General features: G+C 37.9%; 2 protein-coding genes across 2 annotated transcripts; both read right to left on the bottom strand.

Moving 5' to 3' along the window:
* Positions 1-15,106: 15,106 nt before the first annotated feature.
* LOC147623391 (cysteine-rich receptor-like protein kinase 15) lies at positions 15,107-20,837 on the bottom strand. The gene is made up of 7 exons (XM_086821536.1): positions 19,839-20,837; positions 19,609-19,755; positions 19,362-19,498; positions 16,426-16,636; positions 15,963-16,200; positions 15,705-15,855; positions 15,107-15,607 (listed from the first exon to the last, which is right to left on the bottom strand). Exons 1-7 carry the CDS (start codon positions 20,677-20,679, stop codon positions 15,272-15,274), a joined length of 2,061 nt encoding a protein of 686 aa, XP_086677662.1. The 5' UTR covers positions 20,680-20,837; the 3' UTR covers positions 15,107-15,271.
* Positions 20,838-34,559: 13,722 nt separating this feature from the next.
* LOC147623390 (cold-responsive protein kinase 1-like) lies at positions 34,560-39,279 on the bottom strand (the record flags this gene model as incomplete). The annotated part of the gene is made up of 7 exons (XM_086821768.1): positions 34,560-35,084; positions 35,163-35,310; positions 35,427-35,664; positions 35,893-36,103; positions 38,667-38,803; positions 38,914-39,060; positions 39,144-39,279. Coding segments are annotated over 7 exons (1,371 nt in total), but the record flags the coding sequence as incomplete, so codon positions are not given.
* Between the last annotated feature and the right edge of the window lie 32,810 nt (positions 39,280-72,089).

Here is a 72,089-nt window from a genome sequence, read left to right as displayed (position 1 = left end):
TACACCCTGGGAGAAAACAATTCTAGGTGTGAGATTTTTTGAAGAGGGGACTTACAACATTCAAATCTAACCTCATACACTTCCCCCAAGTCAAATATTCAAAGGTATATCATGTCTATATTCAAAGGTATATCATGTCTATATTTAAAATTTCTCATTTATTTTGATTTCTAGTCTTGAATTTAAATTTATTTGTATTGCTTAAAAACTTTGTAATTTCTTATTTGAATTTATCCCCTTTGCATAATTTTTTAAGAATAGAAATTAACCTTAGATCTCTTTTATTCCTAAGGAGCTTGGAGGCTCGGGCCATAGAGACCAAGACGGGGAGGTGGTGGCCTCTAGCCTGGAGGTGCTGCTCTTTGTGTTCCTACATATCTCAGTCGTAGTACCCCTCCCCCCTTTTTACAATACCTCTACTGTGAGATCGATAGAGTTCGGATTATGCCTACTCTCGGTCTCGGACAGAGTGGGGCGACACATGGAGGGACAGAATCCACGCCCACTTGGCGTGCCTTTGCCCTAGGACTGATTGTGATTATTCCCCATCTAAACCCATGCGCAAGACTCTTCGAGTGGAGTGTAGTTCCGATAGCTCTGCCTCCCAGAGAAATTGATATGCGGATAACCTCATGGAACATTCACAGTTTAGGGGGGCCTCAGAGCTTTCAAAGGCAAGGCATCCTCAGAGGAGAGCTTCACAGGGCTACAGATGGAAATTCTTTTCCTTGAGGAGCACCACCTTTCCGAGGGGCGTACCTACCGTCGAGAAGATTTTACTTGGCAAGAGCCACACTTTTTGGTCTCCCTCTTTCGGCCCATCGGGCATGAAGGGACGAGTTTGTATTTCTGTCAATGAGCAGCTCTTGTCGGCAATGTGACAAGCTCAGGTGTCATAGTCTCTGGGCAAGCACAGTGGGTTACCATTATGGTTGGAGAGGACTATGTGGGCTTCTTCAATGTTTATGCCCCGAATGCCGTAGCAGGTAGAGCCATCTTCTTGGAGCACAGTCCGTCAAGCCCTTCCTCAGGCTGACTTTTGGTGCATGGGTGGAGACTTCAACATGATTGAGGGAGTAGAGGATAGAGTCGGAGGAGGAACGGCTACAATCTCAAGCATAGAGTACTCTGCATATGGGAGGAGTTGATCCTAGCACTCAGGGAACATGACCCTTGGCATCTCGTAGAGTTTGGGTGTAGCCCCGAGAGCCTATGCTTCTCGCAGTCTGATAGGAGGAGCACTAGCCCCAACCTCTCTCGACTTGACACGTTTTATGTGGAAGAGTAGGTTTGCAACCACGGAGGCATGATCAGTATCTGGGCGGGCACTACTATTTTTTATCATGCTCTAGTTATTATGTCCTTAGAGGACCCCTGGAGGCAGGACAAGCACGCGAGCACTAAGAGGTGGTTCTCCCTACTCTTCAGTCCTTCTTATTGACTCCCTTCACTGCAGAGGAGCATGCGGAGGCATTGATGGCTCTGCCTAGGGGTAAATTCCTGAGGGCGGATAGGCTTCCAGTTTCTTTCTTTCTTCGCCATTGGGACCTCATGGAAGGTGGCCTTCGAGCTAACTTCAATGAGATTATGACCATAGGTGCCATGCTAGAGAGGCTTTCAGAGGGTTTGATACACTTGATTCCTATTAAGGAGGGTGGTGATAGATTGGAGATCTGACAGTGGAGACCCATCACCTGTAACTGCACCCCAATGATCTTGTCGATGTAATCAGAAGCCAAAACACAATTATAGTTCACTTAATAATTGGGATCCAATGGACAACCACAATAAAAACAAGCTGAAAATAAAATTGTACTCTTGACACCACCACCACTGAGGCCAAAAAGCCCCCCCCCCTTCCCCCCCCTCAATACTAATGTATTTCTTGGAGTATTTACAAGTACAAGGTACATGGGCTTACACCAGGCCAAGTTTTGCCATAACAGAATCCATGCATAATGATATCACTAACCAAACAAGGATTTGTCAACATATAAATCCGTTGTAGAAGATCAGTCAACAAACAATCCTCACCTTACCTCACCTTACCTGGGTTGAACTAAGCCCTCACCTACTAGTGTTCCATTACCATGCACATATAGGCACTCCCGTACACTAGCCCATCTCAACCATGGTGACCGGATTGTTGGTTCTCCCAATCTTTCGCTTCCAAGTCCCATCTTCTTCTCCAAATCCCGTACTTTCAGATTCTCTGCACTACACAAGGGCTTGTCGATTTTCTTGAATTTGTGCACTAGAGTTGGTCAAATCCTTCAAAATCAGCAACAAATGCTCGTCGGCTTCTTCAAAAAAAGAACAAGGGCTGGTCGATTCTCCTGGCTGAGGGTAGGGGACTGGCCGGCTTGCTCCAATCAAATCTTAGGATTGCTCGGCTAGCTCTAGCAGGTCATACGGCTGGTCGACTTGTTCTAACCATGCCCAAAGGTTGGTTATTTTGCTCCAACAAAGCCTCGGGGCTGATAGGCCTGCTCCAACAGCACCCCCAAGCTAATCAAATTCTTCTCTTATTAGCTGTATGGATAGCCACACAGCTGGTCGGCTATATGTGAGGTCACCAGAGAAAGAGAGAGACTCCATGAGAACCCTTTGCTTTTGAACACCACGTAAGTTTCCAAGGTGGCAGGTGGAACCAGCATGAGCACCTCCATATTTGGGCCTCGGTCACTTTTAATAAATTGTCCACTCACTTATTATTATATGTGAACCTGCAAGCCTTATAAATTCAAAGGTTAGAATAACAGCATTAAAAAAATGAATACACCATGGGCACCTCCATATTTGGGCAATGAATACACCATACTTATCACCTATTCACATGCAACAAAACATGTCAGAAGATAGCGCAAGCTTCAAGGCTCACTAGCAGGCGTCCCCACTTAGTAAGGGGCACGAAGACATCATGGCAGGCAAACACACGAAGACAAGTCATGCGAAAACAGTTTCAGACATGCAAACATGGATGTATGCACGCACTTGTTATGAACAAAACTTCCTTTCATGAAACTTGTACAAGACATTCTGGTTGGGCACGAATCTGCGATGTGAAAACCCTGGCCTTCCTATGGAGTGACAGTCCCATAGGCAAGACACGTTATACAAACACGGGTCCCTCCATGGAGTGATAGTCCCATGGACAAGATACCGTCCTAGCCATACACGGGTGGCATGATACAAGCTCCCATCCATATGACACGATCCTAGTCACACGCGGGTGGCACAACACTGGCTCTCGTCCACGTGACACAAAATAACTGGCCCTTTCACATGAGACACTGGCTTGGCCTCATGTGAACATGTCACAAATCTAGCCACTCTATGGAGTGACAGTCCCATAGAAGTGGTACCAAAAATGGAAATAGACCAAATGGGCGACCAAATGGTGACATCCCCCCCCAGTTTCTAAATAGCTCACCTCAACTAAAAAACCTCAAGATACGCCTGCAGAAGTTACGGGTAATCAACAAAGTAATCCTCATCTACCCACTTTGCATCAATGGGGGTAAATAATTTTTAAACTTTACAAGGTATCTCCTTGAAATCTTTCTAGATGGTAGCCTTCTTTCCTTGTGAAACACAATTTGCTCTGGCTGGAGGATCTCCGCAATCTCATCAACCTTTGGCAGATCTTCTATGACAGGCTCCTCAGGATCTAGCTCCACATACTTCCGCAAAAGACTCACATGAAAGGCATTGTGAATATTCCAATGAATGGGTAAAGCAAGCGTGTAAGCTCCTTCATTGATCTTCTCAATCACCTTGAAGGGTCCATAATACTAAGTAGAAAGCTTAGGGTACGATCCCTCTTGTCCTGGTCTCTTCCGAAGCCTAGCTTTCTCAAATTTCAACAATACCCAATCACCTTTTTTGACTTGCATGTCCCTTCTATGTTTGTCAGTGGTCCTCTTATGCTTCTCTTTTTTGAGACCTTGCAATGGTTGTCCAAACCTGAGCAAAGGCTACATGCAAATCACGCACATACTCATTAGCTACTGTAAAAATCTCATCCTTTGTGTGAAGGATGGGTGGCAAGAGCTCAGCCATAAATAATCTCAAACGGGGCTTTTCCCATGGAGGCATGCACCGTGATATTGTAAGCAAACTCTACAAGTGGAAGATACTTCTTCCCACTCTTTTGATTTGCCACATAACACTTTAACGAATCCAACACAGCTGAATTTGCAACCTCACTCTCACCATCCGTTTGCGGGTGATAAGCAGATGAGAACTCAAGCTTAGTGCCCATGTTGTCAAATAGAGCCCTCCAAAAAAGAGGCTCGTAGTCCTATCCCCAATGATGGACTTTGGCATACCGTGATGCTTAAATATCTGAGCAAGAAAAAGCTTCACCATATGATCTGCTTTAATGATTTTCTTGATTGGCAAGAAGTGAGCTTGCTTGCTAAACCTATCCACAATGGTCCAAACAACATCATTCCCTTGTTTGTGTGGGGATCTAGGCAAGTCCATAATGAAGTCCATAGTAATGCTTTCCCATGGTTGTAAGGAAGAAGCAAACCTAGAGGCTTTTTCCTATCAAATTTCACTTTTTGGCAAGTAATACATGCCTCAATGTCTTTATGCATGCTTGGCCTAAAGAAATATATCTCTATCATGCGTGTTATAGGTAAAATACCTCTATGACCAGCATAAGGTGGAGCGTAACATTCCTCCATAACCTTTGGACACATATCCTTCACCACACATAAATAGTTATCCTTCATGAGATAACCCTCTTTGATTACATAAGAGTCATGTGTGTGACCAGCCATCAAATCAACCCAAATATGGCAAAAATCAGCATCGAAATGGTACAAATCATGCATGGCACTCATGTCCCCATGTGAGGCCACTAAAACTGCAACCACATATGGCCTTCTAGACAAGGCATCTGCCACTACATTCTTCTTTCCCGGAGTGTATACAATCTGAAAATGGAACATAGAAAGGAAATTTGTCATTCTCATTTGCTTCTCCGAAAGTTTTATTTGAGATAAAATGTACCTCAAACTTTGGTAATCGGTTTTGACCATAAATTCATATCCTAGAAGATAATGCTTCCATATTTTCAAGGCATGAATTACAGCTAAGAGCTCTTTCTCATAAATGTCCATATGGATCTCTGCATCATGCAATCTACGGCTCTCATAGGCCATTGCATGACCCTCTTGATTTAGGACAACCCCTATGCACTTTCCACAAGCATCACATTCTACTGTGAATGGCTTTTGCAAGTCTGGAACGGTCAATACAGGCCCACATATGATAGCATCGTTGAGTTGGTAGAAGGAATCCTACTCATCTTGAGTCCATTTGAAAGTGGCTTTCTTATTTGTAAGCTCATGTAATGGTGAGGCAATCTTGGCAAAATGCCTTGTGAACCTCTAGTAATATGAGCATAATCCAAGAAAGCTACGGACTTCATGGACATTATGTAACTCTGGCCAATTCCGAATAGTTTCGACCTTGGCAAGATCCATTCTCACAACCTCCTTGGATACAATATGCCCCAAATAGTGTATCTCTGAAAGAAAGAACTCACTCTTCTTGGCACTTATGAAGAGTTTATGCTTTCGCAACTCTTCAAACACTATGGCCAAGTGAATCCTATGCTCTTGCTCATTCTTGGAGAAAACCAAAATGTCATCAAAGAATACACCTGTGAATTTACAATGGGGTCGAAAGATCATGTCCATCATACAGTTAAATGTTGCCGAGGCATTGGTAAGGCCAAAAGACATCACCAAAACTCATACAACCCGAAAGCTATCCTGAATGTGGTCTTATGGACATCCTGGGGTACCACACGAATCTGATGATAACCACTCTTCAAATTGATGCAGCTAAAACAAGCCGAGATGTCATCTATGCGTGGAATCAGAAACCGATTCTTGATGATGAGCTTGTTTAAAGCTCGATAATCCATGCACATATGGAATGATCCATCTTTCTTTTACACAAGAAGCATGAGAGAGCAAAAAGGTGAGGAGCTTGGCTGAACCAAACCCTTCTCCAAAAGCTCATTAACCTGCTTCATGATTTCCTCTTATTATGTGGAACTCACACGGTATGCAGAACTCACACGGTATGCGGGTTTATTAGGTGGGAAACTACCTAGCACAAGATCTATGCGATGATCCTCAGGCCTCTCAGGAGGTAGCTCTCCTGGCAATGCATCGGCAAAACAATCTCTATATTTCTTAAGAAAATTCAGACTATCTTGAGTCAATACATCCACATTCACATTACTTTGTTCAACCTTGTCATCGAACAAAAACCAAGTACGTGGAAAGACTCTTTTTCATTGCGCTATTAATCTGGATGTGTGATAAAACTAGGATGGAATCCCCCTCTTTGCCAGTATCAATGACATGCATGCGGCCTCTATGCATAAAAATGATCCTATTTGTTTTGTACTCTTTTCGGGGCTCATGCCTATGATGCCATGGCTTACCAAGGAATACATCACACCCATTCAAAGGAGCAATCAAGAAGTGCTCATGATCTAGATAACCTTGTATGTGTATACGCAACTTCCCAATAAGAGGAGTAACTAGCACCTCTTTGCCACAACAAAGGCGGCCTCTGCCTCAATCTAGGGCCCCATGTCCCCAACCTCTCTTTGCCATCATGCTCAGTGCTACCTTGCACATTGGGAACGACATGCACATTGACCTTAGGTTGCTTGTCCTCTTGCTTTTGCTTGTGCAGGTAAGGCATTGCCTAAACAGGTGCTCTTTGCTACCAGATGAAAATCATTTCCCCTCTTTTGCATATTGCTCCCTTTGCTCGGGAGTCAAGCCAAACTTGTCCCATTGTCCTTTTTCAGCTTTACCTCCCTTTTGGGCTTCCTGCCAAAAGTTCTTTTTAGGTGGCTATCCACCTTTTTGCAAGTTTAGGGTAGCCTTCTCTTTACCCTTAGAACCCCCATTACCTTGCTTAATTTTAAGCCCCAATTTCTTCGTAGCAAGAGTAGATGCTATGAGCTGCTAAAGGGTGTGTTTTGGGTGCAATTTGATGCCTGAATGGTAGGCTGGTTGTAACCTGGAGCAAAACTTCCTCTTCTTCTCATCTTCAAAGAGACGCATAAAGGGATTAACCTCAAGGAAGACCTTCCAAAACTTGTTCACATATTGTGCACACTCTCATTGTCTTTCTGCTCAAGTCTATCCCACTTTTGTGTGAGAGTTTGCTCCGCATTTTCTATCCCACTTTTGTGTGAGAGTTCACACAAAAGTCTTTCCCACTTTTGTGTGAGAGTTTGCTCTGCATTTGGAGGCAAAAACTGGCCAGAAAACTTGTCCTTGAACTCTTTCCAAGTGCAAATGGGATCTTTGGTGGTCTTTTCAGTGATCCACGAATGTGCGGCTGTCCTCTTCAAGAACATGCTTGCATGGCGGACTTTAGACTTCTCGGTGAATTCCTCATCACCACTGAAAGCAATGTCAAATTGTGCCACAAATTCTAGAACCTTAGATGCATCATATTCCCCATGAAAGGCATCAAACTTGACACATTTATCACCTGCCTTAAACTCCTTGAGCCTCTTGGCATGTGACTCATGTTCTTCCCTCTTCCTCTTCCCCTTATCCAATGGGACAGCCCTCTCTACATGGGCTTCAAGAGCAAACAAAGGTGTTTCACAAGGCACGGTGGCATGTGCTCTATGAGCATGTGGTCCAGATGCATGTGACCTCCCTGGATGATGCAACGTTGATGACACGGAAGCAGTATAGCTGTATATGCCTTTATAGAGTGTCACACTTCCACACACTGATACAAACACACCCAGAACACCAGACCCAAGAGCATGTACAAAACTTTATTCCAATACAGGTCTTTGTCTTTACAGAGTTGGACAAAAACAGTAGAGCCTAATCCGCCTTCACAGCCACCCTCATTCACGTTTAAAACAATTGAACAACACTATTAGAAGGCAAAAGGCATTCATTCAACATCCTGGCCTCTACACACCTCTTTATACAACTCATACTCTGGCCACAACCACTATTTCCCATAGTTCATCAACAACACTATCAGAAGGCAAAAGGCATTCATTCAACATCCTGGCCTCTACACACCTCTTTATACAACTCATACTCTGGCCACAACCACTATTGCCCATAGTTCATCAACAACACTAGAAATGATGCAACCCGCCTTTCTTGCTCTGGTTAATGATGTTCATTAAACTATTAGCAACGCTGCTATCAACAAGCATACGCATGCACCTTATGACTCCAACCAGGTCATCAGCACCACGATAAGTCACCTTTTCTGTTTTGAGCAATTGGCTGAGCACATTATTCGATGTAGTGTACAAGCACCCAGCAAATTGGCACTCAGCACCACATTCCTCTCAGATGTGGCAGCTAGATACAACACAACACACGAAAAAAATCTGGCATCGCCAGGCTTAGAGAATTGGCGGCAGCGACCCCAACAAGCAACACATCTCTCTGGTTCCTCGTTACCAGCCACACTGGTAGCAAACACATGAGCTCTCTATCTCTGCAGACGACGCTACCTTTCTTTCTTCCTCCGGTTCCCTGCAGTTGACACCTCCGCCTTCTTTTCCGGCTTCGTTGCAGTTTACGCCACCCTTACTTCTTCACTATTTTTCTGCAGTGGGCGTCACCCTTTTCTTTTGCTACTTATTCTTCTTCGAGACAGCCACGGCCGGCTTGCCTCCCACTTCTCGTCATCCTCCTCTGTCTCCTCACCTGTAGTCGCCGCCACCCCTTTTCACGATGACTCTTCCCTCTGTGTTCCCAGCTCACAGCATTTCCACTCCCCAGGAAAGACAGGCGCCGCCTTCCTTGTAATGCTCCTCCTCTCTGTTTTGGAAAAAACCCACCGCCCATGGCCTGAATTGGCATTCCTCCCTTCTCGAATCTCTTTGCGCCATCTCTCCCCTACCATGCACACACGTAGCCACATCACCCTTCTTGAATCTCCTTTAACCTTGGACATTTTTACCCTTCATACACATATTATATTGGCACCCCCAACAATTAATTGCCCCATGCACTTGCACATTTTCGAATACAATCTACAAGTACCCACTTTATTTTTTTTGAGACACGCACATGTATAGAGCAACCGAATGACTGACACCATCTCAAGCAAACCACGCTCTGGATTAGCCTGGTACTCCCACACCTTGGGCTCATCATTTCCCTTACACATACACTTCCATCAAAGCCCAAAGTTTGATTGCCACTTATAACCACACATCCATGATGCCCACACTGAGTCAATGAGTGCTCCCATGACTTTACCACAATACAACACTCATGTACACATGTACAAGTTGAGTTTGGGGTTTTCAAAAATCTTCACACATATTTAGCAACCCCCTATCTGTGCTGAGACATTCATGTCTAGCAGTTGTACAAACAAAGACTATTTATCCTCCTGGATCAAACAAAAATCTCGGTGCATACTCCTTCCAATCCTTCAAGCATTTTCCTCTGTCAAATAACCATTGATACATCCTGTCATGATCTTCCATTTTCAGCAACCCCCTGGGTCCTTTATATATGGCATCATCAATATATACTACTGCATTTCCTCCTCCATACCAGCTCACATAACCTTGTGATGGAAACAACCATTCCTCACCTCTACTCCTCTCTAACACATCTGAATCCCACTCATAATCATATACTGATTTAACAAACATCTGATCATCAACTTCCATCTCATGGTCATCCAATTTGCAACCTACATCATTGGTTTCCAACTCTTCCTCTGGACAACCTGCCAAACTTAGACTATAGCCAAACCACTCATCCATATGTTGAGCATCAACATGAGGTGTATCCACCATAAACTCATTTCCCTTCAGCCCATCAACATCAAACATAGCAACTTTATGCTCTGTAGACTCATCATTGCCACTTCCCTGTAGTTTCTCCAGCTTCAAGGCCATTGGTGATCCTTCAAGATTCTCCACATCTTGCACAGGCATCTCTACCAAGTCTAAGCTTCCTAAACTGCCAGGCAAAGCATCTTGGTCCCCTTGACCAACAACAATGACCTCACATGCATTCTCACTACTAACAACTGACTCATTCTCTTGGGCATGACAAGAAACACACACCTTATGATCAGCAACCGCACATACAAAATCTATCATGTCATCATCCAAAATAGCATCTAACTCATCATCGGTCACACCATCACTCCCTTCCTGCACAACTGGTATGCAAGTATTTGTTATCTTCTCCAAGGAAGCCAATTCCAACAGATCATCCAATGCATTATCAAGAATACAGTTCAGCTCATAATCCAAATTCTCACAAGCTGCAATATCTAACTCATCACCCGGATCATCACTATGTACTTCATCCATAGTATCTTCATTAGTAACATTTTGATCATCACATTCTACCTTGACTGGCTGAAGAAATCTCACACAAATTACCCATCAAATCCACATCTTTTTCATGGGAAACCATTAATCAAGATAATGGAAAATGGGTTATACATAGATTAGAGTCAAAATGATGGTGGGAAAAACCAAGGGATGGCTCCTCGGCACAGCAGTGCCAAAAATGTTATGGCTCACCCTAACCCTCCTTGAAACACATCCAAAAAGAGATTACTTGGTGAACCGCAACCGTCGTGTGAGGATCTTTCCAATGGCCGAGCTCGTAACCCTTGAGGTATGCAAGCTCTACAATGCCTTGAGAAGCAATTCCACCGCGCCTCCTACGAGCGTTGTCACACCACCGCGTTGCACTACGGGTCCTCGTCCCTCCTCTCACCTCACTTCACTCACACACACTCATTAGCATGCATTAGAGAGAGAGATTAGCAAGAGGATTAGTAAGAGCAAGACTCAATTGCACAATGGGAGAGTCCCATGTATTATGATATTCACTTATATACATGGCCATAAGTATTCACACTCACTTAGACTATGGCTGTCCAGGCACTTTAGGCTCATAGGAGGCCTAATGACTACTCTCATAATATATCCATGAATTACATCATTTAGGACTTCATCCTTGCTTGCTACCACATGCTCTTGAAGAGCGGGAATCGCCATAAATATTACGTCACATCATAACTTACGGGCGCCCATCCAAGTTGTAGCTTTGGACACTATTGCTTCATATCTTGAATGTATGACCCTTTGGTGTATCTACCGTGACTCCTTGATGTAAGATAATGGCGGTAGCTCTTGTTAATCTTAGAATTGGATTAACAGGGTCTTGGCTACTAAGTGGGAGTCAAAGACTCATTACCACAGCAACAAGTGAGAGACTGCCTATACTTGAAAGACCAAGCAGGCACCCAAATTGGATTGGCACCTTCGTAGTAGCCTTGGGCTACAAGTAGTTGCTTCTCCACCCACATTTTGATACCATTAAGATACCTTGATTTTGAATGTCTTGGTGGAGTTTTCTTTTTGGTGGAAGTGGAAGGTTGTGAGCCTTCCTTTACATTGATTGGCATTGAGGTTACAGGTTTGAGACTCATGGGTGTTATTGACGATGAGGCTTGAGTCTTGGGAGTTGCTTTGGCTGATGATGTTGAGGCTTTTAAGCATGTAGCCTTCTCCTGTGTGGTGAGGTTGGTGGTTGAACAGGCGTGGGATCTAGGGCTTTTCCTTTGAGTTCCTTTTTAGAGGTAGATGGTTGCGCTTTGGGAACTTCTTCAGGAATCAGGGATTTAATATTCACGTGATCACAAGATTTTTTGTGATAATAACACATGTGAACAAGTTATTCACATATTCTCATACATTACTGTTCATAAAATAACAGGTCACTTGTTATTTGGGAACCCCTTAAAAGCTTGGCTACACATGGGAATAAGCTATTCACATGTTCTTATGTTACCATCTTCACATAATAGCAGGTCAGTGGCCACCTAAGAAGATTTTTTATGCCCGACAAAGATAATTTTTTTAGGCCCTTATGAAAGCTTTGTGAATATAACATGTGATCACAAGATTTTTTGTGTTATTAACATATGTTACTAACATGTTCACATGTTCTCGTTTACGTCAGTGAAATCCCTGTCAGGAATGGCTCTGCTAATTGTGAGGTTTTAGCATTGGACTTTGTTGGTGAGGATGGAGTGGAAGGGGTAGATGCTTTATAGTAGCAAAGCACAGTGGTGCTTGGGCAACAATAGTCCATTTATGCCCCAAGATCAAATCTGCTTCCAACACATACTCAACCACAAAAAACTTGCAAGTGAGGGGCTTAGTTTCAATATACATTGTATGTTCAAAGTACCCCAAATATGACATGTTCAAGTCTTGTGTAAAGGTAATCCTTTCAAGATGTGCCGTGAGTGTTGGTTGACCTAACAAATCCCATAGTTTGAGGGTCATGATATTGTGTTCTCGTGTTGGATAAAGTTGTGCTTGAGCTGTGGTGATTTTATTTGAAATTTTTAATCCCACCAAAATCCTAGGAATCTTTTCAGTAAGATATGTTGGAAGTTCCAGCTCTTAAACTGTGAAAAAACATCCAAATGGGTTTTTTCAATTGATTTCACTAAGTTTTGGAATGGTGAGAGAGATACTTTTATACTACCTCAACACTGTCTCAACAGGTTGGTAACCCAACCAATCATCGATAAATATAGTCGTTCCACACTTGCTACGGAAGCCACGGGCGTTTGCTTGTAAGTGTACGATCGTTCCACACTTGCCACAACCATTCCATACTAAAGTCAAGCATACGCTTGTAAGTGTACGATCGTATAATTTTTTTTTTCGTACGACTGTTCCACACTTGCCAATGAACATTCCATACTAAAGCCACGAGCATATGCTTATAACGTACAGTCGTATCAAAAAACTTTTTTTTTTAAAAATAAAATTTAAAAAAAAATTGTATGGCTGTTCACGATTATCATATAAAATCAAAACACTAGTTCATTATATGCATAAGAGGACTAGTAGTGGTACGTTATATAAGTTTTTCCTTGTTCAAAACATATCTTTCAAGATCAAGATGTTGAGGCTAAATCTTTGGATGAGGTGTAAGTACTACCTCAAATCGACTCATTGGAAGAAGACGATGATAAAAATGAAGAAAATAATTTAGAGGAGACCGATTAAGAGCACAAGGAACAAAAATCCAAAGAAGAAGATGAGTCACCTATCGATCATGATAATGCTTTATTGGATAATGATAGTGATATTGATATGGAACTCCATCTTTTCATTGAACTTCTGTTAGATATAGAGATTAATGAAGCAACACAAATGAATCTATTACAAGATGGGATAGATTCATGATCTTGACATTGTTAATGTAATTATTTTCCTTCAAAAGCTTTCAACTATTTTTATTTTTATTTTTCAAACATGATTGTAAGGGTTCCAAAGAATATTTTTTTAAAACTATCATCATTTTCTATATGTATATGACATGTATAACTTGATGTTAATCTTCAACAACTCTTTAGAATTCTTTAAAACAATATAGCAACAAAATTTTACTGCTATTTTTGCTTACAAAATTACAGCCTCGCAGCAGCGAAATTTCGCTGCTGCGCTATAATCGTTGCCTCGCAACAAAATTTCGCTACTAAGCAACGAAAATAGCAACAAAATTTTACTGCTATTCTCATTGCCCAGTAGCGTTATTTCTGAGCAGCGAAAAAATGCCCTGACATCTTGAAGGCCTCAATATTGCCGGAACACTACTATGCCCCCAACATGTTGTAGTGAACGAGAGTGGAATTCTCAACACATCCACCCCTATCAGAATCATTGTCTCATTGAACTCCTTTTCCTTTTCCTAGTTCTTCAAATTAAGAAATTGGTCTCTAAAAGTGGCTGTTTTAGGACCCTAATTATGCATCCCGTGAGATATATCATGGGACCAGAGATTAAAAAGATTCATATCCTGTAACATTATCCTATCAACCTTAAGTATATTAACAATTGATTGAGTTTAAAAGCAAACTAAGCCACTGATCCAAATTCTTTTTGTTTCTAATCATGCAAATTGTTGTATAGCATATTGTCTAATATTCTCATGTATTGCAAAAGATTTGGTTAATTTTTGCATCTGCTTATACTTGTGCCACATTGTGATGCATGCTTTAAAGATGTTGATTTGCTAACAAATTCATAAGAGTCTCATTAGTTGTATTTATCTACAACCCTAAATCATGGAGCAAGTTTAGCAATGATTAACTCTACGTGCAGCTGATTGTGAATGCAATGATTGTGATTGCATCCCATTGTCTCATCAAATTCTACCATTGCTCATATAGAGGAACAACATCAGCAGAAAGATATCCCTCCGAGTAGCAACATAAAAGTTCCCCGATTGTGTGTCGTGCATCACCTCTACCAAAGTCTTATGTGAAATTCCCAAAACACGTATATTAGTAGTAAAGAAGTCAATTACATGAGTGAGTTTACATTTGATATGCAAATATAGTGTGCCACGTGCCCTCAAATATTCATTATAAATAACTAGTAGGCTGACCCATGCTTCGCACGCATATAATTCTTAGCTTGATATTTTTTAAATTCTTAAGAGTAAATAGGAGCCTACCCCTCCTCGAACCTTCAAATTGCCTCCTGAACCTCTAAATTCTTGCCACGTGGTAGTTTAATGAAACTCTTTGTTTATATAATATATAGTGATGTTTGACATGTGTTCTCAAATGGTTTATGTAGTACAAGTAGGTGAACCGCACCTCTGGGGCTAGAAGCCATACAGCAAAAAATACTTTCCCAAGCTTGAAACCGAGTGTGAAAATTGATATTTTTGTTTCAAAAATCCGAAAATCTCCCTTTCTTACATCTTCATTTCAAAAATCCAAAAACCTCCCTTTCTTCTCCTTGACCCCTTTTATTCCTCTCATAGAAAGGGAGTAAGTTGTGTTTTAATAAACAGTAGATAAGATGAAAGTGGCAAGTAAGATAAGATGAAAGCAGCAATGTTTGAGCTATAGGCACCAAGGATATTCTCTACCTCCTCATCCAAGCTAAGTAGTAAGCGCAATGTTTGATCGAGTTATAGATTAACCACAAACTTAACGCAAGAATTCTCTACCTCCTCCTCATCCAAGCTACAAATGTTTGATCACGAGAATGATATAGATTAACCACAAACTCAACGCAAAAAGGATGGAGCACAAAGAGCACGTGGCATCTATAGATGTAAAGGGCATGCGTATGTGGAGTGTGGGCTTTCTCACACCAGAAGTGTGGAGTTACAATTTATTTAAATAAATGGGCTCCGAGGTCGATAGACCCTCTTCTCTAACGGGGCTCTATTTCTGAGATGGAGACCTGATTGGAGGGGGCAATTCGGGAAGGGTCGGAGAGCCATGCAGAAGAAGGGGGGCTTGATGTGAGGGGGTCGGGGGATTCCATGCTAATGATGGTTGGTCGTGTGGGCAACTCCAAGATATCTGATTGGCCACACAGCATGGCGTACACTTGGGACATGGCCGGCCTCACCTGTGCCCTAGTTTGGGTGCACAGAAGGGCCACATGCACCACGCGGATCACCTCCGCAGCACTCACCATACCTGTGTTGCCGAGCTTTGCATCCACAATCTGTGCTTGCTGTTGCCTCTCGTACAGTGCCCATGCCTGCCGCCAAAACATCCCAAAAAAATCAAAATTAAACTTCGAAATTCAACAAACTAGAAAAGGTAAAGTGAAGAACCAAGTCAGTCAAATTCCTCACCCATTCCAAGAGATGTTGCTTTTCTGGTTCGAGCCTGTGCTGGATGACCTTCCTCCCGCTCACGATCTCAAGAGCTACCACGCCAAAGCTATAGACGTCTGCCTTATGTGTTAGTTGGCCATTAATGGCATACTCTGGCGCAAGGTACCCCCTATAATGCAAATGTAAAGAGCTAATTAGTAGAGATGAGCACCACTTTGTGCACCACTAATTGCCCTTTAAAACAACATAGGGAGCCATGATGATCGAGCAACTTACATGGTGCCCGCCACTCTTGTTGTAAGATGCGTTACATCATCCGCAAAAAACCTTGCTAGACCAAAATCTGCAATCTTTGGGTTTAAGTTGTCGTCCAACAGAATATTACTTGCTTTGATATCTCTGTGCACGATCCGAACATGGGAGTCTTCATGGAGGTAGCACAACCCCCTCGCTATGCCAGCTATTATGTCGAATCGAGTACGCCAATCCAACACAGTTCCATGATCACCAACATCTGCATTACCCCATGCGAGAAAATAGATAGGTTTCCACTAAGCTAATTATCAAGGATTATAAAAATGTAAGTATTCAATTTTAATATATTTAGACTATTATAACATAGGTTTCCACTAATGGGCTGAATAGGGGCTTACAACTAGTGAAAAAAGAAAATGGATTGAATAGGGGCTTACAACTAGTGAAAAAAGAAAATGGATTAATTAGTGAAGGAGATGCTTACCAAATAGAAGCAAGTCCAAGCTTCGCTTTGGAAGATACTCATACACCAAAAGGCGATTGGATTCTTCCACACAACATCCCAACAATTGAATCAAGTTCCGATGTTGCACGTTTGTAATCAAGTTCACCTCATTCATGAATTCTGTCTTTCCTTGATGACTTTCAGAAGAAAGCTTTTTGATTGCAACTTCCCTTTGAGTCTTTAAAATTCCCTGAAAGAAGTAGACTTATTACAGGTAATGCCATCTGATTCAAGGAAAGATGTACATATAAATAAATTATAGTTGAAACCTTATTCTGAATGTAATGCCCACAAAATGAAACACGATTTTTTTCTATATATGCTAGTCTTGAGAGTACTAGGGCACAATTAAATCATTTTGAATGTAATGCCCACAAAATGATCTACGATCTCTCTACGATTTTCTTATATATGCTAGTCTCGAGAGGAAAGCTACTACTAGTGCACTATTAATCATTGGACATGCATATGCTTTTTGTAAATGTAAGTAAACATATGAAAATTAGAGACAAAGAAATTATAACTTTCTCTTTCAAAACTTATGTACTAACTTTTATTCTCACTAGCAAATAAACTTTCCATGATGAACAAATAGTAAATTTACCCCATAATTTCTATCCAAACAGAGCTATATGTAGTGGTTGTAAATATTTATGAGGATGCTTTAATTTTAAAGCCATTATGTCTACACCTATTAAAACTGATGATAGTTTGGGCTTTGAACCTTAGTGATGTCCTTCAAGTACACATTTATGTATTTAATAACAATAAAGATAACTTTTTTTTTTGATGAAACAAAAATGTTTATAAGTAGCATTTGGAAATATCCAAACAAAACTGTAGTTAGTGCTTCCAAATTAACAAGATCAACCTTAATCTTAAATTATAAGTTCATTCATCCTAAATTACTAAAAGTAATAAAGAAGAAGGCCTTAAATTATACTATATGTTAATTAGGATGTTATGCTCTCACTCTCCAAGTTCAAAATATATGTTTGTGTTTACTTGTAACCTCTCTATGATGCATGCATCATTAAAATCCTTTAAAGGCCATCACATCTCTCTCTCTCTCTCTCTCTCTCTCTCTCTCTCTTCCTCCCTCTCTCTCTCTCTCTCAAACACGCACGCATGCTCACACATAAGTCGAGCTTCCACACACCCCCTTTTTTTCTCTAGTAAGAGCTAAAAATCAGGTACATAGGGGATGGGAGGGGGAGGCCCCCCATCCATAAGGGATGGGTGGGAGAGATTTCTCCTCTTTTTTAAGGCTAACAACTAAGAAATTGGGGAGATTTCTCACCCTTTTTGGGGGCTAACAACTAACAAAGTGGGCTTTTGGATGGTATGTAAACCACATAATGTATTGGGATTGTGGATACACTCGTGATAGTTTGATGTGATCATATGTAAGGTTGATTTTTTATAGGCAACGTCTCCCTTCAAAATGATGGGATGCTCCCAAATTTTTAATGTTTTCATAAGATTTAGAGTATTCTTTGATGGCATGTGAAACTATTAGGTTTATTTGACACGATTGAAATTGCCAACCAGCATGACGACCATTAAAAAAAAATAAACCTAATCATATGCAATTTCGTTTATCGTAAAGAATAGTGATAGACCAAGGCCTAGGATCACATCGGGATCTATGACTCCACAACAACCTCATAGTCTACAGCCACATAGTTTGAGAGAGAATAGCTATGACACTCTTTACTTCCACCATATATTGCTGACTTAAACATAGGTCTTTCATTTCACTCAGAAGGTGTGTGTTCACACTAAGGGTATTAGCTAATTAAATTGACTAATTATTGATAAGCTAAGATTTTTAACCTTAATATAAAGGTTGAAAACCCCTCCCCTCCTGCTTCTCCTTGGTCCTACATCTCCCTAATCGCCCTACTTTTTCCCACCCTCCTCCTCCTCCTCATCCCCTTTTTCTTCTCCTCCTCCTCTTTATCCTCCTCCTCCTCCTACCCCCTCCTTTGCCTTCCTCCTCCTTCTCTTCTTGTTGATTCACTCCATGCCTACATTGTCCTACTCTCATGCTACCCTAATGCCCGGTCTCCTTACAAATGGGGCGAGAGAGAGAGAGAGAGAGAGAGAGAGAGAGAGAGAGAGAGAGAGAGAGAGAGAGAGAGAGAGAGAGAACTGGCTCACAGAGCCTTGTGTTGGACATCTATAGAAGCAAGTACATATATATATGTATGTATGTATAGAGAGAGGGAAATGATGTATTAACGTCTCTAAGAGGCCATAATGCCTATGAGACCAAAACTGTGAGAGAGAGAGAGAGAGAGAGAGAGAGAGAGAGGATTTCCCATGTGCATTAAATCCACTTGTCATGTGCCCATTAAAAAAAAATTGTTTCCTAAGGCAACTTAAATGTAAGGATTGATTAAGCCAAACTCTAAGGCAAACTTAAGGAGTAAGGAATATTGTTCATGAATTAATACCAAATTTTGATGTTGGTGCCCTATTTTAGTCAAGTTTGTGTGTTATAGCGTGTTTGTGTGTTAGATTTCCCGAGTTCCTTTCCTCCATGCCAACAATGATGAGATCCTTTCCTCCATGCCAACAATGATGATGATAATCTCTACTCTGAGCATATGTTTATTACACTAGTGGTAGTCTATAGAAAGTGGAAATCTTCATGATTTCATTTTCTCGGTTTACAATTCTAGCACATAAATCACTTTAAGCCTATGTTTTTTCCTATTCAACACGCAACACACCGTTCCTCCTATCCACTTTCACTTAAAGTAAATGATTAGGGAATTTCAGGTCTAGCTTTAAGGACTTCTTACTCCTGTGGTGAAGAGAAATTATAATCGTCTACTGGGATAAAGATATGTACAACTTTAGAAATTAGTATACTTTCAGTTTTATTAACAAACGGAAGGTAAGCAAACCTTATAGACGGGACCAAAGCCACCTTCTCCGAGCTTATTTCTGGGATGGAAATCATCGGTTGCTTCTCGTAGCTCCTCAAGGGAGAATTTTGTTGCCCCTTGTCGATATTTGAATGGCAGCGCATCGTAGCCCGTGTCTGTATGGAATTTAAGAATCAAGAACTAACTAGATTGCGTATTAGGACTGAATAATAATATGGCGTGCCACCAAACATAATATTTCATGAACAAACACGTCAAACCAAACCTGTTGTTTTAAATTGTTGTGCTAGCTTGGCCGTTCGCTTTCGCCTGGCAAAGCACAGGGCTAGGGCAGCTGTAGCCGCAAGAAGCAGGAAAACGCCCAGCGCAACTCCCACAATGATTGGAACTGTGCTTCGTTTTTTGCTTTGTACTATATGAGGAGTATAAAGAAGTAACAAGGAGGTTAGGATTTTCGGAGAATTAGGAGAGCTATGCTATATTGCAGCGCCGTACCTTGTGAGGGGGTATTGGGGAAGCCAATAGTGCCGGTCGGCGAGATGCTGCTGGCCGGAGCTGGCGATGGGCCGGTGGTGGCGGTAGTGGTGAAGAGGAGGGGTGTATTGTCGAAGAGATAGTAGCAGGTGACGAAGTAGGCCTGGCCGGCTACTGCGTTCTTGCAGAAACTGGTGTAGTCTGAGACTTGCGAGAGGCATCTTTGGCACTGGGACGGGGTGAGATAGCCCACACACTGTGCAAGAGCATAGGCTGTGCTACCACCTTTGCCCACGCTAGACTCGTTGAAGCCAAAGCCAGCGTGCGCGGGGGCAGCCTTTGCGGTGGCGTTGAGCACGGTGCCTACATTGGCTTGGTAGAGCGAGTTGGTACTGCGCGTGGTAGAGCAATTCGATGTCACCAGAGTGTCCTCGGCAGCCTCCAGGAAGTTGTAGTTCTCATAGCGCGCGTAGCAACCTTTCAACTGCACTCGCATGCCCATTGCTGGACCACACGCAGAAGTCCCCAAAATTTGCGAAACACAAACATAGCAGTCGGAAAAGGAGAGGTCTCCCCGGCACTGGTACATGCCATACACATAGGAAGCGTTGGAAGAACCAGATGTTACTGTGGCATTTGAGTACAAGGACCTAGAGGCTTGCTGGGTGAGGGTGCCCAGCACTGAGTTGAGGTTGTGAGCAAAGGAGCCGTTGGTAGAGAACGTGGCCGTGTTACACAAGCCATACACTGACTCAGTCATCTGCTGTTGGCCCAATGCGGGGCAAGGCTGAAGAGGTAGAATGCTTATGGTTACCACTTGCAAGAGCAAGACTAGCACCCCCAGAAGAGGGCGATCTTCCATGGCCGCCACACTATAGCTAGCAGCTGCTGCAAAGGTTGAAGTGCCACAGAAATAAGTAAAGTGTTTGCGCAGAGGGCTATACTTTGAGAATTCTTCTGGGCTATACTTTGGGAATTCTTTTTTCCGTGTGTGTACTCTAAGAAAGTCTTTAGGCGAATCCCATTCGGATCGCTCCTTTACCCTTCACAAGTCTAAAGTCTTGACTCTCGACCCTTCACAAGTCTAAAGTCTTGACCCCCCCTCCCCACTCCTCATGCTCATCTTTTCTTAAAGGCCATGTGTACAACCCACCCACTCCACACTCTTCCAGATTCCATTCGTGAAGTTTTAAAAGCCCTATTTTTCACATTTTACCTTATTTTGTGACGGCCACTCAAAATAAATATTGGCTATATTTAGTCGTCAAAATGCCCAAAAATGGGTACACGCCCTTCAAAAAGTTAACTTTGCTAGCCACCTCGACCCTAAGTTCTCATTCAAGAATCAAGATTCAAGATTTACTTAAGTCAAGAGTGTTCTCTATCATGATTCACTACATTTAAGTCAAAAAGTCAAATTGAAAATAAAGGCATTCTTTAAAGCCTAACCTATCCAACTTCCGAATTTCACTATCATCAACATTTTAGACCTATGTATAATGTTATCATAAGTTAACACTAGCCTTGTAAAAAAAAGCCACTTTTGTGGCTTTTTGAAGTTTTTTTTTAAAAAATTCAAATCTCTTAAGTTATTGAGTTTTAAACAAAATCCTCTTACGAAACCCTTCTTAACACATATACGGAGTTTAAAAAAATAGAGTCACAAAGAATGAATCAAAAACATTATTTTCAATAGTCATAAACTAGGTGGAACTTGCTAAGTCGCGCTAAATGTTTGTATATCTTATTAAAACCCAAATTTTACACATGCAAAAAATCCCATGAAAAGTGTATCAATATGTACACAATGTATGTGTTCACTTAAAATGATGATAGAATAAAAGCTAACAACATTTTTCAATCCTCTAATTAGAACATGCTATTGAATATTTCAGCCACTTTTGTGGCTTTTTACTATTTTTAGTAAAGTCTTAGTTTTACAATTTCACTTTTTTGGATAAAATCAAATTCCCATATGATGCACTTTGTTAAGGGAGCTCATCTATGTACTACCTGCTAAGTTTTAATATGGTTACCTATTCCTACTTTTGATAACCTAAATGACACCCTAAGTCGTTTATGTGGCTATAGCCACTTTAGTGGCTCAATGACAAGACTAGTGTGAATGGCAAATGTCATTATTAGAAAAGTAGAAAAATGCCATGATTATAACTAAAATTTATTCACGAGCATTGTAGTGCAGTAGATAGGACTTTAAAATTTCCGAACTAAGATTGGGTTCGATTCCCTACTGCTACACCTCGTAAGTTGTTAAAACACAAGGGTTAAGGCAAGACCTACCTAGGGTACATGCGTAATAATCCCACAAAAAATAAGCATATTTTTTAATCCTTTAAAATAAAACCAATGCCAAATTCAGCAAAGATTTAAAATAGGAAAAACTACACTAGAAATTAGGTTTCTCAAGCATAACTAAGAGCTATTTCCCATAAGGTAACTCCTTCAAAGCCTATTCATGTGCCCTCAAGTAACAACCTTCATTTTTCCTTTATCACCATGGGTTTATATTATAAACAATAAGGAAACTTTAAACACACATGTCACATCTTAAAGACTTGAAGAATGGTTAGTAAAAATTCAAAAGTCTTTCAAAAATCATTGTAATGTTGTAAGTGGATGGATAATGGTGCAAGGCACTCCACTAATGGGTGTGTCAAAATGAGGTCAAAATTTAAAAGTCTCCATAAAAGTATTCATTATATTGTAAGTGGAAAAATCATGGTGTGTAACAAAGTGTCCTAGTAGTGCACGTGCACATGAGGATGGGCCTAGGCACATGGGATTGTTGTTAAATGTTGTTAAGTAGGACCTGTTCTTGTATTTTCTGCCCATCTACTTTTTATGTGTTTATGTATATTTAAGTGCTCTTATGAAGCAGATTTACATGAAGTACAAGAATTGAGTCATATAGACTCTTATTGAACTGCTTTGTGTTAAAGTAGCCAATTGTTTGGTGAGGATTGAAAGAATTACGTTGACTGGCGAGGCTAATATAGATATCTTCACTAAGGATTGAAGATCATTGATTTGTGAAGATGGTGGCATCGTCTAGAGAGGTTTGTAATTTGAAGGGAAATTCTCAGCGATGGGTTGTTCCATTGACCAGGCTTTCACCCAGCATGGCCCCCCCATCCAGAGCGGTACTTAGAAGTTGTCGATGGTGAGGCTTTGGTGCAAATGTTTTCCAGTGCATGAGTATGGATATGTACTCATGGAGCAGCTGCTACATTAATTTAGCCTTTTATGGGTCAGCTAGGTCATGACTTACGAGCAATAGCATCTTATGCTCTTATTTCTCACATCCAAAGGGATGACAAGAGTATTTTTATTTTGTCCTTGATGCGCTCATAAGTCTCCGTTTGCAGATGTGGGTATTGATTCTTGAAATTGTTGCTCAGATGTTGTCGAGGCAGCAGGGAAGATTGCTGATTGTTTGCTTGAACACACAAGCTCTTGTGTTGGTGTTGAATGCACGAGAGTTGTTGAGTGATTTGCTTGTTGTTGCTTGGGCCTCCATTCTTGTTGAACTTTAGGTGAAGTTGTTGGGGTTGAAGTTAGTGGTGAGGTTTTCTTCACATTGTTCGATTTGGACAACCATATGATGGAATTACTCATAGTATCCTTGTTGTTGAATCACATGCACAGGCACCCATCTTTCATGAACATTGTAAACTGGTGGCCGATGTGCTTGGTGTGTTGAGGCTTCATTCTATGTGCAAGCTTAGGAGACTTTGTGCAAGCTTGGGGACCCAAGCCTGGGTATTTCTGTGGTAGTACCCTTCTGCGTGTAGCAGTGTTTTTGGTACCCACACTTGATGACTTGGTGGAGATTTTTGAGGAACTCGCATAGGCTTTTGTAGACTGTGTTGTGGAGTACTTTTCTTTTTCCTTGGCCTCCGAGTGCTACGTTGTTGAAGAAGAGGTTTTGACTATCAAGGCACCCAAATTTGATTGGCACCTTCATAGTAGCCTTAAGCTACAAGTAGCTGCTTCTCCACCCACATTTTGATACTATTAAGATAATATCGTGATTGTGGTAGTCTTAGTGGAGTTTTATTTTGGGTTAATGTGGAAGGTTTGGGGCCCTCCTTGACTTTGGTTGGCGCTAAGGCTGCAGGTTTGGGACTCATGGGCATTGTTGATGATGATGAGTTTAGAGTCTCTTGTGGAGTGGCTGTCGATGTGACGAGGCCTTTGAGCATGTGGTTGTCTCCTTTGGTAAGGTTTGTCGGTGAAGATGCATAGGCTCCAGGGTCTTTCCTTTGAGTTCCTTATTAGAGATAGATGGTTTGGATGTGGGAACTTCTTCAGGAATAGCTATTGATTGGCAAGGTTTTGGCATCGAACTTGGTAGGTGAGGATGAGGTTGAAAGAGTAGATGCTTTATCAGAGTTAGTCTCATTGTAGATAGTAGGTCATTGTGTAAAGGGGCTTTTGTGGAAGACGCTTGTATACTTTGGCGTTCAACATCATAGATATCCATTAAAGTTGGATCCTCTTCCTTGCACTATGGTATTGTCAACTTTTTGTCAGACTATCATGATGACTTTATCGCTACTAGCAAAGCACAGTCGTGCTTGGGCAACAATAGTCCATTTATGCTCCAAGATCAAATCTGCTTCCAACACATACTCAACCACAAAAAACTTGCAAGTGAGGGGCTTAGTTTCAATACACATTGTATGTTCAAAGTACCCCAAACATGACATGTTCAAGTCTTGTGTAAAGGTAATCCTTTCAAGGTGTGCCGTGAGTGTTGGTTGACCTAACAAATCCCATAGTTTGAGGGTCATGATATTGTGTTATCGTGTTGGATAAAGTCGTGCTTGAGTTGTGGGTGATTTTATTTGAAATTTTCAATCCCACCAAAATCCTAGGGATCTTTTCAGTAAGATATGTTGGAAGTTCCAGCTCTTGTAAGGTCTCTTCCTCCCGTTAGCAATTTTACATTGTTTGAAGGAGTGTTCAAGGTGACTGTTTGCATGGATTCATCTATTGAATACAACGATTCACCTATCCAAGTTCCGCCAAGGACAACATCGTACTCAAGGGAATCTAGGGTAACATGGAATGTAAATCGTCCATCGATCGTTTGAGTAGTGTATCTAAAGTAACCTGGAACTTCAATGTTTTGTCCATTGGCTCCTTTTGCAAGATTATTGCTTGTAGGGATGAGTTTAGGTTGTCCCAATGACACCCAAGTGTCTATTGTCATGATGTTATGACTAGCTTGAGGATTAATCAATGCGCTTAACATCATTGCCTGTAGGGAAATCCAACCATACCATAATAGAATCTTCCAAAGGAACCATGGATATTTTGGTTATTGTTTCGGCTTCAGATCCTGTTTCTGTTTCATACTCCCATTTACTTTCATCCTCATTTTGGCTTTCAGCTTTTTCAAGAGTACTAATGCATACACTGGCATACTTGGCCCTCTGACAATTCTTAATGAGGTCTATTTGGAAACTTGCGAATCCTCACGGTCTTGTTTTATGGAGTTCTTTATGTCTTGGTATAACTCAAGTTGAGCCCTTAAAGGTGCAAGGGTGATGTGATGCTGGCTTTATCCGAATGAGGTTTTGAGAGACTGTTTTAATCTTGTAAGGTCGAAATGATAAATTCCTCACGTGCTTTCTCAACCGTATAGTTCGTACAATCTGTTTCAAATGACTCTTCTGTAGAGAGTATGTCTTTCTCTTGAAAGGGAAAGTGGTACTCCTCTAGGCTTTGTAATTTAGTTGGTGTTTTAGGATTGGCATTATGAGGCTCAATCACAACCGATGACCCTATAAGACATTCAACCAAGCTAAGCATGCTCTCTTGAGCTTGATTTTTGCGTTCCGCATATATCATGTGATCATTATTATGCATTTGGGGTGGTTGGGTGGGTTCTAGTTTCTTGATTAGTCTATGTGGTTCACTGAGTGAAGAGTAAGAACTTGTTTCATCCTCACTTAGTGATTTACTAGAACTTGTTTCATTTTCTGACTTTCTTTAGATTATCAGTTTTTCATTATGTTTACCCATGAGACGAGATCAAATTTTATTTTGGGCTTTTGTATCCTATGTTGCACATATGGGTGTTGAGGTCTATGTGGTGGTCTTTGAGGTGGATGCTTTTGCATCATGTATAGCTCTTGGCTCTTTTGGGATTATGTCCCCTTTTGGGTTTATGTCCTTCATAGGCTCCTTTTCCCTGTCCTTTAAATTAATCTTGGTTTTGATAGTTTGTTGCCTCTTATTTTTCTTGGGTTTAGAAGGTTTTGCTTTTTCATTTGGGTTCTGCTTTAAAGCATGTTCTTCTACCCAAGTTGAGGTATTGTCTTTTGCGTTCCTTTTGACTGTATCGTGTGCCTTGGCTTGTAAATGTGTAAGCACATTCAAGGGCACCGTGAACAATTGCCTATTTTGTACACTTAAGATGTTAAGAGTTGTATTTTGTGAGACGAATTGCATTGACGCAACTCGTCTTGGGCAATATTGGAACATGTGTTCAATACCACATTGTTCACACATTGGTCGCAAGGTGTCAGTGACTATGGGCATGGAAGTATTCCAAACTATGTAGTCTGCCACCTTGTGAGGTCCACGATAATAGAAACAGTAAAGTGTTTGATTAACTGCTTCTTGAGCAGTTTCTACCCTTTGGATTATTTTTGTTTGGTGCACGAGAGATGGAGGTTTTGAGTCAATTGTGGATGAAGCAGGTCACTTTTTAGTATCATGGTCAAAGGTTTTATAATATATGCAGTATCGAAGAACAGGTGCCTTGTATGCACAATGAGGATTGGGATGGTCGTAGTGATTGCACTTAACAACACAAGGCATTTCGTTCCTCGCTTTTAGAGGCATTAAGGATGTCTAGTTTTGAAGATTTCCATCCTCTCTTAGAGATGTTGACTGTAAGGTTTTAAGCAAGGCTACATAAAATTGTGGGAATGTCAATTTCGAGATCGATCTTTCTTTTGCCATTACTTCACTTGGTTTAGATGAGGAACACCTCGTGGCATGATCATCTTCTAGTATGTTGTCATCTAAATGTATTGCTTCTTTACAACATTGATCGAATGTTTCCAAATTGGATACAATGATCAAGTTGTGTAAGCTGTTATTCTTCAAGCCCATCATGAAACATCTCTTCCAATTGAACATCGTTTAATTTTTTCCATGACTCACAACGTGAGTCTAAGAGTTTTATCCTAAGGATAAAATCTATAATGGATTCATTTAGTTGACGCTCAATTGAATAGAGTTCTGTTACTGCACTCCACCGATCACCTTGTCTAGAAAAGCCATGTATAAAGGCTGATTTCAAGGTTTTGAAGTTGGTCTTGATCGTCGGCATCAATGCAATGAACCATCGACTAGCTTTTTCCTCTAAGCATAAGTTCAATTCATGTACCTTAGTGGGACAATTGGGATTTCCAAAGGCTTCACATCTCTGTTCAAACATTTGAATGAATTGAACAGAGTCTGTTGTTTCGTCGTGTTTGCCCATAATTTTAGAAATTTGTACGGCGGTATTTCTGTATGAATCATTGAGGCCGTATGTGAGTGCTCTTGTTGGAAGAGACTCACTAATGAGTCCTTGGGCCACCCCCCTTCCTAGACTAGTCGATATGTCCAAGGTGTGGGCATTCAGGAAAGGGTTGGTACTTATAGGATTTGTGGGAATGTTACGTAAGGGACCAAAGCCTGGTGGGATCAAAGTGATAGGGGGTGTAAAACCCGATGACACACTTGTTATAGGCATGGCCAACGATATTGGGAGGTGAATTTGTGGCATAGATCTCAATGGCTCAAAGATGTCAGCCATTGGGTTCAGTCCTTGTGTGATCCCTGGCAATCCCTTTATCGTGGCTATGTCACAGTGTCTAAATACTCCTTAATGAGCAATCACAGTTTTTTTTCTTTTTATATTCTCCCACAGCCCATTACAGCCTTAAGAGGCTTGGCGTACTCTTTGTTGGATCAAGCGGGCGTTATATGCACGTGAACGACCTTAGAGATAATTTTCTAGAAAAAGCGTATGCTAGTAACTTTCCAAATGAAAGAGGAGGTTCTTTAAACGTATTCTTCATCACTATCTCAAGACAAAAAAAATCAAGAATTTTTTCCCTGTTTCGCAGCACGTTTTTTAGGGTATTCCAAAAGGAATTTTGAAAAACTCTGTATGAAAGATTTGTAATATTTTTAGAGTACTACAACTTTGTTTCCCTAAGTCGTCCGTGATTTTATCGTTTAGACCTTCAAAAAGTAGCCTGAATATGGCTCGTCGTCGTTTTTGCACTGTTTTTTTTTGCGATTTTTCATGGGTTTTTGGCTGTTTTTTACCTTGATTTTCAGGTCGAATTATGAGGCTACTGGTCGGAGGCCAAAATGGTCGATTTTAACTTTGGACGGCTGAGTCAAACTCAGAGCTCGATGTCAGCTTTCCGATAAGCCCTAGAGCACCTTCATCATATACGGTTTAGGAGATACGGGCCTCCAAACAGGGGTGTTTTCCAAAGTCTTTTTTCCCCCCCCGATGGACTCCTTTTCACGCCAACGGACTTCTATAATTTTTTCTTTTTCATTTTTTATCGATGACCTCTTTTCACACCGACGAACCCCTTTTCAAGGGTTTTATAATTTTTGATCTTTTTTTGGGGCGGGAACTCTAGTTCCGTGAAATTGCAGAAAATGGTTCACACCGTGAACCGGACTTCACGGATTATTAAATTCATTTTTTTTGCACGCACGGCTCTTGAAAACGTGAACCTTTTGGGCGTGAAAAATGGTTCACGCCGTGAACTTTTGGGCATGAAAAATGGTTCACGTCGTGAACTCTTTGGCATGAAAAAGGGTTCACGTCGTGATTTTTGTTTTGCACGCGGTTTTCGAAAACGTGAACCTTTTGGGTGTGAAAAATGGTTCATGCCATGAACTGTTGTGCGTGAAAAATGGTGCACGCCGTGATTTTATTTTATTTTTACGTGCAATTTTCAAAAACGTGAATCTTTTGGGCTTGAAAAAATGGTTCGCGCTGTAAACTCTTGGGCATGAAATATGGTTCACGCCGTTTTGTTTTTTGCATGCACGGTTCCTGAAAAAACGTGAACCTTTTGGGCATGAAAAAATGATTCACCCCGTGAACTTTTTTTTAAAAAGTCTAGTGGGAAATACGAATTTTTCTTTTTTTTTTGGGGGGGGGATGTTTTTTGAATTTAAAAATGAAAGGGATATGGGCATTTTCCCAAAAAGATAAGTGAGAATAAAAAAAGTTAACCTTTTTAATGACACCCCTTACACCGTTCATAAATGACCCCCAAAATGGACAAATTGACAACTCATGAGCATCTACTTTGAATGCTCATTAGCCTTAATGAGTTATGTAAAAAAAAGTGATCAAAGATTAATCTAAAATTAATCCTTTTTTTAATCTTTCTCTCTTTTACACTAATCAAGAGCTCTAATTAATCACTAATCTCTAATTAATTCACACAATTGAGCACATCATTGTATAGAGCAAAAGAATGCAAATCTTTGTGCATCAACAAATGTGTAAATAAATCTAAAACAGGGGATTAATTAGACTCTTAATTATGGTTTCCTCTTTTAAGGTAAAAATCAAGCAAAGAGAGAACTTTCTCCAATTGATGAAAAAATTGATGTGATTAGGTGTTTTGATGTATCTAGATGCTCTCAAAACACTCAAAAACACTAATTTCGACTACTCATGATCAATTTAGATCCCAATTAACACATTTTCTAATTTTTTTATCTCTTGAGTAAGATTAATTACCCTTAATGACAAAAACCAGTCCATTAAGAAAAATTAGTCAAATTCAAGAGTTTTTTTTATGGTTTTAAGATTTTGTTTGAAAGATTAAGCTACTCTTACTGCTTGCTAACACTGCCTGCTAACACTCTAATCCAAACAATTTCAACAACAAACACACAATTAAACTAAAATTAATGATCTTAGTTCTATGTTTAGCACTAGGCTACTCCTAATGCTTGCTAACACTCTAATCCAAATAATTTCAACAACAAACACACAGTTAAACTAAAATTAATAATCTTAGTTCTAAGTTTAATACTAAAGAGAGCTAACATTCACTAAAAATTACATTCTATATTGCATTGTTTGCAATGGATGAAAACTAAGCCTAATACAAACTATGTGCAAGCCCTAAGAACATGAAAAACCACAAAAATAATAAATTAATCTAAAAATTAAGCAAAAAGAATTCTTTTCAAAAACAAAAAAGAGAGCTATTCTACACCAAATCTCACACAAATTACCCGTCAAATCCACATCTTTTTCATGATGGGAAACCATTAATCAAGATAATGGAAAATGGGTTATACATAGATAAGAGTCAAAATGATGGTGGGAAAAACCAAGGGATGGCTCCCCGGCACAGCAGCGCCAAAAATGTTATGGCTCACCCTAACCCTCCTTGAAACACATCCAAAAAGAGATTACTTGGTGAACCGCAACCGTCGTGTGAGGATCTTTCCAATGGCCGAGCTCGTAACCCTTGAGGTATGCAAGCTCTACAATGCCTTGAGAAGCAATTCCACCGTGCCTCCTGCGAGCGTTGTCGCACCACCGCGTTGCTCTACGGGTCCTCGTCCCTCCTCTCACCTCACTTCACTCACATACACTCATTAGCATGTATTAGAGAGAGAGATTAGCAAGAGGATTAGTAAGAGTAAGACTCAATTGCACAATGGGAGAGTCCCATGTATTATGATATTCACTTATATACATGGCCATAAGTATTCACACTCACTCAGACTATGGCTGGCCAGGCACTTTAGGCTCATAAGAGGCCTAATGACTACTCTCATAATATATCCATGAATTACATCATTTAGGACTTCATCCTTGCTTGCTACCACATGCTCTTGAAGAGCGGGAATTGCCATAAATATTCCGTCACATCATTACTTACGGGCGCCCATCCAAGTTGTAGCTTTGGACACTATTGCTTCATATCTTGAATGTATGACCCTTTGGTGTATCTACCGTGACTCCTTGATGTAAGATAATGGCGGTAGCTCTTGTTAATCTTAGAATTGGATTAACAAGGTCCTGGCTACTAAGTGGGAGTCAAAGACTCATTAAACTGACTACCACAGCAACAAGTGAGAGACTGCCTATACTTGAAAGACCAAGTAGGCACCAAAATTGGATTGGCACCTTCGTAGTAGCCTTGGGCTACAAGTAGTTGCTTCTCCACCCACATTTTGATACCATTAAGATACCTTGATTTTGAATGTCTTGGTGGAGTTTTCTTTTTGGTGGAAGTGGAAGGTTGTGAGCCTTCCTTTACATTGATTGGCATTGAGGTTACAGGTTTGAGACTCACGGGTGTTATTGACGATGAGGCTTGACTCTTGGGAGTTGCTTTGGCTGATGATATTGAGGCTTTTAAGCATGTAGCCTTCTCTTGTGTGGTGAGGTTGGTGGTTGAACAGGCGTGGGATCCAAGGCTTTTCCTTTGAGTTCCTTTTTAGAGGTAGATGGTTGCGCTTTGGGAACTTCTTCAGGAATGGCTCTGCTGATTGTGAGATTTTAGCATTGGACTTTGTTGGTGAGGATGGAGTGGAAGGGGTAGATGCTTTATAGCAAAGCACAGTGGTGCTTAGGCAACAATAGTCCATTTATGCCCCAAGATCAAATCTGCTTCCAACACATACTCAACCACAAAAAACTTGCAAGTGAGGGGCTTAGTTTCAATATACATTGTATGTTCAAAGTACCCCAAACATGACATGTTCAAGTCTTGTGTAAAGGTAATCCTTTCAAGATGTGCCGTGACTGTTGGTTGACCTAACAAATCCTATAGTTTGAGGGTCATGATATTGTGTTCTCGTGTTGGATAAAGTTGTGCTTGAGCTGTGGTGATTTTATTTGAAATTTTCAATTCCACCAAAATCTTAGGGATCTTTTCAGTAAGATATGTTGGAAGTTCCAGCTCTTAAACTGTGAAAAAACATCCAGATGGGTTTTTTCAATTGATTTCACTAAGTTTTGGAATGGTGAGAGAGATACTTTTATACTACCTCAACACTGTCTCAACAGGTTGGTAACCCAACCAATCATCGATAAATATAGTCGTTCCACACTTGCTACGGTCGTTCCTAAAGCCACGAGCGTTTGCTTGTCAGTGTACGGCATTTGCTTGTAAGTGTACGGCCGTACCAAAAAAATTTAAAAATCCGTACGAACGTTCCATACTAAAGTCACGGGCATACGCTTCTAAGCGTACGGTCATACAAAAAAAAACTAAAAAAAAAACATCCTTACGATCGTTCCATACTTGCCACAACCATTCCATACTAAAGTCAAGCATACGCTTGTAAGCGTACGATCGTATGATTTTTTTTTCGTACGACCGTTCCACACTTGCCAATGAACATTCCATACTAAAGCCACGAGCATATGCTTATAACGTACAGTCGTATCAAAAAACCTTTTTTTTTTCAAAAAAAAAATTCAAAAAAAAAATTGCATGGCTGTTCACGATTATCATATAAAATCAAAACACTAGTTCATTATGCATAAGAGGACTAGTAGTGGTACGTTATATAAGTTTTTCCTTGTTCAAAACATATCTTTCAAGATCAAGATGTTGAGGCTAAATCTTTAGATGAGGTGTAAGTACTACCTCAAATCGACTCATTGGAAGAAGACAATGATAAAAATGAAGAAAATAATTTAGAGGAGACTGATTAAGAGCACAAAGAACATAAATCCAAAGAAGAAGATGAGTCACCTATCGATCATGATAATGCTTTATTGGATAATGATAGTGATATTGATATGGAACCCCATCTTTTCATTGAACTTCTGTTAGATGTAGAGATTAATGAAGCAACACAAATGAATCTATTACAAGATGGGATAGATTCATGATCTTGACATTGTTAATGTAATTATTTTCCTTCAAAAGCTTTCAACTATTTTTGTTTTTATTTTTCAAACATGATTGTAAGGGTTCCAAAGAATATTTTTTTAAAACTATCATCATTTTCTGTATGTATATGACATGTATAACTTAATGTTAATCTTCAACAACTCTTTAGAATTCTTTAAAACAATATAGCAACAAAATTTTACTGCTATTTTTGCTTACAAAATTACAGCCTCGCAGCAGCGAAATTTCGCTGCGCTATAATCGTTGCCTCGCAACAAAATTTCGCTACTAAGCAACGAAAATAGCAACAAAATTTTACTGCTATTCTCATTGCCCAGTAGCGTTATTTTTGAGCAGCGAAAAAATGCCCTGACATCTTGAAGGCCTCAATATTGCCGGAACACTACTATGCCCCCAACGTGTTGTAGTGAACGAGAGTGGAATTCTCAACACATCCACCCCTATCAGAATCATTGTCTCATTGAACTCCTTTTCCTTTTCCTAGTTCATCAAATTAAGAAATTGGTCTCTAAAAGTGGCTGTTTTGGGACCCTGATTATGCATCCCGTGAGATATATCATGGGACCAGAGATTAAAAAGATTCATATCCTATAACATTATCCTATCAACCTTAAGTATATTAACAATTGATTGAGTTTAAAAGCAAACTAAGCCACTGATCCAAATTCTTTTTGTTTCTAATCATGCAAATTTTTTGTATAGTAGATTGTCTAATATTCTCATGTATTGCAAAATATTTGATCAATTTTTGCATCTGCTTATACTTGTGCCACATTGTGATATCAGCATGCTTTTAAGATGTTGATTTGCTAACAAATTCATAAGAGTCTCATTAGTTGTATTTACCTACAACCCTAAATCATGGAGCAAGTTTAGCAATGATTAACTCTACGTGCAGCTGATTGTGAATGCAATGATTGTGATTGCATCCCATTGTCTCATCAAATTCTGCCATTGCTCATATAGAGGAACAACATCAGCAGACAGATATCCCTCCGAGTAGCAACATAAAAGTTTCCCGATTGTGTGTCGTGCATCACCTCTACCAAAGTCTTATGTGAAATTCCCAAAACACGTATATTAGTAGTAAAGAAGTCAATGACATTAGTGAGTTTACATTTGATATGCAAATATAGTGTGCCACGTGCCCTCAAATATTCATTATAAATAACTAGTAGGCTGACCCATGCTTCGCACGCATATAATTCTTAGCTTGATATTTTTTAAATTCTTAAGAGTAAATAGGAGCCTACCCCTCCTCGAACTTTCAAATTGCCTCCTTTACCTCTAAATTCTTGCCACGTTGTAGTTTAATGAAACTCTTTGTTTATATAATATATAGTGATGTTTGACATGTGTTCTCAAATGGTTTATGTAGTACAAGTAGGTGAACCGCACCTCTGGGGCTAAGAAGCCATACAGCAAAAAATACTTTCCCAAGCCTGAAACCGAGTGTGAAAATTGATATTTTCGTTTCAAAAATCCGAAAATCTCCCTTTCTTACATCTTCATTTCAAAAATCCAAAAACCTCCCTTTCTTCTCCTTGACCCCTTTTATTCCTCTCATAGAAAGGGAGTAAGTTGTGTTTTAATAAACAGTAGATAAGATGAAAGTGGCAAGTAAGATAAGATGAAAGCGGCAATGTTTGAGCTATAGGCACCGAGGATATTCTCTACCTCCTCATCCAAGCTAAGTAGTAAGCGCAATGTTTGATCGAGTTATAGATTAACCACAAACTTAACACAAGAATTCTCTACCTCCTCCTCATCCAAGCTACAAATGTTTGATCACTAGAATGATATAGATTAACCACAAACTCAACGCAAAAAGGATGGAGCACAAAGAGCACGTGGCATCTATAGATGTAAAGGGCATGCGTATGTGGAGTGTGGGCTTTCTCACACCAGAAGTGTGGAGTTACAATTTATTTAACCCGAGGTCGATAGACCCTCTTCTCTAACGGGGCTCTATTTCTGAGATGGAGACCTGATTGGAGGGGGCAATTCGGGAAGGGTCGGAGAGCCATGCAGAAGAAGGGGGGCTTGATGTGAGGGGGTCGGGGGATTCCATGCTAATGATGGTTGGTCGTGTGGGCAACTCCAAGATATCTGATAGGCCACACAGCATGGCGTACACTTGGGACATGGCCGGCCTCACCTGTGCCCTAGTTTGGGTGCACAGAAGGGCCACATGCACCACGCGGATCACCTCCGCAGCACTCACCATACCTGTGTTGCCGAGCTTTGCATCCACAATCTGTGCTTGCTGTTGCCTCTCGTACAGTGCCCATGCCTGCCACCAAAGCATCCCCCAAAAAAATCAAAATTAAATTCAAAATGCACTTCGAAATTCAACAAACTAGAAAAGGTAAAGTGAAGAACCAAGTCATTCCAAGAGATGTTGCTTTTCTGGTTCGAGCCTGTGCTGGATGACCTTCCTCCCGCTCACGATCTCAAGAGCTACCACGCCAAAGCTATAGACGTCTGCCTTATGCGTTAGTTGGCCATTAATGGCATACTCTGGCGCAAGGTACCCCCTATAATGCAAATGTAAAGAGCTAATTAGTAGAGATGAGCACCACTTTGTGGACTAATTGCACCACTAATTGCCCTTTAAAACAACATAGGGAGCCATGATGATCGAGCAACTTACATGGTGCCCGCCACTCTTGTTGTAAGATGCGTTACATCATCCGCAAAAAACCTTGCTAGACCAAAATCTGCAATCTTTGGGTTTAAGTTGTCGTCCAACAGAATATTACTTGCTTTGATATCTCTGTGCACGATCCGAACATGGGAGTCTTCATGGAGGTAGCACAACCCCCTCGCTATGCCAACTATTATGTCGAATCGAGTACGCCAATCCAACACAGTTCCATGATCACCAACATCTACATTACCCCATGCGAGAAAATAGACAGGTTTCCACTAATGGGCTAATTATCAAGGATTATAAAAATGTAAGTATTCAATTTTAATATATTGAGACTATTATAAGATAGGTTTCCACTAATGGGCTGAATAGGGGCTTACAACTAGTGAAAAAAGAAAATGGATTGAATAGGGGCTTACAACTAGTGAAAAAAGAAAATGGATTAATTAGTGAAGGAGATGCTTACCAAATAGAAGCAAGTCCAAGCTTCGCTTTGGAAGATACTCATACACCAAAAGGCGATTGGATTCTTCCACACAACATCCCAACAATTGAATCAAGTTCCGATGTTGCACGTTTGTAATCAAGTTCACCTCATTCATGAATTCTGTCTTTCCTTGATGACTTTCAGAAGAAAGCTTTTTGATTGCAACTTCCCTTTGAGTCTTCAAAATTCCCTGAAAGAAGTAGACTTATTACAGGTAATGCCATCTGATTCAAGGAAAGATGTACATATAAATAAATTATAGTTGAAACCTTATTCTGAATGTAATGCCCACAAAATGAAAGACGATTTTTTTCTATATATGCTAGTCTTGAGAGTACTTTGCTAATACTAGTGCACTATTAATCATTGGACATGCATATGCTTTTTGTAAATGTAAGTAAACATATGAAAATTAGAGACAAAGAAATTATAACTTTCTCTTTCAAAACTTATGTACTAACTTTTATTCTCACTAGCAAATAAATGTAGTGGTTGTAAATATTTATGAGGATGCTTTAATTTTAAAGCCATTATGTCTACACCTATTAAAACTGATGATAGTTTGGGCTTTGAACCTTAGTGATGTCCTTCAAGTACACATTTATGTATTTAATAACAATAAAGATAACTTTTTTTTTTATGAAACAAAAATGTTTATAAGTAGCATTTGGAAATATCCAAACAAAACTGTAGTTAGTGCTTCCAAATTAACAAGATCAACCTTAATCTTAAATTATAAGTTCATTCATCCTAAATTACTAAAAGTAATAAAGAAGAAGGCCTTAAATTATACTATATGTTAATTAGGATGTTATGCTCTCACTCTCCAAGTTCAAAATATATGTTTGTGTTTACTTGTAACCTCTCTATGATGCATGCATCATTAAAATCCTTTAAAGGCCATCACATCTCTCTCTCTCTCTCTCTCTCTCTCTCTCTCTTCCTCCCTCTCTCTCTCTCTCAAACACGCACGCATGCTCACACATAAGTCGAGCTTCCACACACCCCCTTTTTTTCTCTAGTAATAGCTAAAAATCAGCCACATAGGGGATGGGAGGGGGAGGCCCCCCATCCATAAGGGATGGGTGGGAGAGATTTCTCCTCTTTTTTAAGGCTAACAGCTAAGAAATTGGGGAGATTTCTCACCCTTTTTGGGGGCTAACAACTAACAAAGTGGGCTTTTGGATGGTATGTAAACCACATAATGTATTGGGATTGTGGATACACTCATGATAGTTTGATGTGATCATATGTAAGGTTGATTTTTTATAGGCAACGTCTCCCTTCAAAATGATGGGATGCTCCCAAATTTTTAATGTTTTCATAAGATTTAGAGTATTCTTTGATGGCATGTGAAACTATTAGGTTTATTTGACACGATTGAAATTGCCAACCAGCATGACGACCATTAAAAAAAATAAACCTAATCATATTTAATTTCGTTTATCGTAAAGAATAGTGATAGACCAAGGCCTAGGATCACATCGGGATCTATGACTCCACAACAACCTCATAGTCTACAGCCACATAGTTTGAGAGAGAATAGCTATGACATTCTTTACTTCCACCATATATTGCTGATTTAAACATAGGTCTTTCATTTCACTCAGAAGGTGTGTGTTCACACTAAGGGTATTAGCTAATTAAACTGACTAATTATTGATAAGCTAAGATTTTTAACCTTAATATAAAGGTTGAAAACCCCTCCCCTCCTGCTTCTCCTTGGTCCTACATCTCCCTAATCGCCCTACTTTTTCCCACCCTCCTCCTCCTCCTCATCCCCTTTTTCTTCTCCTCCTCCTCTTTATCCTCCTCCTCCTCCTACCCCCTCCTTTGCCTTCCTCCTCCTCCTCTTCTTGCTGATTCACTCCATGCCTACATTGTCCTACTCTCATGCTACCCTAATGCCCGGTCTCCTTACAAATGGGGCGAGAGAGAGAGAGAGAGAGAGAGAGAGAGAGAGAGAGAGAGAGAGAGAGAGAGAACTGGCTCACAAGGCCTTGTGTTGGACATCTATAGAAGCAAGTACATATATATATGTATGTATGTATAGAGAGAGGGAAATGATGTATTAACGTCTCTAAGAGGCCATAATGCCTATGAGACCAAAACTGTGAGAGAGAGAGAGAGAGAGAGAGAGAGAGAGAGAGAGAGAGGATTTCCCATGTGTATTAAATCCACTTGTCATGTGCCCATTAAAAAAAATTGTTTCCTAAGGCAACTTAAATGTAAGGATTGATTAAGCCAAACTCTAAGGCAAACTTAAGGAGTAAGGAATATTGTTCATGAATTAATACCAAATTTTGATGTTGGTGCCCTATTTTAGTCAAGTTTGTGTGTTATAGCGTGTTTGTGTGTTAGATTTCCCGAGTTCCTTTCCTCCATGCCAACAATGATGAGATCCTTTCCTCCATGCCAACAATGATGATGATAATCTCTACTCTGAGCATATGTTTATTACACTAGTGGTAGTCTATAGAAAGTGGAAATCTTCATGATTTCATTTTCTCGGTTTACAATTCTAGCACATAAATCACTTTAAGCCTATGTTTTTTCCTATTCAACACGCAACACACCGTTCCTCCTATCCACTTTCACTTAAAGTAAATGATTAGGGAATTTCAGGTCTAGCTTTAAGGACTTCTTACTCCTATGGTGAAGAGAAATTATAATCGTCTACTGGGATAAAGATATGTACAACTTTAGAAATTAGTATACTTTCAGTTTTATTAACAAACGGAAGGTAAGCAAACCTTATAGACGGGACCAAAGCCACCTTCTCCGAGCTTATTTCTGGGATGGAAATCATCGGTTGCTTCTCGTAGCTCCTCAAGGGAGAATTTTGTTGCCCCTTGTCGAAATTTGAATGGCAGCGCATCGTAGCCCGTGTCTGTATGGAATTTAAGAATCAAGAACTAACTAGATTGCGTGTTAGGACTGAATAATAATATGGCGTGCCACCAAACATAATATTTCATGAACAAACACGTCAAACCAAACCTGTTGTTTTAAATTGTTGTGCTAGCTTGGCCGTTCGCTTTCGCCTGGCAAAGCACAGGGCTAGGGCAGCTGTAGCCGCAAGAAGCAGGAAAACGCCCAGCGCAACTCCCACAATGATTGGAACTGTGCTTCGTTTTTTGCTTTGTACTATATGAGGAGTATAAAGAAGTAACAAGGAGGTTAGGATTTTCGGAGAATTAGGAGAGCTATGCTATATTGCAGCGCCGTACCTTGCGAGGGGGTATTGGGGAAGCCAATAGTGCCGGTCGGCGAGATGCTGCTGGCCGGAGCTGGCGATGGGCCGGTGGCGGCGGTAGTGGTGAAGAGGAGGGGTGTATTGTCGAAGAGATAGTAGCAGGTGACGAAATTGAGTGAGTGAGAATTGATTGTCAGAATGGATTGATAAATTGAGTCAAAATTGATTGAGTCAGAATTGATTGATTGAGTCAGAATTGATTGAGTCTGAGTCAGAATTGATTGATTGAGTCAAAATTGATCGAGTCAGAATTGATTGAGTCAGAATTGATTGATTGAGTCAGAATTGATTGATTGAGTCTGAGTCAGAAGTGATTGAGTCTGAGTCAGAATTGATTGAGTCTGAGCCAGAATTGATTGAGTCAGAGTGTCAGAATTGATTGATTGAGTCTGAGTCAGAATTGATTGAGTCAGAGTCAGAAAACATTGAGTCAGAGTCAGAATTGTCAGAGTTAGAATTGATTGATTGTGTCAGAGTCAGAATTGTCAGAGTCAGAATTGATTGAGTTAGAATTGATTGAGTCAGAGTCAGAATTGATTGATTGAGTCAGAATTGATGATTGATTGAGTCAGAATTGATGATTGATTGAGTCAGAATTGATGATTGATTAAGTCAAAATTGATTGAGTCAGAATTGATTGATTTAGTCAGAATTGATTGATTGATTTAGTCAGAATTGATTGATTTAGTCAGAATTGATTGAGTCAGAATTGATTGATTTAGTTAGAATTGATTGATTGAGTCAGAATGATTGAGTCAGAATTGATTGAGTCAGAAATGATTGATTGAGTCAGAATTGATTGAGTCAGAATTGATTGAGTCTGAGTCAGAATTGATTGAGTCAGAATTGATTGAGTGAGTCAGAATTGATTGAGTGAGTCAGAATTGATTGATTGAGTCAGAATTGATTATTGATCGAGTCAGAATTGATTGAGTCAGAATTGATTGATTGAGTCAGAATTGATTGATTTAGTCAGAATTGATTGATTTAGTCAGAATTGATTGATTTAGTCAGAATTGATTGATTGAGTCAGAATTGATTGAGTCAGAATTGATTCAATCAGAATTGATTGAGTCAGAATTGATTGATTGAGTTAGAATTGATTGAGTCAGAATTCATTGATTGAGTTACAATTGATTGAGTCAGAATTGATTGAGTCAGAATTTGATTGAGTCAGAATTAATTGAGTCAGGACTGATTGAGTCAGAATTGATTGATTGAGTCAGAATTGATTGAGTCAGAATTGAGTCAGAATTGATTGATTGAGTCAGAATTGATTGATTGAGTCAGAATTGAGTCAGAATTGATTGATTGAGTTAGAATTGATTGAGTCAAAATTGATTGAGTGTCCGAGTCAGATTTGATTGAGTCAGAATTGACAGAATTGATTGAGTGAGTAAGAATTGATTGAGTAAGAATTGATTGAGTCAGAGTCACAATTGATTGATTGATTGATTGAGTCAGAGTCAAAATTGATTGATTGAGTCAGAGTCAGAATTGATTGATTGATTGATTGAGTCAGAATTGATTGATTGATTGAGTCAAAATTGATTGATTGATTGAGAATGGATTGATTGAGTCAGAATGGATTGATTGATTGATTGATTGAGTCAGAATTGATTGAGTCAGAATGGATTGATTGATTGAGTCAGAATTGATTGATTGAGTCAGAATTGATTGTCTGAGTCAGAATTGATTGATTGAGTCAGAATTGATTGATTGAGTAAGAATTGATTAGGTCAGAATTGATTGATTGAGTCTGAGTTGATTAAGTCAGAATTGATTGATTGAGTCTGAGTAAGAATTGATTGAGTCTGAGCAAGAATTGATTGAGTCAGAGTGAGAATTGATTGATTGAGTCCGAACTGATTGAGTCAGAGTCAGAATTGATTAAGTCAGAGTAAGAATTGATTGAGATAGAGTCAGAATTGTCAGAGTCAGAATTGATTGATTATGTCAGAGTAAGAATTGTCAGAGTCAGAATTGATTGAGTTAGAATTGATTGAGTCTTAGTCAGAATTGATTGATTGAGTCAGAATTGATGATTGATTGATTCAGAATTGATGATTGATTGAGTCAGAATTGATTGAGTCAGAATTGATTGATTTAGTCAGAATTGATTGATTGATTGAGTCAGAATTGATTGATTTAGTCAGAATTGATTGATTGAGTCAGAATTGATTGAGTCAGAAATGATTGATTGAGTCAGAATTGATTCAATCAGTGCTGATTCAGTCAAAATTGATTCAATCAGTGCTCATTCAGTCAGAATTGATTCAATCAATACTGATTCAGTCAGAATTGATTCAATCAGTGCTGATTCAGTTTTGATTCAGTCAGAATTGATTCAATCAGTGCTGATTCAGTTCGAATTGATTCAATCAATGCTGATTCAGTCAAAATTGATTCAATCAGCACTGATTCAGTGCTGATTCAGTCAGAATTGATTCAATCAGCACATATTCAGTCTCAGCACTGCTTCAGTCAGAATTGATTCAATCAGCACTGATTCAGAATTGATTCAATTAGCACTGATTCAGTCAGCACTGATTCAATCAGCACTGATTCAATGAGAATTGATTCAATTAGCACTGATTCAGTGAGAATTGATTCAATCACTGCAGAATTGATTCAATCATTGTTGATTCACTCATCAGAATTGATTCAATCAGTGCTGATTCAGTCAAAATTGATTCAATCAACACTGATTCAATCAGCACTGAATTGATTGAGTGAGTCAGAATTGATTGAGTGAGTCAGAAATGATTGAGTGAGTCAGAATTGATTGAGTCAGAATTGATTGAGTTAGAAATTGATTGAGTGAGTCAGAATTGATTGAGTCAAAATTGATTGAGTGAGTCAGAATTGATTGAGTCAGAGTCAGAATTGATTGATTGAGTCAAAATTGATTTATTGAGTCAGAGTCAGAATTGATTGATTGAGTCAGAGTCAGAATTGATTGATTGATTGATTGAGTCAGAATTGATTGATTGATTGAGTCAGAAGTGATTGATTGATTGAGTCAGAATGGATTGATTGATTGAGTCAGAATTGATTGAGTCAGAACTGATTGAGTCTGAGGCAGAATTGATTGATTGATTGAGTCAGAAATGATTGATTGAGTGAGTCAGAATTGATTGAGTCAGAGTCAGAATTGATTGAGTGAGTCAGAATTGATTGAGTGAGTCAGAATTGATTGATTGAGTCAGAATTGCTGATTGATTGAGTCAGAATTGATTGTGTCAGAATTGAGTCAGAATTGATTGATTGAGTCAGAATTGATTCAGTCAGAATTGATTGAGTCAGAATTGATTGATTTAGTTAGAATTGATTGATTTAGTCAGAATTAATTGAGTCAGAATTGATTGAGTGAGAAATTGATTAAGTGAGTTAGAATTGATTGAGTCAGAATTGATTGAGTGAGTCAGAATTGATTGAGTAAGAACTGATTGAGTCAGAGTTACAATTGATTGATTGAGTCAGAGTCACAATTGATTGATTGAGTCAGAGTAAAAATTGACAGATTGAGTCAGAATTGATTAATTGAGTCAGAGTCAGAATTGATTGATTGATTGATTGAGTCAGAATTGATTGATTGATTGAGAATGGATTGATTAAGTCAGAATGGATTGATTGATTGATTGATTGAGTCATAATGGATTGATTGATTGAGTCACAATTGATTGAGTCAGAATTGATTGATTGAGTCAGAATTGATTGAGTCTGAGTCAGTATTGATTGATTGAGTCAGAATTGATTGAGTCAGAATTGATTGATTGAGTCAGAATTGATTGATTGAGTCTGAGTCAGAATTGATTGAGTCTGAGCCAGAATTGATTGAGTCTGAGTCAGAATTGATTGAGTCTGAGCCAGAATTGATTGAGTCAGAGTCAGAATTGATTGATTGAGTTAGAATTGATTGAGTCAGAGTCAAAATTATCAGAGTCAGAATTGATTGATTGTGTCAGAGTCAAAATTATCAGAGTCAGAATTGATTGAGTTAGAATTGATTGAGTCAGAGTCAGAATTGATTGATTGAGTCAGAATTGATGATTGATTGAGTCACAATTGATTGAGTCATAATTGATTGATTTAGTCAGAATTGATTGACTCAGAATTGATTGAGTTAGAATTGATTGAGTCAGAATTGATTGAGTCAGAATTGATTCATTGAGTCAGAATTGATTGATTGATTGAGTCAGAATTGATTGATTGAGTCAGAATTGATTAAATCAGAATTGATTGAGTCAGAATTGATTGAGTCAGAATTGATTGAGTTAGAATTGATTGAGTTAGAATGATTTAGTCAGAATTGATTGAGTCAGAATTGAGTCAGAATTGATTGAGTCAGAATTGATTGAGTCAGAATTGATTGAGTCTAAGTCAGAATTGATTGATTGAGTCAGAATTGATTGATTGAGTCTGAGTCAGAATTGATTGAGTCTGAGTCAGAGTCAGAATTGATTGATTGAGTTAGAATTGATTGAGTCAGAGTCAGAATTGATTGAGTCAAAGTAAAAATTATCAGAGTCAGAATTGATTGATTGTGTCAGAGTCAGAATTATCAGAGTCAGAATTGATTGAGTTAGAATTGATTGAGTCAGAGTCAGAATTGATTGATTGAGTCAGAATTGATGATTGATTGAGTCAGAATTGAATGAGTCAGGAATTGATTGATTTAGTCAGAATTGATTGACTCAGAATTGATTGAGTTAGAATTGATTGAGTCAAAATTGATTGAGTCAGAATTGATTGAGTCAGAATTGATTCATTGAGTCAGAATTGATTGATTTATTGAGTCAGAATTGATTGATTGAGTCAGAATTGATTGAGTCAGAATTGATTGAGTCAGAATTGATTGAGTTAGAATTGATTGAGTCAGAAATGATTGAGTCAGAATGATTTAGTCAGAATTGATTGAGTCAGAATTGAGTCAGAATTGATTGAGTCAGAATTTATTGAGTCAGATTTGATTGAGTCAGATTTGATTGAGTCAGAATTGATTGAGTCAGAATTGATTGAGTCAGATTTAATTGAGTCAGATTTGATTGAGTCAGAATTGATTGAGTCAGAATTGATTGAGTCAGAATTGATTGAGTCAGAATTTGATTGATTCCAGAATTGATTGAGTCAGAATTGATTGAGTCAGAATTGATTGAGTGAGTCAGAATTGAGTGAGTTAGAATTGATTGAGTCAGAATTGATTGAGTGAGTCAGAATTGATTGAGTGAGTCAGAATTGATTGATTGAGTCAGAATTGATTGAGTGAGTCAGAATTGATTGAGTGAGTCAGAATTGATTGAGCCAGAATTGATTGAGTCAGAATTGATTTAGTGAGTCAGAATTGATTGAGTGAGTCAGAATTGATTAAGTCAGAATAGATTGAGTCAAAATTGATTGAGTCAGAAATTGATTGAGTGAGTCAGAATTGATTGAGTCAGAATTAATTGAGTGAGTCAGAATTGATTGAGTCAGAGTCAGAATTGATTGATTGAGTTAGAGTCAGAATTGATTGATTGAGTCAGAGTCAGAATTGATTGATTGATTGATTAAGTCAGAATTGATTGATTGATTGAGTCAGAATTGATTGATTGATTGAGTCAGGATTGATTGAGTCAGAATTGATTGATTGATTGAGTCAGAATTTGATTGAGTCAGAATTGATTGAGTTTGAGTCAGAATTGATTGAATGAGTCAGAATTGATTGAATGAGTCAGAATTGATTGATTGAGTCTGAGTCAAAATTGATTGAGTCTGAGCCAGGATTGATTGAGTCAAAGTCAGAATTGATTGATTGAGTCAGAATTGATTGAGTCAGAGTCAGAATTGATTGATTGTATCAGAGTCAGAATTGATTGAGTCAGAATTGATTGAGTCAAAATTGATTGAGTGAGAGTCAAAATTGATTGAGTCAGAATTGATTGAGTCAGAGTCACAATTGATTGATTGAGTCAGAATTGATGATTGATTGAGTCAGAATTGATTGAGTCAGAATTGATTGTCACAATTGATTGAGTCAGAATTGATTGAGTCAGAATTGATTGTCACAATTGATTGAGTCAGAATTGATTGAGTCAGAATTGATTGATTGAGTTAGAATTGATTGAATAAGAATGATTGAGTCAGAATTGATTGAGTCAGAATTGAGTCAGGATTGATTGATTGAGTCAGAATTGATTGATTGAGTTAGAATTGATTGAGTCAAGATTGATTGATTGAGTCAGGATTGAGTCAGGATTGATTGATTGAGTCTGAATTGATTGATTGAGTCAGAATTGATTGAGTCAGGAGGATTGATTGATTGAGTCAGAATTTGATTGAGTCAGAATTGATTGAGTCAGGATTGATTGATTGAGTCAGAGAATTGATTGAGTCAGAATTCGATTGAGTCAGAATTGATTGAGTGAGGACTGATTGATTGAGTCAGAATTGATTGAGTCAGAATTGATTGATTTATTGATTGATTGATTGAGTCAGAATTGAATGATTGAGTCAGAATTGATTAATTGAGTCAGAATTGATTGATTGAGTCAGAATTGCGTAAGAATTGATTGATTGATTGAGTCAGAATTGATTGATTGAGTCAGAATTGATTGATTAATTGAGTCAGAATTGACTAAGTCTGAGTTAGATTTGATTGAGTCAGAATTGATTGAGTCAAAATTGATTGAGTGAGTCAGAATTGAGTGAGTCAGAATTGATTGAGTCAGAATTGAGTGAGTGAGTCAGATATGATTGAGTGAGCCAGAATTGATTGAGTGAGTCAGATATGATTGAGTGAGTCAGAATTGATTGAGTGAGTCAGAATTGATTGAGTTAAAATTGATTGAGTCAGAAATTGATTGATTGCGTCAGAATTGATTGAGTCAGAGTCAGAATTGATTGATTGAGTCAGAATTGATTGATTGATTGATTAAGTCAGAATTGATTGATTGATTGAGTCAGAATTGATTGATTGATTGTGTCAGAATTGATTGAGTCAGAATGGATTGATTGAGTCAGAATTGATTGCGTTAGAATGGATTGATTGATTGAGTGAGAATTGATTGAGTCAGAATTGATTGATTGAGTTAGAATTGATTGAGTCTGAGTCAGAATTGATTGATTGAGTGGGAATTGATTGATTGAGTCAGAATTGATTGAGTCAGAATTGAGTCAGGATTGATTGATTGAGTAAGAATTGATTGATTGAGTTAGAATTGATTGAGTCAGGATTGATTGAGTCAGAATTGAGTCAGGATTGATTGATTGAGTCAGAATGGATTGATTGAGTGAGAATTGATTGAGTCAGGATTAATTGATTGAGTCAGAATTGATTGAGTCAAAATTGATTGAGTCAGGATTGATTGATTGAGTCAGAATTGATTGAGTCAGAATTTGATTGAGTCAGAATTGATTGAGTCAGAATTTGATTGAGTCAGAATTGATTGAGTCAGGACTAATTGATTGAGTCAAAATTGATTGATTGAGTCAGAATTGATTGATTGAGTCAGAATTGATCGATTGATTGAGTGAGAACTGATTGATTGAGTCAGAATTGATTGATTGATTGAGTCAGAATTGATTGAGTCAGAATTGATTAAGTCCGAGTCAGATTTGATTGAGTCAGAATTGATTGAGTGAGTCAGAATTGATTGAGTGAGTCAGAATTGATTGAGTGAGAAATTGATTGAGTGAGTCAGAATTGATTGAGTCAGAATTGATTGAGTGAGTCAGAATTGATTGAGTAAGAATTGATTGAGTCAGAGTCACAATTGATTGATTGATTGATTGAGTCAGAGTCAAAATTGATTGATTGAGTCAAAATTGATTGATTGAGTCAGAGTCAGATTTGATTGATTGATTGATTGAGTCAGAATTGATTGATTGATTGAGTAAGAATTGATTGATTGATTGAGAATGGATTGATTGAGTCAGAATGGATTGATCGATTGATTGAGTGAGTGAGAATTGATTGAGTCAGAATGGATTGATTGATTGAGTCAAAATTGATTGAGTCAGAAAGGATTAATTGAGTCAGAATTGATTGAGTCTGAGTCAGAATTGATTGATTGAGTCAGAATTGATTGAGTCAGAATTGATTGAGTCAGAATTGATTGATTGAGTCAGAATTGATTGATTGAGTCTGAGTCAGAAGTGATTGAGTCTGAGTCAGAATTGATTGAGTCTGAGCCAGAATTGATTGAGTCAGAGTGTCAGAATTGATTGATTGAGTCTGAGTCAGAATTGATTGAGTCAGAGTCAGAGAAAATTGAGTCAGAGTCAGAATTGTCAGAGTTAGAATTGATTGATTGTGTTAGAGTCAGAATTGTCTGAGTCAGAATTGATTGAGTTAGAATTGATTGAGTCAGAGTCAGAATTGATTGATTGAGTCAGAATTGATGATTGATTGAGTCAGAATTGATGATTGATTGAGCCAGAATTGATGATTGATTAAGTCAGAATTGATTGAGTTAGAATTGATTGAGTCAGAATTGATTGATTTAGTCAGAATTGATTGATTGATTTAGTCAGAATTGATTGATTTAGTCAGAATTGATTGAGTCAGAATTGATTGATTTAGTCAGAATTGATTGATTGAGTCAGAATTGATTGAGTCAGAATTGATTGAGTCAGAAATGATTGATTAAGTCAGAATTGATTGAGTCAGAATTGATTGAGTCTGAGTCAGAATTGATTGAGTCAGAATTGATTGAGTGAGTCAGAATTGATTGAGTGAGTCAGAATTGATTGATTGAGTCAGAATTGATTATTGATTGAGTCAGAATTGATTGAGTCTGAGTCAGAATTGATTGAGTCAGAATTGATTGAGTGAGTCAGAATTGATTGAGTGAGTCAGAATTGATTGATTGAGTCAGAATTGATTATTGATTGAGTCAGAATTGATTGAGTCAGAATTGAGTCAGAATTGATTGATTGAGTCAGAATTGATTGATTTAGTCAGAATTGATTCATTTAGTCAGAATTGATTGATTTAGTCAGAATTGATTGATTGAGTCAGAATTGATTGAGTCAGAATTGATTGATTGAGTTAGAATTGATTGAGTCAGAATTCATTGATTGAGTTACAATTGATTGAGTCAGAATTGATTGAGTCAAAATTTGATTGACTCAGAATTAATTGAGTCAGGACTGATTGATTGAGTCAGAATTGATTGAGTCAGAATTGATTGAGTCAGAATTGATTGATTGAGTCAGAATTGATTGAGTCAGAATTGATTGATTGAGTCAGAATTGATTGAGTCAGAATTGAGTCAGAATTGATTGATTGAGTCAGAATTGATTGATTGAGTCAGAATTGAGTCAGAATTGATTGATTGAGTTAGAATTGATTGAGTCAAAATTGATTGAGTGTCCGAGTCAGATTTGATTGAGTCAGAATTGACAGAATTGATTGAGTGAGTCAGAATTGATTGAGTGAGTCAGAATTGATTGAGTGAGTCAGAATTGAGTGAGTCAGAATTGATTGAGTGAGTCAGAATTGATTGAGTGAGTCAAATTGATTGAGTGAGTCAGAATTGATTGAGTGAGTCAGAATTGATTGAGTGAGTCAGAATTGATTGAGTAAGAATTGATTGAGTCAGAGTCACAATTGATTGATTGATTGATTGAGTCAGAGTCAAAATTGATTGATTGAGTCAGAGTCAGAATTGATTGATTGATTGATTGAGTCAGAATTGATTGATTGATTGAGTCAAAATTGATTGATTGATTGAGAATGGATTGATTGAGTCAGAATGGATTGATTGATTGATTGATTGAGTCAGAATTGATTGAGTCATAATGGATTGATTGATTGAGTCAGAATTGATTGAGTCAGAATTGATTGATTGAGTCAGAATTGATTGTCTGAGTCAGAATTGATTGATTGAGTCAGAATTGATTGATTGAGTCAGAATTGATTGATTGAGTCAGAATTGATTGATTGAGTCAGAATTGATTGAGTCAGAATTGATTGATTGAGTCTGAGTTGATTGAGTCAGAATTGATTGATTGAGTCTGAGTAAGAATTGATTGAGTCTGAGCAAGAATTGATTGAGTCAGAGTGAGAATTGATTGATTGAGTCCGAACTGATTGAGTCAGAGTTAGAATTGATTGAGTCAGAGTAAGAATTGATTGAGATAGAGTCAGAATTGTCAGATTGTGTCAGAGTAAGAATTGTCAGAGTCAGAATTGACTGAGTTAGAATTGATTGAGTCAGAGTCAGAATTGATTGATTGAGTCAGAATTGATGATTGATTGAGTCAGAATTGATGATTGATTGAGTTAGAATTGATTGAGTCAGAATTGATTGAGTCAGAATTGATTGATTTAGTCAGAATTGATTGATTGATTGAGTCAGAATTGATTGATTTAGTCAGAATTGATTGATTGAGTCATAATTGATTGAGTCAGAAATGATTGATTGAGTCAGAATTGATTGATTGAGTCAGAATGGATTGATTGATTGAGTCAGAATTGATTGAGTCAGAATTGATTGATTGAGTCAGAATTGATTGTCTGAGTCAGAATTGATTGATTGAGTCAGAATTGATTGATTGAGTCAGAATTGATTGAGTCAGAATTGATTGATTGAGTCTGAGTTGATTGAGTCAGAATTGATTGATTGAGTCTGAGTAAGAATTGATTGAGTCTGAGCAAGAATTGATTGAGTCAGAGTGAGAATTGATTGATTGAGTCAGAATTGATTGAGTCAGAGTCAAAATTAATTGAGTCAGAGTAAGAATTGATTGAGTAAGAGTCAGAATTGTCAGAGTCAGAATTGATTGATTGTGTCAGAGTAAGAATTGTCAGAGTCAGAATTGATTGAGTTAGAATTGATTGAGTCAGAGTCAGAATTGATTGATTGAGTCTGAATTGATGATTGATTGAGTCAGAATTGATTGAGTTAGAATTGATTGAGTCAGAATTGATTGATTTAGTCAGAATTGATTGATTGATTTAGTCAGAATTGATTGATTTAGTCAGAATTGATTGAGTCAGAATTGATTGATTTAGTCAGAATTGATTGATTGAGTCAGAATTGATTGAGTCAGAATTGATTGAGTCAGAAATGATTGATTAAGTCAGAATTGATTGAGTCAGAATTGATTGAGTCTGAGTCAGAATTGATTGAGTCAGAATTGATTGAGTGAGTCAGAATTGATTGAGTGAGTCAGAATTGATTGATTGAGTCAGAATTGATTATTGATTGAGTCAGAATTGATTGAGTCAGAATTGAGTCAGAATTGATTGATTGAGTCAGAATTGATTGATTTAGTCAGAATTGATTGATTTAGTCAGAATTGATTGATTGAGTCAGAATTGATTGAGTCAGAATTGATTGATTGAGTTAGAATTGATTGAGTCAGAATTCATTGATTGAGTTACAATTGATTGAGTCAGAATTGATTGAGTCAAAATTTGATTGACTCAGAATTAATTGAGTCAGGACTGATTGATTGAGTCAGAATTGATTGAGTCAGAATTGATTGAGTCAGAATTGATTGAGTCAGAATTGATTGATTGAGTCAGAATTGATTGAGTCAGAATTGATTGATTGAGTCAGAATTGAGTCAGAATTGATTGATTGAGTCAGAATTGATTGATTGAGTCAGAATTGAGTCAGAATTGATTGATTGAGTTAGAATTGATTGAGTCAAAATTGATTGAGTGTCCGAGTCAGATTTGATTGAGTCAGAATTGACAGAATTGATTGAGTGAGTCAGAATTGATTGAGTGAGTCAGAATTGATTGAGTGAGTCAGAATTGATTGAGTGAGTCAGAATTGAGTGAGTCAGAATTGATTGAGTGAGTCAGAATTGATTGAGTGAGTCAAATTGATTGAGTGAGTCAGAATTGATTGAGTCAGAATTGATTGAGTGAGTCAGAATTGATTGAGTGAGTCAGAATTGATTGAGTAAGAATTGATTGAGTCAGAGTCACAATTGATTGATTGATTGATTGAGTCAGAGTCAAAATTGATTGATTGAGTCAGAGTCAGAATTGATTGATTGATTGATTGAGTCAAAATTGATTGATTGATTGAGAATGGATTGATTGAGTCAGAATGGATTGATTGATTGATTGATTGAGTCAGAATTGATTGAGTCATAATGGATTGATTGATTGAGTCAGAATTGATTGAGTCAGAATTGATTGATTGAGTCAGAATTGATTGATTGAGTCAGAATTGATTGATTGAGTCAGAATTGATTGATTGAGTCAGAATTGATTGAGTCAGAATTGATTGATTGAGTCAGAATTGATTGATTGAGTCTGAGTTGATTGAGTCAGAATTGATTGATTGAGTCTGAGTAAGAATTGATTGAGTCTGAGCAAGAATTGATTGAGTCAGAGTGAGAATTGATTGATTGAGTCCGAACTGATTGAGTCAGAGTCAGAATTGATTGAGTCAGAGTAAGAATTGATTGAGATAGAGTCAGAATTGTCAGAGTCGGAATTGATTGATTGTGTCAGAGTAAGAATTGTCAGAGTCAGAATTGACTGAGTAAGAATTGATTGAGTCAGAGTCAGAATTGATTGATTGAGTCAGAATTGATGATTGATTGAGTCAGAATTGATGATTGATTAAGTCAGAATTGATTGAGTTAGAATTGATTGAGTCAGAATTGATTGAGTCAGAATTGATTGATTTAGTCAGAATTGATTGATTGATTGAGTCAGAATTGATTGATTTAGTCAGAATTGATTGATTGAGTCAGAATTGATTGAGTCAGAAATGATTGATTGAGTCAGAATTGATTGATTGAGTCAGAATGGATTGATTGATTGAGTCAGAATTGATTGAGTCAGAATTGATTGATTGAGTCAGAATTGATTGTCTGAGTCAGAATTGATTGATTGAGTCAGAATTGATTGATTGAGTCAGAATTGATTGAGTTAGAATTGATTGATTGAGTCTGAGTTGATTGAGTCAGAATTGATTGATTGAGTCTGAGTAAGAATTGATTGCGTCTGAGCAAGAATTGATTGAGTCAGAGTGAGAATTGATTGATTGAGTCAGAATTGATTGAGTCAGAGTCAAAATTAATTGAGTCAGAGTAAGAATTGATTGAGTAAGAGTCAGAATTGTCAGAGTCAGAATTGATTCATTGTGTCAGAGTAAGAATTGTCAGAGTCAGAATTAATTGAGTTAGAATTGATTGAGTCAGAGTCAGAATTGATTGATTGAGTCTGAATTGATGATTGATTGAGTCAGAATTGATGATTGATTAAGTCAGAATTGATTGAGTTAGAATTGATTGAGTCAGAATTGATTGAGTCAGAATTGATTGAGTCAGAATTGATTGATTTAGTTAGAATTGATTGATTGATTGAGTCAGAATTGATTGATTTAGTCAGAATTGATTGATTGAGTCAGAATTGATTGAGTCAGAAATGATTGATTGAGTCAGAATTGATTCAATCAGTGCTGATTCAGTCAAAATTGATTCAATCAGTGCTCATTCAGTTAGAATTGATTCAATCAATACTGATTCAGTCAGAATTGATTCAATCAGTGCTGATTCAGTTTTGATTCAGTCAGAATTGATTCAATCAGTGCTGATTCAGTTATAATTGATTCAATCAATGCTGATTCAGTCAAAATTGATTCAATCAGCACTGATTCAGTGCTGATTCAGTCAGAATTGATTCAATCAGCACATATTCAGTCTCAGCACTGCTTCAGTCAGAATTGATTCAATCAGCACTGATTCAGCCAGAATTGATTCAATCAGCATTGATTCAGTCAGCACTGATTCAATCAGCACTGATTCAATGAGAATTGATTCAATTAGCACTGATTCAGTGAGAATTGATTCAATCAGTGCTGATTCAATCAGAATTGATTCAATCATTGCTGATTCAGTCATCAGAATTGATTCAATCAGTGCTGATTCAGTCAAAATTGATTCAATCAACAGTGATTCAATCAGCACTGAATTGATTGAGTGAGTCAGAATTGATTGAGTGAGTCAGAAATGATTGAGTGAGTCAGAATTGATTGAGTCAGAGTCAGAATTGATTGAGTCAGAGTCAGAATTGATTGATTGAGTCAAAATTGATTGATTGAGTCAGAGTCAGAATTGATTGATTGAGTCAGAGTCGGAATTGATTGATTGAGTCAAAATTGATTGATTGAGTCAGAGTCAGAATTGATTGATTGAGTCAGAGTCAGAATTGATTGATTGATTGATTGAGTCAGAATTGATTGATTGATTGAGTCAGAAGTGATTGATTGATTGAGTCAGAATGGATTGATTGATTGAGTCAGAATTGATTGAGTCAGAACTGATTGAGTCTGAGGCAGAATTGATTGATTGAGTCAAAATTGATTGATTGAGTCTGAGTCAGAATTGATTGAGTCTGAGCCAGGATTGATTGAGTCAGAGTCAGAATTGATTGATTGAGTTAGAATTGATTGAGTCAGAGTCAGAATTGATTGAGTCAGAGTCAAAATTATCAGAGTCAGAATTGATTGATTGTGTCAGAGTCAGAATTATCAGAGTCAGAATTGATTGAGTTAGAATTGATTGCGTCAGAGTCAGAATTGATTGATTGAGTCAGAATTGATGATTGATTGAGTCACAATTGATTGAGTCAGAATTGATTGATTTAGTCACAATTGATTGACTCAGAATTGATTGAGTTAGAATTGATTGAGTCAGAATTGATTCATTGAGTCACAATTGATTGATTGATTGAGTCAGAATTGATTGATTGAGTCAGAATTGATTAAATCAGAATTGATTGAGTCAGAATTGATTGAGTCAGAATTGATTGAGTCAGAATTGATTGAGTTAGAATTGATTGAGTTAGAATGATTTAGTCAGAATTGATTGAGTCAGAATTGAGTCAGAATTGATTGAGTCAGAATTGATTGAGTCAGATTTGATTGAGTCAAAATTGATTGAGTCAAAATTGATTGAGTCAGATTTGATTGAGTCAGATTTGATTGAGTCAGATTTGATTGAGTCAGAATCAGAATTGATTGAGTCAGATTTGATTGAGTCAGAATTGATTGAGTCAGAATTGATTGAGTCAGATCTGATTGAGTCAATTTTGATTGAGTCAGAATTTGATTGAGTCAGATCTGATTGAGTCAGAATTGATTAAGTGAGTCAGAATTGAGTGAGTCAGAATTGATTGAGTGAGTCAGAATTGATTGAGTCAAAATTGATTGAGTGAGTCAGAATTGATTGATTGAGTCAGAATTGATTGAGTCAGAATTGATTGAGTGAGTCAGAATTGATTGAGTGAGTCAGAATTGGTTGAGCCAGAATTCATTGAGTCAGAATTGATTGAGTGAGTCAGAATTGATTGAGTGAGTCAGAATTGATTGAGTAAGTCAGAATTGATTGAGTCAGAATTGATTGAGTCAGAAATTGATTGAGTGAGTCAGAATTGATTGAGTCAGAATTGATTGAGTGAGTCAGAATTGATTGAGTGAGTCAGAATTGATTGAGTCAGAGTCAGAATTGATTGATTGAGTCAGAGTCAGAATTGATTGATTGAGTCAGAGTCAGAACTGATTCAGTGATGATTGATTAAGTCAGAATTGATTGATTGATTGAGTGAGAATTGATTGATTGATTGAGTCAGAATTGATTGATTGATTGAGTCAGAATTGATTGAGTCTGAGTCAGAATTGATTGAATGAGTCAGAATTGATTGATTGAGTCTGAGTCAAAATTGAATGAGTCTCAGCCAGAATTGATTGAGTCAGAGTCAGAATTGATTGATTGAGTCAGAATTGATTGAGTCAGAGTCAGAATTGTCTGAGTCAGAATTGATTGATTGTGTCAGAGTCAGAATTGATTGAGTCAGAATTGATTGAGTCAGAATTGATTGAGTCAGAGTCAGAATTGATTGAGTCAGAGTCAAAATTGATTGATTGAGTCACAATTGATGATTGATTGAGTCAGAATTGATTGAGTCAGAATTGAGTCAGAATTGATTGTCACAATTGATTGAGTCAGAATTGATTGATTGAGTCAGAATTGATTGAGTCAGAATTGATTGAATAAGAATGATTGAGTCAGAATTGATTGAGTCAAGATTGAGTCAGAATCGATTGAGTCAGAATTGATTGAGTTAGAATTGAGTCAGGATTGATTGATTGAGTCAGAATTGATTGATTGAGTTAGAATTGATTGAGTCAAGATTGATTGATTGAGTCTGGATGATTGATTGATTGAGTCAGAATTGATTGAGTCAAGAGGATTGATTGATTGAGTCAGAATTTGATTGAGTCAGAATTGATTGAGTCAGGATTGATTGATTGAGTCAGAGAATTGATTGAGTCAGAATTGATTGAGTCAAAACTTGATTGAGTCAGAATTGATTGAGTTAGGACTGATTGATTGAGTCAGAATTGATTGAGTCAGAATTGATTGAGTCAAAATTGATTGATTGATTGAGTCAGAATTGAATGATTGAGTCAGAATTGATTGAGTTAGAATTGATTGATTGAGTCAAAATTGATTAATTGAGTCGGAATTGAGTAAGAATTGATTGATTGATTGAGTCAGAATTGATTGATTGAGTCAGAATTGATTGATTAATTGAGTCAGAATTCATTGATTGAGTCAGAATTCATTGATTGAGTCAGAATTGATTGAGTCAAAGTTGACTAAGTCTGAGTTAGATTTGATTGAGTCAGAATTGATTGAGTCAGAATTGATTGAGTGAGTCAGAATTGATTGAGTCAGAATTGAGTGAGTCAGAATTGATTGAGTATGAATTGATTGAGTCAGAATTGATTGAGTGAGTCAGATATGATTGAGTGAGCCAGAATTGATTGAGTGAGTCAGATATGATTGAGTGAGTCAGAATTGATTGAGTGAGTCAGAATTGATTGAGTTAGAATTGATTGAGTCAGAAATTGATTGAGTGAGTCAGAATTGATTGAGTCAGAGTCAGAATTGATTGATTGATTGATTTAGTCAGAGTCAGAATTGATTGATTGAGTAAGAATTGATTGATTGAGTCAGAGTCAGAATTGATTGATTGATTGATTGAGTGTCAGAATTGAAGAATTGATTGAGTCAGAATTGATTGATTGATTGTGTCAGAATTGATTGAGTGTCAGAATTGAAGAATTGATTGAGTCAGAATTGATTGATTGATTGTGTCAGAATTGATTGAGTCAGAATGGATTGATTGAGTCAGAATTGATTGAGTCAGAATTGATTGAGTCAGAATGGATTGATTGATTGAGTGAGAATTGATTGAGTCGGAATTGATTGATTGAGTCAGAATTGATTGAGTCTGAGTCAGAATTGATTGATTAAGTCAGAATTGATTGATTGAGTCAGAATTGATTGAGTCAGAATTGAGAATTGATTGATTGATTGTGTCAGAATTGATTGATTGAGTTAGAATTGATTGAAGGATTGATTGATTGAGTGAGGATTGATTGAGTCAGAATTGATTGAGTCAGAATTGATTGATTGATTGAGCCAGAATTGATTGAGTCAGAATTGATTAAGTCAGAATTGATTGATTGAGTCAGAGTCGAAATTGATTGATTGATTGATTGAGTCAGAATTGATTGATTGATTGAGTCAAAATTGATTGATTGATTGAGAATGGATTGATTGAGTCAGAATGGATTAATTGATTGATTGAGTAAGAATTGATTGAGTAAGAATCGATTGAGTAAGAATTGATTGAGTAAGAATTGATTGATTGAGTAAGAATTGATTTAGTCAGAATTGATTGAGTCAGAATTGATTGATTTAGTCAGAATTGATTGATTGAGTCAGAATTGATTGATTTAGTCAGAATTGATTGATTGAGTCAGAATTGATTGAGTCAGAATTGATTGAGTCAGAAATGATTGATTGAGTCAGAATTGATTGAGTTAGAATTGATTGAGTCTGAGTCAGAATTGATTCAGTCAAAATTGATCGAGTGAGTCAGAATTGATTGAGTGAGTCAAAATTGATTGATTGAGTCAGAATTGATTATTGATTGAGTCAGAATTGATTGAGTCAGAACTGAGTCAGAATTGATTGATTGAGTAAGAATTGATTGAGTCAGAATTGATTGATTTAGTTAGAATTGATTGATTTAGTCAGAATTGATTGATTTAGTCAGAATTGATTGATTGAGTCACAATTGATTGAGTCAGAATTGATTGATTGAGTTAGAATTGATTGAGTCAGAATTCATTGATTGAGTTACAATTGATTGAGTCAGAATTGATTGAGTCAGAATTTGATTGAGTCAGAATTAATTGAGTCAGGACTGATTGATTGAGTCAGAATTGATTGATTGAGTCAGAATTGATTGATTGAGTCAGAATTGATTGAGTCAGAATTGATTGATTGAGTCAGAATTGATTGATTGAGTCAGAATTGATTGATTGAGTTAGAATTGATTGAGTCAAAATTGATTGAGTGTCCGAGTCAGATTTGATTGAGTCAGAATTGAGAGAATTGATTGAGTGAGTCAGAATTGATTGAGTGAGTCAGAATTGAGTGAGTCAGAATTGATTGAGTCAGAATTGATTGAGTGAGTCATAATTGATTGAGTGAGTCAAATTGATTGAGTGAGTCAGAATTGATTGAGTCAGAATTGATTGAGTGAGTCAGAATTGATTGAGTGAGTCAGAATTGATTGAGTAAGAATTGATTGAGTTAGTCACAATTGATTGATTGATTGATTGAGTCAGAGTCAAAATTGATTGATTGAGTCAGAGTCAGAATTGATTGATTGATTGATTGAGTCAGAATTGATTGATTGATTGAGTCAAAATTGATTGATTGATTGAGAATGGATTGATTGAGTCGGAATGGATTGATTGATTGATTGATTGAGTCAGAATTGATTGAGTCAGAATGGATTGATTGATTGAGTCAGAATTGATTGAGTCAGAATTGATTGATTGAGTCAGAATTGATTGTCTGAGTCAGAATTGATTGATTGAGTTAGAATTGATTGAGTCAGAATTGATTGATTAAGTCTGAGTTGATTGAGTCAGAATTGATTGATTGAGTCTGAGTAAGAATTGATTGAGTCTGAGCAAGAATTGATTGAGTCAGAGTGAGAATTGATTGATTGAGTCAGAATTGATTGAGTCAGAGTCAAAATTAATTGAGTCAGAGTAAGAATTGATTGAGTAAGAGTCAGAATTGTCAGAGTCAGAATTGATTGATTGTGTCAGAGTAAGAATTGTCAGAGTCAGAATTGATTGAGTTAGAATTGATTAAGTCAGAGTCAGAGTTGATTGATTGAGTCTGAATTGATGATTGATTGAGTCAGAATTGATGATTGATTAAGTAAGAATTGATTGAGTTAGAATTGATTGAGTCAGAATTGATTGAGTCAGAATTGATTGAGTCAGAATTGATTGATTTAGTTAGAATTGATTGATTGATTGAGTCAGAATTGATTGATTTAGTCAGAATTGATTGATTGAGTCAGAATTGATTGAGTCAGAAATGATTGATTGAGTCAGAATTGATTCAATCAGTGCTGATTCAGTCAAAATTGATTCAATCAGTGCTCATTCAGTCAGAATTGATTCAATCAATACTGATTCAGTCAGAATTGATTCAATCAGTGCTGATTCAATTTTGATTCAGTCAGAATTGATTCAATCAGTGTTGATTCAGTTATAATTGATTCAATCAATGCTGATTCAGTCAAAATTGATTCAATCAGCACTGATTCAGTGCTGATTCAGTCAGAATTGATTCAATCAGCACATATTCAGTCTCGGCACTGCTTCAGTCAGAATTGATTCAATCAGCACTGATTCAGCCAGAATTGATTCAATCAGCACTGATTCAGTCAGCACTGATTCAATCAGCACTGATTCAATGAGAATTGATTCAATTAGCACTGATTCAGTGAGAATTGATTCAATCAGTGCTGATTCAATCAGAATTGATTCAATCATTACTGATTCAGTCATCAGAATTGATTCAATCAGTGCTGATTCAGTCAAAATTGATTCAATCAACAGTGATTCAATCAGCACTGAATTGATTGAGTGAGTCAGAATTGATTGAGTGAGTCAGAAATGATTGAGTGAGTCAGAATTGATTGAGTCAGAGTCAGAATTGATTGAGTCAGAGTCAGAATTGATTGATTGAGTCAGAATTGATTGATTGAGTCAGAATTGATTGATTGAGTCAGAGTCAGAATTGATTGATTGATTGATTGAGTCAGAATTGATTGATTGATTGAGTCAGAAGTGATTGATTGATTGAGTCAGAATTGATTGAGTCAGAATGGATTGATTGATTGAGTCAGAATTGATTGAGTCAGAACTGATTGAGTCTGAGGCAGAATTGATTGATTGAGTCAAAATTGATTGATTGAGTCTGAGTCAGAATTGATTGAGTCTGAGCCAGAATTGATTGAGTCAGAGTCAGAATTGATTGATTGAGTTAGAATTGATTGAGTCAGAGTCAGAATTGATTTAGTCAAAGTCAAAATTATCAGAGTCAGAATTGATTGATTGTGTCAGTCAGAATTATCAGAGTAAGAATTGATTGAGTTAGAATTGATTGAGTCAGAGTCAGAATTGATTGATTGAGTCAGAATTGATGATTGATTGAGTCACAATTGATTGAGTCAGAATTGATTGATTTAGTCAGAATTGATTGACTCAGAATTGATTGAGTTAGAATTAATTGAGTCAGAATTGATTGAGTCAGAATTGATTCATTGAGTCACAATTGATTGATTGATTGAGTCAGAATTGATTGATTGAGTCAGAATTGATTAAATCAGAATTGATTGAGTCAGAATTGATTGAGTCAGAATTGATTGAGTCAGAATTGATTGAGTCAGAATTGATTGAGCTAGAATGATTTAGTCAGAATTGATTGAGTCAGATTAGTCAGAATTGATTGAGTCAGAATTGATTGAGTCAGAATTGATTGAGTCAGATTTGATTGAGTCAGAATTGATTGAGTCAGATTTAATTGAGTCAGATTTGATTGAGTCAGAATTGATTGAGTCAGAATTGATTGAGTCAGATTTGATTGAGTCAGAATTGATTGAGTCAGATTTGATTGAGTCAATTTTGATTGAGTCAGAATTTGATTGAGTCAGAATTGATTGAGTCAGAATTGATTGAGTCAGAATTGATTGAGTGAGTCAGAATTGAGTGAGTCAGAATTGATTGAGTCAGAATTGATTGAGTGAGTCAGAATTGATTGAGTCAGAATTGATTGAGTGAGTCAGAATTGATTGATTGAGTCAGAATTGATCGAGTCATAAATGATTGATTGAGTCAGAATTGATTGAGTCAGAGTCAGAATTGTTTGAGTCAGAACTGATTGAGTCAGAATTGATTGAGTGAGTCAAAATTCATTGAGTGAGTCAGAATTCATTGATTGAGTCAGAATTGATGATTGATTGAGTCAGAATTGATTGATTGAGTCAGAATTGATTGAGTCAAAATTGATTGAGTTAGAATTGATTGATGTAGTCAGAATTGATTGATTTAGTCAGAATTGATTGATTTAGTCAAAATTGATTGATTGAGTCAGAATTGATTGAGTCAGAATTGATTGAGTCAGAATTGATTGATTTAGTCAGAATTGATTTATTTAGTCAGAATTGATTGAGTCAAAATTGATTGATTTAGTCAGAATTGATTCTTTGAGTCAGAAATGATTGATTGAGTCAGAATTGATTGAGTCAGAATTGATTGAGTGAGTCAGAATTGATTGAGTCAGTCAGAATTGATTGATTGAGTCAGAATTGATGATTGATTGAGTCAGAATTGAGTCAGAATTGATTGATTTAGTCAGAATTGATTGAGTCAGAAATTGATTAAGTGAGTTAGAATTGATTGAGTCAGAATTGATTGAGTGAGTCAGGATTGATTAAGAATTGATTGAATCAGAGTCACAATTGATTGATTGATTGAGTGAGTGAGAGTCAAAATTGACTGATTGAGTTAGAATTGATTAATTGAGTCAGAGTCAGAATTGATTGATTGATTGATTGAGTCAGAATTGATTGATTGAGTCAGAATTGATTGAGTCAGAATGGATTGATTGATTGAGTCAGAATTGATTGAGTCAGAATTGATTGAGTTTGAGTCAGAATTGATTGATTGAGTCAGAATTGATTGAGTCAGAATTGATTGAGTCAGAATTGATTGATTGAGTCAGAATTGATTGATTGAGTCTGAGTCAAAATTGATTGAGTCTGAGCCAGAATTGATTGAGTCAAAGTCAGAATTGATTGATTGATTGAGTCAGAATTGATTGATTGTGTCAGAGTCAGAATTGATTGATTGTGTCAGAGTCAGAATTGTCAGAGTCAGAATTGATTGAGTGAGTCAGAATTGATTGAGTCAGAAATGATTGAGTGAGTCAGAATTGATTGAGTCAAAAATGATTGAGTCAGAGTCAGAATTGATTGAGTCAGAATTGATTGAGTGAGTCAGAATTGATTGTGAGTCAGAATTGATTGAGTGAGTCAGAATTGATGATTGATTGAGTCAGAATTGATTGAGTCAGAATTGATTGATTGAGTCAGAATTGATTGATTTAGTCAGAATTGATTGATTTAGTTAAAATTGATTGATTTAGTCAAAGTTGATTGGTTAAGTCAAAATTGATTGAGTTAGAATTGATTGAGTCAGAATTGATTGAGTCAGAATTGATTGATTTAGTCAGAATTGATTGATTGATTTAGTCAAAATTGATTGATTTAGTTAGAATTGATTGAGTCAGAATTGATTGATTTAGTCAGATTTGATTGATTGAGTCAGAATTGATTGAGTCAGAATTGATTGAGTCAGAAATGATTGATTGAGTCAGAATTGATTGAGTCTGAGTCAGAATTGATTGAGTCAGAATTGATTGAGTCAAAATTGATTGAGTCAGAATTGATTGAGTGAGTCAGAATTGATTGAGTGGGTCAGAATTGATTGATTGAGTCAGAATTGATGATTGATTGAGTCAGAATTGATTGATTGAGTCAGAGTTGATTGAGTCAGAATTGATTGAGTCAGAATTCATTGAGTCAGAATTGATTGAGTCAGAATTGATTGTGTCAGAATTGATTGAGTGAGTCAGAATTGATTGATTGAGTCAGAATTGCTTGAGTTAGAATTGATTGAGTCAGAATTGATTGATTTAGTCAGAATTGATTGATTTAGTCAGAATTGATTGATTTAGTCAGAATTGATTGATTGAGTCAGAATTGATTGAGTCAGAATTGATTGAGTCAGAATTGATTGATTGAGTTAGAATTGATTGAGTCAGAATTGATTGATTGAGTTAGAATTTATTGAGTCAGAATTGATTGAGTCAGAATTTATTGAGTCAGAATTGAGTTAGGATTGATTGATTGAGTCAGGACTGATTGATTGAGTCAGAATTGATTGAGTCAGAATTGATTGATTGAGTCAGAATTGATTGAGTCAGAATTGATTGATTGAGTCAGAATTGATTGAGTCAGAATTGATTGAGTCAGAATTGATTGATTGAGTCAGAATTGATTGATTGAGTCAGAATTGATTGAGTCAAAATTGATTGAGTCCGAGTCAGATTTGATTGAGTCAGAATTGATTGAGTCAGAATTGATTGAGTGAGTCAGAATTGATTGAGTGAGTCAGAATTGAGTGAGTCAGAATTGATTGAGTCAGAATTGATTGAGTGAGTCAGAATTGATTGAGTGAGTAAGAATTGATTGAGTCAGAAATTGATTGAGTGAGTCAGAATTGATTGAGTCAGAATTGATTGAGTGAGTCAGAATTGATTAAGTAAGAATTGATTGAGTCAGAGTCACAATCGATTGATTGATTGATTGAGTCAGAGTCAAAATTGATTGATTGATTGAGTCAGAGTCAGAATTGATTGAGTCAGAATTGATTGATTGAGTCAGAATTGATTGAGTAGAGTCAGAATTGATAGATTGAGTCAGAGTCAGAATTGATTGATTGAGTCAAAATTGATTGATTAAGTCAGAGTCAGAACTGATTGATTGAGTCAAAATTGATTGATTGAGTCAGAGTCAGAATTGATTGATTGAGTCAGAGTCAGAATTGATTGATTGAGTCACAGTCAGAATTGATTGATTGATTGATTGAGTCAGAATTGATTGATTGATTGAGTCAGAAGTGATTGATTGATTGAGTCAGAATTGATTGAGTCAGAATGGATTGATTGATTGAGTCAGAATTGATTGAGTCAGAACTGATTGAGTCTGAGGCAGAATTGATTGATTGAGTCAAAATTGATTGATTGAGTCTGAGTCAGAATTGATTGAGTCTGAGCCAGAATTGATTGAGTCAGAGTCAGAATTGATTGATTGAGTTAGAATTGATTGAGTCAGAGTCAGAATTGATTGAGTCAGAGTCAAAATTATCAGAGTCAGAATTGATTGATTGTGTCAGAGTCAGAATTATCAGAGTAAGAATTGATTGAGTTAGAATTGATTGAGTCAGAGTCAGAATTGATTGATTGAGTCAGAATTGATGATTGATTGAGTCAGAATTGATTGATTTAGTCAGAATTGATTGACTCAGAATTGATTGAGTTAGAATTGATTGAGTCAGAATTGATTCATTGAGTCACAATTGATTGATTGATTGAGTCAGAATTGATTGATTGAGTCAGAATTGATTAAATCAGAATTGATTGAGTCAGAATTGATTGAGTCAGAATTGATTGAGTCAGAATTGATTGAGTTAGAATGATTTAGTCAGAATTGATTGAGTCAGAATTGAGTCAGAATTGATTGAGTCAGAATTGATTGAGTCAGAATTGATTGAGTTAGATTTGATTGAGTCAGATTTGATTGAGTCAGAATTGATTAAGTCAGATTTAATTGAGTCAGATTTGATTGAGTCAGATTTGATTGAGTCAGAATTGATTGAGTCAGAATTGATTGAGTCAGATTTGATTGAGTCAAAATGGATTGATTGATTGATTGAGTCAGAATTGATTGAGTCAGAATGGATTGATTGATTGAGTCAAAATTGATTGATTGAGTCAGAATTGATTGAGTCCGAATTGATTGAGTCTGAGTCAGAATTGATTGATTGAGTCAGAATTGATTGATTGAGTCAGAATTGATTGAGTCAGAATTGATTGATTGAGTCTGAGTTGATTGAGTCAGAATTGATTGATTGAGTCTGAGTAAGAATTGATTGAGTCTGAGCAAGAATTGATTGAGTCAGAGTGAGAATTGATTGATTGAGTCAGAATTGATTGAGTCAGAGTCAAAATTAATTGATTGAGTCACAATTGATTGAGTGAGAAATTGATTAAGTGAGTTAGAATTGATTGAGTCAGAATTGATTGAGTGAGTCAGAATTGATTGAGTAAGAACTGATTGAGTCAGAGTCACAATTGATTGATTGAGTCAGAGTCACAATTGATTGATTGAGTCAGAGTAAAAATTGACTGATTGAGTCAGAATTGATTAAATGAGTCAGAGTCAGAATTGATTGATTGATTGATTGAGTCAGAATTGATTGATTGATTGAGTCAGAATTGATTGATTGATTGAGAACGGATTGATTGAGTCAGAATGGATTGATTGATTGATTGATTGAGTCAGAATGGATTGATTGATTGAGTCAGAATTGATTGAGTCAAAATTCATTGAGTGAGTCAGAATTGATTGAGTCTGAGTCAGTATTGATTGATTGAGTCAGAATTGATTGATTGAGTCAGAATTGATTGATTGAGTCTGAGTCAGAATTGATTGAGTCTGAGCCAGAACTGATTGAGTCAGAGTCAGAATTGATTGATTGATTGAGTCAGAATTGATTGATTGTGTCAGAGTCAGAATTGATTGATTGTGTCAGAGGTAGAATTGTTAGAGTCAGAATTGAGTAAATGAGGCAGAATTGATTGAGTCAGAAATGATTGAGTGAGTCAGAATTGGTTGAGTCAGAGTCAGAATTGATTGAGTCAGAATTGATTGAGTGAGTCAAAATTGATTGAGTGAGTCAGAATTGATTGATTGAGTCAAAATTGATGATTGATTGAGTCAGAATTGATTGAGTCAGAATTGATTGATTGAGTCAGAATTGATTGAGTTAGAATTGATTAATTTAGTCAGAATTGATTGATTTAGTCAGAATTGATTGATTTAGTCACAATTGATTGATTGAGTCAGAATTGATTGAGTCAGAATTGATTGATTTAGTCAGAATTGATTGATTGATTTAGTCAGAATTTATTGAGTCAGAATTGATTGATTTAGTCAAAATTGATTGATTGAGTCAGAATTGATTGAGTCAGAATTGATTGAGACAGAAATGATTGATTGAGTCAGAATTGATTGAGTCAGAATTGATTGAGTCTGAGTCAGAATTGATTGAGTCAGAATTGATTGAGTGAGTCAGAATTGATTGAGTGAGTCAGAATTGATTGATTGAGTCAGAATTGATGATTGATTGAGTCAGAATTGATTGAGTCAGAATTGATTGAGTCAGAATTGATTGAGTGAGTCAGAATTGATGATTGATTGAGTCTGTTACCATATTATAGGAGTGATGTGTGTGAACACACTTAGGACCGCCGGGGCACTTTTTCCCTCACTAGGAGGTTTTTTCCCCCGTGCATTGTATATACGCCCATTATCTTCTAGGGCTTGTTATCTTTCATTTTTGGCACTCATAATACACTACTGTGTTGTGCTCAAGCTTCCTCATCTTCTTGAAGTTGTGTGTGCATTCCTGCAACCCTAATTCCAACAATTGGTATCAGAGAAGGCTTCCTCCTCCCGGGCAGCATCACCGGCACCTGCCGCTTCATCTCCTCCGATTGCGACGAGGTTTCACGAGCGTCTGCAGGTTAGTATATGCCGTGGTCGAGCCCGTAGGGCTCGTTCGTTTCAGAATTTTGATCTGAAGTCATTTCGCTCTCCGTTTTTGCATTCCAAGTACTGCGCAGGCAAAATCGTCCTACTGTGCAGATTTTCTGTCAAGATTAAAATCTGCAGGACAGGTGCCCATTCGTCTGTTTTGGGCTGTGCTACATAGCACAGGTCGATTTTATACAGGTTTACCTCTTACAGACAGCATTTACATCTAGTAGTACAGTCATTGGCCATGGCTGACAACAATGATGTATTCCGCATGTTGGCTGCTGAGGATAAGTTGGATGGCACCAACTATCCATTGTGGGCATATATGATGCGACATGTATTGGTAGCAAAGGGGTTATGGAACATTGTGCAGGGTATTGATGCACGTCCTATTGTGGCTGGGAATGCTGCAAACACATCAGAAACAGGTACTGTTGATGATGGTGCAGGCACAAGTGCTGTAGCAGCTGTTCGAGAACCACCACTTTCAGCAGAGCAGATTCGTTGGGATGGTAGAGATGCGCAGGCTCATGCCTTGATTGCGCTGTCTGTCAAACGTACCATTATCCCACATATTCGCTCCTGCAGGACTTCTAAGGATGCTTGGGATGTACTTGCCACATTGTATCAGGCAAGAAATGAGGCTCGTGTTGCTTACCTCCGAAAACAGTTGGAGAGTGAGCATATGAACGAAGGTGATTCTATGGATAGCTTTTTGACAAAGATCAAGGATTTCAAAGAGCAGCTCATTTCTGCAGATGAAATCCTGTCAGACAGTTCACTTGTGCAGACTGTTTTGAATGGTCTACCAGATTCTTATCAGGGTTTTGCTTCCACTCTTCGCTTGATGATGAAAGGCAATCCCAATGCCTTATCATTTGAGGAGTTAGTTTCTGTTTTGCTGCAAGAAGACCAGTCAAGGCAAAACAGGAATATTATGCGTGTCGCAGATCAAGCTTTGTTGCTAGTCAGAGAAGCGGGAAAGGTAAAGCTGGCTTTTCTTCTAGTAAGCAGAAATCTGCAAATGCTGCGCAACCAAAGAAGGAAGACAAAGATGAGAAGAAGGGTGACAAACAGAAGACATTTTGCAAGTACTGTAAGGGAAATGATCATGTCATCAAAGCGTGTCCTAAGCTGGCTGCGAAAGAGGCTAAGAAGAAAGAGGCTGGTATGGCTGTTGCAGATGCCTCTCCTTCTAACAATGAATCTGCTAATGTTGTTCAAGATACAGAATGGGCATTCAATGCGCAGTGCAGTTATGACCCATCTTTGCATGACACATGTATGTCTGCAGTAGATTCAGATGTATGGTACTTTGACAGTGGTGCCACTAAGCATATCACCTCGCAGCGCAGTTTATTCACTTTCCTTGAGTCTGCTCCCACTGGGAATACTGTCACTTGTGCCAATAACTCCTCTTATCCCGTTAAAGGAGTTGGACAGATTGTGCTGAATGTTGCAAATTGCAACACCTTTACACTTTTTGATGCATTGTATGTGCCAGGGATCAAAAAGAATCTGCTGTCAGTCTCCGCATTTGCCAAAACAGGTTTGGTTGTAAAATTTGTGGATGACAGATGTACTGTTCATGATCTCTCTTGTGGTGACATCATTGTAGCATCTGGTTCACTATGTCGAGGGCTGTATAAGCTCAATATGGATGGCAAATGTGTAGAGGATTCAGCATGTGCTATTATGGATACGCAGGCTATTTCAAATGCAAAACTGTGGCATGCACGTTTTGGTCATCTGAATTTTGCAAGTTTGCTGCGCCTGCAGAAATCTGAAATGGTGTCTTCTTTGCCTAAGCTTGAGGCACCTGTCAAGCATGTTTGTGAGGGCTGCATATTGGGTAAAATGCAGCGTGCTTCCTTTCCCAAAGATGGATCAGTGAGAGCTGAACGCAGATTGCAGCTTGTTCACAGTGATGTTTGTGGTCCCATGCAAACTCCATCATTTGGAAACTACCTTTACTTCGTGACTTTCATTGATGATTTTACCAGGCATGCATGGGTATATCCTTTGAAGGCAAAGTCCGAAGTGTTTTTGTGCTTCAAACAGTTTTTGGTTATGGCTGAAAATGTGTCAGAAAGTAAGATGGGCACCCTCCGTTCAGATCGAGGGGGGGAGTATATGTCTTCAGAATTTAATGCATTTCTGGCTGAGCGTGGGATAAAACACCAATGTACAGTGCCGTATACACCACAGCAAAATGGTGTGGCTGAGAGAAAAAACAGGTCTCTCATGGAAATGGCAAGATGTATGGTTAAGAGTCAAAGTCTACCACATGGTTTTTGGCTTGAGGCTGTCATGTGTGCCACTTATGTACTAAACAGGTGTCCCACCAAAGCATTACAGGTTGTCACTCCATATGAGGCTTGGCATAGCCGCAAGCCATCTGTTGGCCATTTACGTGTTTTTGGTTGCCTGGCATATGCATTAGTGCCTGTGCAACATCGCAGAAAATTGGATGACAAAGCTGTCAAATGTATTTTTGTTGGATATAGTGCTGAGAGCAAAGGCTATCGTTTGTATCATCCACAGACAAAGCGCATTTTGGTTAGCCGTGATGTTGTATTTGTGGAAGATGCAGTTCAGCCCTTGGTTTCATGTACTAAGGAGACAGATATCAGCTCACGTGATGTCTATGATACATTGTTGCCTCTTTTCAGTGGTGCACAGTCAAGTGCAATACCTCATGAGGCAGTTTTTTAGCCTATGCAGGTTTTAAATGATGGCACAGATCAGCCTATATCTGATGCAGATGTGCATGATGCACTTGAGGATGAGAGACAAGAGATTGAGGGCTCTAGGAACATGCCTAGATGGCTGGTGCAGACTTTGCGTGACAGCAAGTTGGATGCCCCTTTGTCTAGTCGCACTCGTTCTGGCTCTCATGGTGCCTCTTATGCGTCAGATTGTTATGCATTGGCTGTTTCTAGTATGTGCGATGAAAGTGAGCCTGTTTCATTTGATGAGGCACAAAGTTCAGAAAATTGGATGGCTGCTATGCAAGCAGAATACGATGCTATTATGAAGAATAGTACATGGTCTTTATGTGACTTGCCCCCTGGCAAGAAGGCCATTGGCACTAACTGGGTATACAAATTGAAGCGTAAGCCTGATGGCACAGTGGATCGCCATAAGGCTAGGCTTGTTGCAAAAGGTTATGCTCAAGAGAAGGGCATTGATTTTGATGAGACTTTTGCTCCCACATGTCGTATGACCACTGTTCGTAGCATCTGTGCATTAGCAGCTCATAATGGTTGGAATGTACATCAGCTGGACATAAAGACTGCGTTCTTAAATGGAGATTTGCATGAGGAGGTGTATGTATCGCAGCCTCGTGGTTTTGTTCAAAGAGGGCAGGAAAACAAAGTGTGCAGGTTAAAAAAGGCTTTATATGGTTTAAAGCAAGCTCCACGAGCTTGGTATGAAAAAATACATGCATATTTGACTGCACATGGGTTTCAGAATAGTCCAACAGAAAGCACTTTGTATGTTAAACGTGTGGATGGTGTACATCTAATCATTGCTCTCTATGTCGATGACATGCTGCTCACAGGACCAAATGAGAGTCATATTGCTGATTTTAAAGCTGATTTGAATGCCTCTTTTGAGATGTCAGATTTGGGGCATTTGCATCATTATTTGGGGATACAATTTAAGCAGTGTGATGGAGGTATTGCTTTGTGTCAGACAAAGTATATTGAAACATTGTTGCGGAGATTTGGCCTTGAAGACTGCAAGCCTATTGCTACTCCAATGGAGACAGGTTTGAAGTTGAGTCTTCATGATGCTGGAGATCACTTTGATGTCACACTCTATCAGACAGCTGTTGGTTGCCTCATTTATGTATGCATTACGAGGCCAGACATTCAGTTTGCAGTCTCACAGGTGAGCAGATTTATGCATAGCCCAGGCATTAAGCATTGGCAGGCAGTGAAGCGTATCTTTTGCTATTTGAGTGGTACTCGGCATCTTGGGTTGTTTTATCCCAAGGGGGGATCATTGCCGCCAGATTTACATGTTTTTTCAAATTCTGACTGGGCTGGTTGTTATGACACACGCGTGTCCACGAGTGGTTTTTGCTTCATGCTTGGAAGCTCATGCATATCATGGTTGAGCAAGAAGCAGCCTACTGTGGCCACTTCTAGTTGTGAAGCTGAGTACAGGGCAGCTTTCACAGCTACGGTTGAGTGTGTGTGGCTCCGACGCCTTATGGCTGATTTGGGTGTTGGGCAGCCATCTGCCACCACCATCTTCACTGACAGTCAGAGCGCATTGGCAGTTGCGCGGAACCCAGTGTTCCATGCTCGTACGAAGCACATTGAGGTGCACTACCATTATGTCAGGGAGAGACTCTCTGCAGGAGAGATCAGTTTGGCTTATGTGCCAACACAGGATAACCTTGCAGACCTTTTCACAAAGGCTCTGCCTCGTGAGAAGTTCGAAGCTTTTCGCAAAGCTTTGGGCTTACTCCCTTTTGTGGATTCGTCCACATAGCTAGACACTTCCCTATACATGAGTGCTAGCTCTTGTTCACCGCATCACTCCAGGGGGGATTTGTTACCATATTATAGTAGTGATGTGTGTGAACACACTTAGGACCGCCGGGGCACTTTTTCCCTCACTAGGAGGTTTTTTCCCCCGTGCATTGTATATACGCCCATTATCTTCTAGGGCTTGTTATCTTTCATTTTTGGCACTCATAATACACTACTGTGTTGTGCTCAAGCTTCCTCATCTTCTTGAAGTTGTGTGTGCATTCCTGCAACCCTAATTCCAACAGAGTCAAAATTGAGTCAGAATTGATTGATTGAGTCATCATTGCTTGAGTTAGAATTGATTGAGTCATCATTGATTGATTTAGTCAAAATTGATTGATTTAGTCAGAATTGATTGAGTGAGTCAGAATTGATTGATTGAGTCAGAATTGATTGATTGATTGAGTCAGAATTGATTGATTGAGTCAGAATTGATTGATTGAGTCAGAATTGATTGATTGATTGAGTCAGAATTGATTGATTGATTGAGTCACGATTTATTGAGTCAGAATTGAGTGAGTCAGAATTGAGTCGGGATTGATTGAGTCAGAATTGAGTGAGTCAGAATTGAGTCAGGATTAATTGTGTCAGAATTGAGTCAGAATTGATTGAGTCAGAATTAATTGATTGAGTCAGAATTGAGTCAAGATTGATTGAGTCAAGTTTGATTGATTGAGTCAGAATTGATTGAGAATTTTCAGAATTGATTGAGTCAGAATTGATTGAGAATTGTTAGAATTGATTGATTGAGTCAGAATTGATTGATTGAGTCGTCAGAATTGATTGTATTGTGCTAGTACTTTGTACTATCTTTGTGCGGCTAGATTTGCATTTTGGTCTCCACTTGGCCACTACAAGGTGTTTTCGGGTACTTCTAGGAAATTATGGTTTGGAACTGTTTGTGTCCAAACTCTAGTTATTGTAGTGTAGTAATGGATTTTTGGTGTATAGATAGTGATCACATATGTATTTCTGATCACGTGTTGTGATGTGACATACAGATTGTGTAGAAGTACTACTACAGAAGTTACAACACATACTGCTATGTTGCACGTTGCATACAAACATTGTCGGGTTTGTAGATTTCTGATGTGTGACTACATCAACCAAATTATTAGTGAGAATCTTGACAAGAATAACTTCCATGCGTGGAAGTTTAGAATTACTAATGTTATGATGGGAAAATGATTTTGGGACTATGTTGAAGAAAATAACAAGGAGTCTACAGAATTGCCTAAAGGGAATGCGTCTCTAGTAAAGGTAAAGGCATTCAAAGACTAGAACCAAGGTGCAAGGAAAGCTATGTATTGGCTTCCAATTAGTGTGATAGACACTATAATAGGTCATATGCATGACGCCAACACTCTAGCAGTAGTTGCATGGCAAAACCTAGTGAAGATGCTGCGGAAAAACACAAAGGCAAGAAAATTGTAGCCAAAATAGGAGGTGCATATAGTGGAGAAGAAGAACTTGTCCATCAATGAGTATGCATTGAGAAGACCAAGGGTATTTTTGAATCCCTTGGATCTATTAATGTCTTAGTGAAAGAGGATTACTTGGTGAGCGTTTGTTTGAATGAGCTTGGGTG

The sequence above is a fragment of the Cibotium barometz genome, chromosome 27 (genome assembly GCF_041138505.1).
Source record: "Cibotium barometz isolate CiBa-2024 chromosome 27, ASM4113850v1, whole genome shotgun sequence".
NCBI classification, from domain to species: domain Eukaryota; kingdom Viridiplantae; phylum Streptophyta; class Polypodiopsida; order Cyatheales; family Cibotiaceae; genus Cibotium; species Cibotium barometz.
The sequence above is the reverse complement of the archived record's forward strand: the minus strand, read 5'-3'. Positions and strand labels throughout refer to the sequence as shown.

What these genes read in the sequence shown, in the direction of transcription:
- LOC147623391 (XM_086821536.1), bottom strand. Translation starts at nt 20,679, where the DNA reads ATGGAAGATCGCCCTCTTCTGGGGGTGCTAGTCTTGCTCTTGCAAGTG. An exon ending in CTTGGACTTGCTTCTATTTG is followed by an intron (nt 16,201 to 16,425) that starts GTAAGCATCTCC and finishes GGGGTAATGCAG; the next exon opens with ATGTTGGTGATCATGGAACT. An exon ending in ACAAGAGTGGCGGGCACCAT is followed by an intron (nt 15,856 to 15,962) that starts GTAAGTTGCTCG and finishes TTTGCATTATAG; the next exon opens with GGGGTACCTTGCGCCAGAGT.